Raw genomic sequence first — 70,031 nt, 5'->3', positions numbered from 1 at the left:
TAAGCAGTCTTTCCAAGTCAGAGTAACATGGTGGGCTCTACATGAACTTTTCGCGCTTCACTCAATTCTGAATTCAGATTTTGTTTCGGACTAACGGTTCAAAAGTTAAAAGGACTTTGTGAAAATTACTTGGAGACTTAGATGCACGAGGAAGTCATTGTCAATTGGCCGTCCATGGACCGTCTGAGGATAACCATTGGTTGTCCATTTGTAATGGATGACCCATGGGCCAACCATGGATTGTCCATGGCCAGTCCACGGATCGAACATGGTCACCCCTTCACGACCATAGGCACCAATGGATTCACCATGGGTGTCTAAGGTTGCAGTATGGACGGACCATTGGTCGCCCATGGGCGCCTCACCCAGGCGCCCGGCCGTCTGGAGCTGTGACATTGTCTCTGGCGCACTTGCAGTGACAGACGTTACAGACGAAGAAAGAATAGCTGTTGACGTCTGGGATAGCTATGTGAACCCTAACTCTAGCTCCGGCGCGTTGCGGTTCCAGCTGATTTTGAGCCAGACGGCGAAAAGGCAGAAAAGTGCATTAGAAATGGGCTCAAAATTACACGTTTTTCAACACTGGTACCGATGTGCGTTTCAAAGCGCGCTGATCAATGCGATACCCATAAGAATTGGTCAATGATTTACTGTGAAAATTGTGCTCGCAAATCTCTTGTTGCACCCAACTACCACAACCACAGGCTGGTCGTAGAAAAGATAGGTCGGCGCAACCGAGATGCATGCTTGAAGACCGGTCAACGAATCCGTCTCTAATCCGTCATCATTTTATATATGACCTTCCCCGCCCCCCTTACACCACCCCCACAGGGTTGCCTACCCAGGGGCTACGAATGTGGATGTTACAAACGGCTGTTGCCTAAGGGCCCCAAAGCGGTGAGTCAACGCCATCGTCCATTCCACGAGTGGTTCACTGGTGAAACAAAGGCATAAAAATTATGCCCTTTAAGGGCGTAAACGATTTACGCCCTTAAAGGGCATAAATCGTTAATGCCTTTGGGAAGGGCATTAAAATTTTGCTTGAAATTCCTATACCAATTACGCCCTTCCCAAGGGCATAAAACGATTTATGCCCCTGGAAGGGCGTAAAAGAGTATTTATGCCCTTAAGGGCGTAATTTTTATGCCTTTGTTTTACCAGTGTTCCTGCGATGCGAGGTTGGTTTTTGCCCGGCGAGCGTCCTTCAATGCCCGTCAGGTCCTCCTTGCTGCCGCCGGACGCTTTCAGAGGCCAGAAATACGATGAAAATATCAGGTCATCATTTGGGAAAATGCAAATCGGGCAGCCGACGCGGTAGTGACGTAGTGGCGCGGCAGGCAGGCAGCATCCCCCTAGCCTGCACCCGCCCCTACGGGCTGCTCAGCCCGAACGGGCTGGCCCGGGCTGCGCCGGGCTCTTGGGTTTGAGTCCGGGCTGGGCCGGGCCGGGCTCGGGCTGCTCGCTCCGTAGCGTCGGGCTCCTTTTCGGGCGAGCAGTGAGCCCGATTCCGGTCTCTGAGAAGAGCCCCCGGACAGCCTTTCAAAAGTAGTAGACTTCCAATTACCTAAAAATAGGGTCTTGGATCCAAAATAAAAGGTTCGTTTCTAAAAGTAGATCCCAAAAATAGATCCTATCTTAAAGAACCTAAAAATAGGTATTTAAAATAAGGGTCTAAAAATAGGTTCCAAAAATAGGTTCTTAAAATGGAATTTTTTAATTTTATCTTGATTTGGGGATCTAAAATAGATGGAAAAAGTAGCAGCTAAATCTGGGGATCTGTTTCTATTTTTGGAACTAAATTCAGGTCTTAAAATAGGGCATCTAAAAATATCCTAAAAAAAGGTGGTAGGACAAACGAAAGGTAGGACAAACGAGGCGACCCGGTTTGGATCCGCGCGGGGATCGTAATCTAAAAACAGGCATAATCACGTGGATCTGGTTTTCCGGCTCCACCTTTTGTTTCGCGGCGAAATACTTATTTCGGGAGCGCGTCGCGTCGCGCGCACATCCGGCTGGCTGTGACGCTGCCGCTGCTTCCGGGTGGACGGCGCGGCCGGGGATGCAGGGCTCGGCAGCGCTGCAAGGAGCAGCTCATCTACATACACCTATGTCATGCAAATGCAGCCCAGGTTAAAGGGTTCGGCCGCCTGCCTGCCAGCCCCGGGGACAATGCCTGCCAGCCCGCTGCGCGCGCCTCCCTCTCTCCCCCCGAAAAAAAAATTGTGTCATAAAAAGGGGGTTTGGAACAGATAATGCAAACTAGATGGTCCCGGAAATTTTATCCGCGCGGCCAGGGCCGGGCGGGACGGGGCGGGGCGGGGCGGGGCGGGGCGGGGCGGGGCGGGGCGGGGCGGGGCGGGGCCCGGGCGGGGCCGGGCGGGGCGGGGGATGCAAGCGGCGGGCAGAGGGCCCTATCCGCGGCAGCCGCGGCGTGACGCGCGCTTTGATAAATGGACGTATGCAAAAAAGGATGCCAGCAGAGAGCAGTGCGTGCCGTGCCACGCCACGCCGTGCCGCGGCTGACATTGTAAGGCGCTGGCCGCATCACACGTACGCCACGCCGCGCCGCGCCACGCCACGCCACGCCACGCCACTGCCACCACGACGAGCATTAGCCGCTATTCTGTTGCCGGGGATGTCGCATTTGCATGTGCGTTGCCAAGGCGACGCGACGCCGCGCGACGCCTCGCCGCGCCGCACTGGTTTCCGGTTTGGATTTGCGGATAAGGCCTCCAGGCGCCGCGGAGCGCCTCCAAGCGATAGGCCCGGATAGGCCCGCCAGAGAGGAATACGTCAGCTGGAGTGCCTGGCACGGCGTCCTTGCCACGCCGTTTTTATTTTTGTTTACTTTTTCTTCCGGAGCAGTTTCTCCTTTCCCCGAAAAGTTTCCACTTTCTTTTTGCGCATGTGCGTGCGGCTTTTTACCGCGCTGTCGCACAGTGGGCCAGAGGACCGATGGGGGCGGCCAAAACCCGACGCGTTTTGAGTTGCAGAGTCGCTAAATGGGACTCGAACCGAACGTGTGACCCCACCAATGGATTGCTCTACGAACTACGAATTCATTGGTGGGGTCACACGTTCGGTTCGAGTCCCATTTATAGCGACTCTGCAACTCAAAACGCGTCTAGAGTATCGGGCGCCTCCACCGGCCTCCTGGCCCACTGTGTGTGCCTGCGTTGGCCGTTTTGCATACAGGTAGTGCGGCCCGGGGGGTGATTTGGCGGCGCGGAAAAGCGCATCTTCGGCGACACCCCGCCGTCGAACTCGTCGAAGGCCGCGAAGGCCGCGACCCTCCCAACCCTTTCGACGAGCCCTTCGGCGCGATTGACGGACCGACAGGTAGAGAAGTCAAGGGGTGTCCCTTCCCCCTCCCCCTCCCCCCCGCCCATTCGCATTAATCATATGCAAAGAATGGAAGCTATAATTTGTCTTGAAAGGAAACAGTCGCAAGGCCGAGAAATAACCCCTTCCAGACAGTGTGCCGCGTCGCTCTGCTGTGCTGCTGTGCTCCGCGGTGGGAAAACCGTTTGGCTGCTTGCTGGACCGCCGCGGCGCGCCGCCGTGCATGTCGTTACACGGGAAGGCGTCGTCGGCAGGCAAATCAAATCCTTCAAGGAATCCTTTTATAAATTTGACCGAATTTGACCGCGCGGGAAGCGAAAGGGTCACCTCAGTGCGCCCGATTCCTGGTGATTCGTGTGTATGCGTGAGGGAGAGAGAGTGTGTGTATGTGCGAGAGTGAGTGAGAGCGAGTTTGTCGGAATGTCGGCTGCCCAACGCCACCGCGCCCCAAACACACAGGCCGCGCACATTGGACCGCTGTGGTGCTGAACTTTCTCGGTTCGTTAGATTGAAAAGCAAACGAATGCGCCTTTGGCTGAGCGGGCCATGCGTGTGTATACACACACACACACACAAAGAGAGAGAGAGAGAGAGAGAGGGAGAGAGAGAGAGAGAGAGAGAGAGAGAGAGAGAGAGTCGCAAAAGCAGCGTACGACGCAGGGTCCGTGGGCGGTGGGTGCAGCAAAAATTGCAGCAAGCACTGCTCCCTCGCGCAAAGAAGTGAGGCGTATTTCGGGTGCGATACGCGCACAAGTCGAGTGTGGCGGTGTGGCGGTGTGAGTGGGTTCCTTTCCCCTTTCCCCACACGTGGCTGCTACCCTCTCGGAGCTTAGAGCTACTTTGCCGCGCCGTGCACGCCGTGACAGCCCGCGGGCTCCTCCCCCGCCTGCCTCCCGGTGGCGCCCCGGGCCTGCCTGGGGTGTGCCGTGCGCGCCGCCTGACATGTCAAACCGAAATCACTCTTGCGAACGCGCGGGGCTGGCGGGGCTGGCAGCGCGGCGTCACGGTCCAATGACGTGCCGGGCCGTGCCGAGCCGCCCCGCGATGGAGACACTATTCTTATTCCGTTCACACATACTCACATATGAAATGCCCCTCGCACGCCGCGTCGGGCCGTCGTCAAGCCGCGGCGCCCCGCCCGGCCCCGCCCACACGCCTGCACCGTGCAGCTCGGAGGGCGGGGCGGGCCGGGGCGGGCCGGGGCGGGCCGGAGGGGCACCGGGAAGGCGCAGCGCGCACTGCTGTGTGATTCGATTGCGAGGGACGGCAGAAAAGGGTGGATCGCCGCCGGTTTTTGGTGCATGACGGCCTCAGTGCGGAGCAGCGGAGCACGGGGAAACGGAAAGGAAAAGACGGAGGAGGAAGAAGAATTTCTGAAAAAAATTTTGTGAAAAAGGAGAGGAGAATCTCGGCCAGTCGCCAAGTGTGTGTGGAAGGAAGCGAGGAAACTTGTACGAAAAGAAGACGGGGGAGAGGAGGCCCCGGCCCGGGCGCCGAGGCCGCCAGCCCGCCAGGCTACGCGCTACGCCAGGCCAGGGCGCCACCCTGGAACGGAAACCACGTTACGTTTGCATCCACATCGCTCATTCTTCACCCCGCCTGCCCCTCGGCCTGCCCCGCCACCAACGCGACACCCTCGCTCCTCTCTCCTCTTGCTTTTCCCTTTTCCCTCCTTTTTTTGGCGGGGTACTTTGTACCGCGGGCCGGTGCGGTACTCCAAAGAAGAAGAAGAAGAAGAAGAAGAAGAAGAAGAAGAAGAAGAAGAAGAAGGGGAGAGAGGAAGAGCGGCACCAGGAGAAGGTGTCGAGGAGGCGCAGGTCCGCGCAGCTCGCAGCGGATATGATGTCTTTTTTCAATTCCACCTTGACTGCCAAATGGATGTTCGGGCGTGAACGGCACAAGCATCCGGTCCGAAATAAATTTCGAGAGATAAATGGCGCCGGCCGCTGTGCCTCTCTCTCGCACACACACTTTCCTTTCCCAGAATAAATCTTTCGCGCTCGACACTAGCATAGGGCGCCGGCCAATAATATCGGTTTTGTGGTGCCGTGACGTCACCGGCCGTAAGGTGTTTGTGTGTGGTGGGTACCGCCAAGCGGTGGCCTCGGGCCTCGCCTAAGGCTGAGGCCGCATGTGGAGTTGTTGTTTGTGCTCTTGTGTGTGGTCTATTGAGGCATTGCTCGCAGACCTAACTCCGTCGTATGGGTGTTAGTGTGATCTCGGTCGATCGGCGTGCGTGGTTCGGTCGCTGGCAGGAATCGGTGGGTAAATCACAAGTAGAGATGGGCTCAGAGGTATGTATTGCTTCTCAAAAGGCTGGTACACAACTGGCCTCGACCGTCAAGCGGGCGGGCCTTAAATACCCCTGCCGGGAGGCCAAAGGGGGGGGGTTCGGTTAGAGAGAGAGGGGCGATGTGCGAGAGAGAGTGATGCACTATTGCGAAAAGAAAGTAAGACCGGGTAGGTGCGACTGGTTCGGGTGAAGGTCAGTGCCAGGGAGAGAGAGAGGGTCAGTTTTGGGAACGATGGAAAGAGACAGACAATAGAATGTTCCAGAAGATTCGAGAAGGTTCTACACTACAAATCCTCCCAACCTTGATTTTTTTTATGTCCCCATAAAAAGTCTATAAGAAGTAAAAATAATATTTGGACTGTCGTGAAAATGAAAAAAACAAACAAAAACAAAAAAAAAAACCTAAGACTATAACGTCTAATTAAAAATTAAAATTACAATTAGAAATGTGAAACTTATAAAATGGTTGAAAAACTGATTTGGCAAATTAAAATAATGTCTGGAAACTGAAATAAGGTTAGTTTGATGAAGCGGTGGGGGAGGACCGGGATGATCCGGGGGCAATGTTGGTCTCGTCGGGCTCCGAGGCTGCGACGGGCGGTGTCTTGGTGTCGTGAGCGTCGTCCTCACTCTGAGTGTGATGCTGGCCGCCGGGTCTTGTAGTCCAAAGGGAGGCGACTAATGGTGTGCTCGAGCTGAAGGTTGTATTGTTTTTGTGAGTGAGCTAATTTATTTAATACGTGCAACGCCTTCCCATGACCCCCTCCGATTTTGACCAAATTTTTTTTCTAAGATGCCCTTATGGTAAGAAAAAACATCCTAAAATATTAGGTCGCTAAAAAATTTATTGGCCGAGAAAACCAATGTTTTCTAAATTTGCCACTTTTTTTACTTAATTTGGGAGTTTCTTTACTACTCTGAGGTTTTTGGTGCTAAGTGGCTGAAAATTGATATCCTTATGTAAAATTGCCCAAGGAACAAGAATATGGTCACAGGTTTGACCTACGTCCGATATCTTGAGAAATACGTACCCAAAACGACCAAATTTTACTGAAAATACCCAAATTTTGGGGAAACGTTCAAAAATATTTTTTATCCACAATCCGTTGACGCCATCTTGTAGAAAAAGAGCTAATAAAGCCAATGAGCACACGCCCATGTTTGTAGCTCAAACCATTTAGAAGCTGTAAGGCGTCAAAGTTGGAGGTTTTTTTAGGGGGCCTGAAAACCGGCCCTTTTGACCTCTGCGCTCAATGTCCGGCACCCGAGCCGTACCAGCCATGATCCTTGCTTTCGAGGTGAGGTCTGCGTGCGCAATGGGAGTCAAGAAGAGGGTGAAGCGGCACAGCTTTTCTGAACAGGGTCCTCTTTAGAGCGCCTGAACAGCCGAGGGTTGGTAAGCTCACCAAACGGCGCTTGGAAAGCACTCGCCGCACCGTGGGCTCGCTCAAGGCCACGAACAATGCCATTCGGTGCAAGTCTAAAACTGTCGCCCTCGACAAGCTTCGGATTCTGTTGGCTGCCCCTTCCTTCTCTCTCTTTCCCACATGGTCCAAAGCCGTGGCCCACGACCCCTCAACCTGCCCCCAATACCGGATATATTGTGTGTTGATTCAGATGAATTTCAAGCTTTTTGTCGGAAGCTGTCGCCCTTTGGGAAGCTTAGGAAGTTCTTCGGAATCTGTCGGCGTTTCCCCCGGCGGTTTTCTCACTTTCCCAACCCTGATGGGTCGAGGGCGAGGGGTTTGAAAAGTTGGGAAAGGCTGGAAAACAGCAAGGGGCAGCCGACGACTTGCGATTCTCTTCCGAACCTTCCTGAGGGCGACAGCTTGAGACCATAACCGAACAAAAGCTTGAAAATCGTATGAAACAACACACAATTCATTTAGTGTTTGGGAGGTTGAGGGGTCGAGGGCGGTAGTTGGGCAATGTGGGAAAGGAAGAAGAAGAAGAGAGAGGAGGGGGGTGGAGATTGCGGCCGACACAGAATCCAAAGCTGTTCGAAGGCGTTAGCTCGCTGTCTGAAGGTTCAAACAGGTTCCCGTTTTCGTTTTCCCTGAATTTGGCCTTCTTAAAAGGGTGAAACTTTCTATTTTCTCTGACCTTTTTCTCAAGTTTTATTCGCAAGGTCCAATAAATAGGTATAAATAGGTACGATATTAATGATTTCCGGAGCGAAACGCATGAGCTAAGCAAGCACCCCTACTACGCATTACTTACACTTCATGCCAGCTTTTAAAATTTTCCCTATCCTGGTTGCGATTTTCCCTAACCTAATTACGGTTTTCCCTGAGTTTTAATGCCCCTTTAAATTTCCCTTACTTCATTATGACTCCCCTTAATTCTCTGACCAGTGTGAACGTGTGAACCTTGCGTTGCCCTCGAGCTGTCGACCGCACTCTCAGACTGTTATTGACTTGTCTCTACACGGTGAAAACGGAACCTGGTTTTCCCAGCAACTCCCTGGAAATCGCCTATATCTCTAGCATAGGCTTCCTGGGAAAACCAGGTTCCGTTTTAACCGTGTAGTTAAAGAGCATTTTACACTGAGAATGAAAGAGTCATGATCATGACACCCAAATTTGGGTCATAATACTATGGAGCTAAATCGCCCTCAACCCCTCAGGGTTGGGAAAGTGAGAAAACCGCCGGGGGAAACGCCGACAGATTCCGAAGAACTTCCTAAGCTTCCCAAAGGGCGACAGCTTCCGACAAAAAGCTTGAAATTCATCTGAATCAACACACAATATATCCGGTATTGGGGGCAGGTTGAGGGGTCGTGGGCCACGGCTTTGGACCATGTGGGAAAGAGAGAGAAGGAAAGGGCAGCCAACAGAATCCGAAGCTTGTCGAGGGCGACAGTTTTAGACTTGCACCGAATGGCATTGTTCGTGGCCTTGAGCGAGCCCACGGTGCGGCGAGTGCTTTCCAAGCGCCGTTTGGTGAGCTTACCAACCCTCGGCTGTTCAGGCGCTCTAAAGAGGACCCTGTTCAGAAAAGCTGTGCCGCTTCACCCTCTTCTTGACTCCCATTGCGCACGCAGACCTCACCTCGAAAGCAAGGATCATGGCTGGTACGGCTCGGGTGCCGGACATTGAGCGCAGAGGTCAAAAGGGCCGGTTTTCAGGCCCCCTAAAAAAACCTCCAACTTTGACGCCTTACAGCTTCTAAATGGTTTGAGCTACAAACATGGGCGTGTGCTCATTGGCTTTATTAGCTCTTTTTCTACAAGATGGCGTCAACGGATTGTGGATAAAAAATGTTTTTGACCGTTTCCCCAAAATTTGGGTATTTTCAGTAAAATTTGGTCGTTTTGGGTACGTATTACTCAAGATATCGGACGTAGGTCAAACCTGTGACCATATTCTTGTTCCTTGGGCAATTTTACATAAGGATATCAATTTTCAGCCACTTAGCACCAAAAACCTCAGAGTAGTAAAGAAACTCCCAAATTAAGTAAAAAAAGTGGCAAATTTAGAAAACATTGGTTTTCTCGGCCAATAAATTTTTTAGCGACCTAATATTTTAGGATGTTTTTTCTTACCATAAGGGCATCTTAGAAAAAAAATTTGGTCAAAATCGGAGGGGGTCATGGGAAGGCGTTGCACGTATTAAATAAATTAGCTCAGTGTAAGAATTTATGGATTTTTGTATGGTTTGTAACTCGTCTAGTATGTCTGTAAATTTGACTTGGCATTCCCTGGACAGAAACACATCAAATTCACTGATGCGCGGGTGAGTGGTCCACTAGGCTTCCGTTTCGTCTCTGGGACCGGAAATGGCGTAGCTGCACTCGTACTAAGTGTCAATGTATGAACTTGTGCTGTCGTACAGCTTCAAACTTGTAAATTCCGTGTTTCTGTTCGTGATTATTGTTGTAGAGCGTGCTCCCCTTCTCTGTGTTTTGCCCGCAGTCGAGCTCTGACTGGGCATGGCGCAGAGTCACCTCTCACAACTTGTCCAACCGGGGCTTTCTTCGGGCTATGGCGGAGGGCAATGCGATTCGATCCAAGTGTGTGTGTGTGTGCCATTCTCTTCAGACAGATGTCTACACCACGTGTAGCTGAAAGTCTGTCCCTGGAAGAGTTGGTTTCGCTGAGCACCCTGAAGACTCCCGGCCAGGGTTCGGAAAGTTACTAGTAGTAACTAGTTACAATACCGGTACTAGTTACTTTTTTGAGTAACGATACTAATAACTAGTTACTTTTCTCAGGCCAGGTAACTGTATCAGTACTAGTTACAAATTTGTCGGTAACGTACTAGTTGTTCGTTACAGTTACATTTCGCTCGCCGGGGCCGCCTTTTTCCATTTTTTTCTCGCGCCACGTGACGCAAAACTCGGCGCTTACGAGATATTTTTCTCGGATTGGCTTTGTTTTGTCCTCACGTGTGTTGCCAGGGAGAGAGGGCGCGACAATTCGTTCCGGATGCCGTAGTCCTTGCCGGCCAACCTTCCTGGTTTATTGGTCCCGAGAATGGCATAAAGGACAAAGCAAGATGCGTGGCATCCTCTCTCTCTCTCCCACTGCCTGGCCTGAATAGACAAAGGCAGGAGACGCGCGGGCGGGCGGCGGGTCACATGTTTGGGAAACGGCGCGGCAGGTCAATTATGAAGAGATGGCGTGAAAGTACGGTCGCAATGGGCGAGGCAGTGCACTTGACCTTGGTCGCAGAAGCAATGAAGAGACGGCGTTTATTGAACCCAATTAGCTTGGAAAAGTGACCGGGGGAGGGGCGGCTGTTTTACGGATTGAACTACTCTACTCTGCCAAAAAGTAATAGTAAAAGTAACTAGTTACAAATTTTTCGGGAACGGTAACGATACTAGTTACTTTTCTGGACAAAAGTAACGGTAACAGTAACTAGTAAAAATTTTGGGCCAAGTACTTGTAACGGTACTAGTTACAAAAAATTGAGTAACTTTCCGAACCCTGCTCCCGGCCGGTGAGTCCTTGGTCAGTGATGTTCAGGAAAGTGTTTTTCAAGAATCCGCACTTTTGCCACGCCAAAGTCGTTCGGAAAGTGTCCCTTGGGCTGGTGTGGTTGATCCCTCTGGCAGAACGTTCTCCTCACGATTGAAGTCGTGTTGACCGTGTCAATCAGGAATTCATGCCAGACTGATCCCAGGCGACGTCGCACTGTGGCCGACCTGGTCGCCGGTGTGTTCTCTATGTTCCATGTTTCTGTGTTACTTCTGCCGTTCTCTTCCTTGTTGCATTGAATGAAAGTATGATTTTAAGATTTGTAAGTGTTTGCGTAAGTTTCTTCACGCTTGGCGATGTCGATTGCTTCAGTTAGTGTTTTGGGTGAGTGAGTGGCGACGAATCGCTTGATGTTGTCTTTCAGTCCTTTGCAGAACTGGTCAAGGAGCTGCTCCTGCAATATCTTCTTCCGGATGGCCATTTCTGTTGCGTCTGTAACGTGTTTTAGTGTTTTGTTTCCTGTGACTTGAAGTCGTGCAGCGAAGCTGCGTACGTCTTCAGAGTGTAGCTGCGTGCAGTCTGTTAGTTGTCTGTAGATGGCGTCTCGTGATTCGAGTACTGAAAAGCGGTTGGTGAGCGCTTCTTTCAGGACGGTCCAGTCGTCTGTATTGATCAGTGTTGGATCGGTCTCCAAAAAGTCTCGGGCTGGGGGATGCAAGCGTAGGCGCGCAATGGCACATTGTTGAGGCACAGTCCATCCGTCGAGCGCTGCGACTCCCTCTATGGATGAGATGAAAATGTGTATGTTCTCGTTGGCCGTTCCTGAGAAGGGCTGAATGAGAGAAAGTGTCCCGGTGATGCGGGGAATGTATTGTGTTTCACCGTTCGTGTTACTTGTTGGCATGATGAAAAGTGTTGCTGCGTCGTCCGTGGGGCAGAGTCCGTATGCGGACTTAGAATTTTTGTGTAAAAGTGTTTGTTGTTAAAGTCCGTGTGTGGACTTAAATTTTCTGGAGAAAAAAAAATGAGCCGTGGTCTTCTGTTCCTGCCGTTGACGTCTCCGCACGCTGCCACCAATTGTGGAGTTGTTGTTTGTGCTCTTGTGTGTGGTCTATTGAGGCATTGCTCGCAGACCTAACTCCGTCGTATGGGTGTTAGTGTGATCTCGGTCGATCGGCGTGCGTGGTTCGGTCGCTGGCAGGAATCGGTGGGTAAATCACAAGTAGAGATGGGCTCAGAGGTATGTATTGCTTCTCAAAAGGCTGGTACACAACTGGCCTCGACCGTCAAGCGGGCGGGCCTTAAATACCCCTGCCGGGAGGCCAAAGGGGGGGGGTTCGGTTAGAGAGAGAGGGGCGATGTGCGAGAGAGAGTGATGCACTATTGCGAAAAGAAAGTAAGACCGGGTAGGTGCGACTGGTTCGGGTGAAGGTCAGTGCCAGGGAGAGAGAGAGGGTCAGTTTTGGGAACGATGGAAAGAGACAGACAATAGAATGTTCCAGAAGATTCGAGAAGGTTCTACACTACACGCACATGGGCCAGAAGGCCGGTGGAGGCGGCCAAAATTCTTGACGCGTTCTGAGCTCCTGAGTCCCATTTAGCGACTGTGGAGCTCCAAACGCGTCTAGAGTTTCGGCCGCCTCCACCGGCCTTCTGGCCCACTGTGGGCCGTGGAGGGGCTGCCTGCCGGCGCTGCCTGCCTCTGCCTGCCTCTGCCTGTCACAGAGCGGCGGGGCGGCGGAGCGGCCACTGCCACCGTAATGGACGCTGCTCACGGGGCTCGCCCCCGCGGTGTGCTTGACACAGATGAATTATTTCTCCGCTTTGAGAAACGGTTTCCAGAAGGCGGTGCGGCTCCCTGCCCGCCAACTACGTTCCGAACTAGGCGGCGGTGGAGGTGGCACGCCGTGGCACGCCGTGGCGGCGCGGGAAAAATAAATAACCAGGAACGGGGACGGTAGCAACAGCAGCGAGGAGTGCCCGCCACTCACTGCCGGCTCCCGCGCGTGAGATGAAAAATTCCGCGGGCGAATTGAGCGGTATAGGATAGGTTATCGAAGCAGCCAGAGAGGCGGGCGGGCGAGGCCGGGCGAGGCCGGGCCGTCCCCTATCTCCCAGCAGCTACCCTCGCGGCTTGGGCTTCTCTCCAAATGGAAATGCGCGAGTCGCAGGGCGAAGGCCGCGGAGGCGAGGGCTGCTGAGGCGGGATCAACATGCAGATATACCTCTTCACCTCTCTGCTTCCCTCCTACAGTGTACCCCTATGACACCCCCGGCATTCCCTCTATTCACCTGCGTCCCGCCACGGTCCGCGTCTTTCTCATTCTACATTTTCTCGGCGCGTCGCCTCAGCCCTGCTGTGCCGCTGGCTCCGCGCGCCTCACTTCAATTTTCTTTTCAGTTCCTCGTGACGAAATACAGTCGTGGCGGTCGAGGCGCCTTATCATTTCCGCTCGCTTATCTAATTATTTTCCGCGGCCCGCTCCGCCTCCGCCCCCACCGCCGTCTGCACGGCCCCCGGCCGCCCCCGCCCGCCTCCCCAACCCCCGTCCGATAGTGAAGTGCGGTGCACGGCTTGTTTGTCCCCGCTAAGGGTCTACTCTAGCTTCGATCTGCATCCCCACCAGAAAATAACATCTCTCAATTTGGGAGCCGGCCGGGCAAAGCCAGGCAAAGCGCCACTCACTCGGCCGGCCGAGGCGGGCCGAGGCCCTCAGCGGGCATTACACCGTTTTATTTGGCTGTGCTTTTCTCCTCCGTTCCGTGCGCTGGCTTTTCCTCTTCCTCTCTCGGCTTTTCTTACTTCCGGATATTTATTTTTCCCGCTCGATCTGCTGCGGCGCGTTAAGAAGAGAGACACAAACCCGCTCAACAAGTGTCGCATTACGCTGCCGCGAAATTAGAGCGAAATCAAACATGGCGCAACTGTAACCGAAGTCAACCGCGCGCGCCAACAGACATAATTGTGGCGGTAATTTGAATGGCGCGGCCGCCAGGCGGGACGGCCGAGCTGGCGGCAGCAGCGCAGACGCAAGACAAGGACAGGGCCCTGCAGGGGTGGGGGTGGCGACGCTCGCTGCTCAATTAAAGGATACGGCACGAGGCTGAGTGTTGGGGCAGGCCAGGGCCCTGCCAGGGCCGAGCTGGGCTGCTTGGCAGTCAGACAAATTTACCTTTCCGGGTCACGCCGCCCGAACCACGCGAGGCACGCTTCGTCGCGAGACCTCAGTTCTCTCGCAAGAATGGTCTTGTTTGATGCTCAAGCATCGGTATCTACTATGTGTTCGTTTCCTAATTTTTAGTCATTTATTTTTAAATTTGCGTTTTGGTGGCATTTGTTGACGTTCTACCATTTCTCATTTCATACTTCGACAGTAGTGCGCGCGTGACTGTACGCGGGGTAGCTTTGTTTGTTCCTCGTTCATGCATAGCGAGCTCACGCACACACGCGAGCACACACACACACGCACATTGTCGATACTCCGCGCTGGAGAGACTCCGAATCGCAGTTCAGGTAGAAAACCCTCATCTATCCGAAGTACAGATAGAGCAGCCGGTGTCCCGAGCCGAAGGGGTGGCTAGGGAGCCGAGCCGCCGAGCCGCGGCCGCGGCGGAGGCACCCCGACGGCAGCGATGGCAGCGCGATCGTCCCGCCCTCTAGCGAAGGGTGGCTCAACTCCGCGCGCGCCGACTCGGCGGCTCGGTCGAGAGCCGACTTCCCCGCCGCGCAACGCGCCAAGCCAGTGTAGGGGTGCCACCCGGCACTGGCAGCGCAGTCCTAGACCCGCAACGCCGGGGAACCCCAGTGTGGCGGCCCGTTACAATGAGGTACGCATACTACTGACCGTCACAGTGCGTCGGCGCGCCGAACGGCAACCGCGGCGACGTGTGTCGCGGACAGGGGCGTTGTTCACCTCCTCTGCAGCCCGCTGCAGTGAAGGCGGTGGGCCCGGCCAAGGCCACCAAGGCCCGGCACGGCACTGCTAATGAGCGAGCGACCCCATCCGGCGGGCCGAGCCAAGCGCCTCGCAACAGGTACTCTGCCCACTGCCGCGGCATGCCGGCGCAGCGTGAGCACAGCGGCCCCGACCCCGGCAACCACCCCGGATGATGGAACAAACAGAGCAACTTTTTAATTTCAGCAGCGGCGCGCGACCGGGCAGCCCAGGACAGTCGGCGAGAAGTCAATAATGTAAAATATTGGTGGTGTTTCGGCGGCACGACGCCCATCACGCCGTTTCCGCCGCCCGGCCCAGCCCGCCGCCGGGTCCCCTCCGTTTGTCTCAAACGATCAAATCTTTCATATAAAATGCCCCCGCCCCGCCTCGCCGCGCCCCGCCTCGCCGCGCCGCTCGCCTTGCCCCTTTTATTGCCAGGAAATAAAGATTTGCGAGGAGAAAACTCATTGCCGGCTGCGAGACTCCACGAGGCGTCCGCGAGGCGACAAAAGAGCGGGACAATGGCCGAGACCAGCAACTTGTTGGCCTCGTCTTGGATCTCGGCCGGAACGCTCCCTCCGCGAGGCCCGATTAATTTCATCCCAGCCTCTTCTCTCCGATGCCCCGCTTGTTTTCGACGGTTCCGACGGGACGCGGGAGCGAGTCGCCGGTCTCAGACCACAAAGGACCTGTGAGCGAACGCCCGGGTCTGGCCTGAAATGGTAATGGTAATGGGGGTAGGCAACCCTTCCGACACTGCTGCGAGCGGGTTGCCTACCTCGCAGGCGGCTGGGGTGCAGACGCTGAGACAGGGTAATCCGACGTCGAACGCCCAAACGAGCTCAGGGTAAGGAAGAAAAAAAGTCTTATCCGGCGCGCGGCACAGCAGTTGTACCACTCCTCTGGCTGAATCCACTTCTCTGTCGATCTCCCCCACGCCGGCGGGAGCGACCGCGGATCAGAAAGCGCTCTGGAATAAAAACATGGAAATTCGACGAAGAATATGTATTGGGTGGGCGGCCTGGGCATAACGACGCGCTGCACTACGATAACATCGAGTCCCGCCTCGGGGAGTAGAAATGCAGCTAGTCGGAGGTAGATTTGCGCGCAGAGTGGGGGATTCGGTGCACAATATTCGGTCCTGATTTTCAGGTCTTGGTCACTATGTAAAAATAACTTCGGATTATTTTCGATGCGGTGGTGTGTGTCAATTCACATATAGCGTTCATTTATTTCTTTAAAAAAAACTTTGAAGAAGAGGCGCATGGCGGTATCGAGCCTTGAGAGCTCGCTGAAAGAGCCTAATTATATGTCGAGTGGATTGGCCTGCAGTGGTGAGGGCGCCTGGGGGTGGCGGGGCCGTGTCTTGTTATTAGCCTCGATCACCCCACGTGTCTCAGCAGCACCCCAGACGGCGCCCATCGGACACGTCCACAATCCCAATTATCATTCGCAAAAAAAAGACATAAAACATCCTACAGTATTGCTGCTGCTTGTTGAATAAATTTAAACATCGTACAACTCAATTTTATAACATTTTAAAATATTTCCTAAATGTTATCAACAAAAAGACATTATAGATGTGTTTTTTTTTCAGAAAAGCTCCTTGCAATCCAATCACAAGTTCATTCTTCCACACGCACACGCTCCCACAAACACGCACACACACACGCACACGCACTCACACGCAATGACTCACGGTCTGTCCGTGTGCGCCATTTTGCGCGCGGAGGTCGCCCCGCCGGCTCAAAACGACCATTTACCATTTTTCTTGCCGGCTCGCCGTCCTCCCCCACCCCCCACCCTAGCTGCCACTCGTAGACTCCTCCCCCGAAATCCCCTCCCCTCCCCTCCACCCCGCGCGCCGCAAAAAGTGCAATAAAAACAGCTCCACCCCTCGCGCGTCTCCCCACCAATATTTTTTTCGCCTCCCCTTGCCGTTTTTTCTCCCTTTCTGTCTCTGTCTCTCTCCGACTGCCCATTCGCATTCCTCCCTCCTCCTCCACCATCCTTCCAATGGCATTATAGTCCCCTCTGATCAAATAAGACGCAAAGAGAGAGAGAGGAAGAAGGAGAGACAGAGAGAAGGGTTGGCCACGCTGCAAAATAACGGTGCGTGTGGGTGTGAGACGTGTACGTGTGTGTAGGGTGCCGATTGGTGGAGGACTTCCGTGCGCCTCGTTCGTCTGCTGCCACTCGCAAAGAAAAATGTCTCCCTTTTGATTCAGTGCTTTAATGCATAGTTTTCCCCGGGGGCCGTAAGATAATCGGCCGCAAAACGGTAATGCCCCCCCTCCTTTTCCTTTCCAGCCGCGACCCCAGCCGCGGCGGCGAAATGTGTTTTTCATATCGAATTTGGAAATTGGATATTGGAGTGGAAATAAGTCGCCGCGCCGAGTCGGCCGCGCCACGCCTTCATGAAACATTCATGTCTTGAGCTCCCTTCTTCACTGAGGCCGAGGCCAGGCGAGGCCCCTCTACGAGGCCCCGGCCCGCCAGCCAGCCGCCCCCTCGGGGCCCACCCCCGTGTGTCAGCCAACCACACACAACCGTGGGCGGGATTGGCTGAGCGCCCCGCCGATCGACTCGTCACACTACCAAACTCACTGAAAAAAAACAAAAAAACATTAATATTAATAACCGAAAACTAATGACACACGATTGGACGTAAGTGACGGACCAAGTCACCACCGCACCAGCGAGACATCAAGCCTTTCGTGAGGTATGTGGCCGACCAGACCAGCAGACGGGCTAGGCCGGCCTGGAGGTCTAGAGGCATTCCAGGGCTTTCCTTCCAGGCGCCTTCCAGACTCCAGCGGCTCCAGTTCTGCCCTTATCTGCTGGTCGTCATTTCCCCTGGGCGCCATTTCGCCGGCCGTATCAGAAATCGAATCAGCTTAGCGGGGTCGGCGCGGGACTGCAGCCTCAAACACCGGCACAGAAGGAGAAAGAAATGAAAGAACCGGAGGAAAACAGAAAAAAGAGAGGCACCGTAATGGGATGTGGGTGAGTTTGCCGTCCTTGCGATTCGTGGAGCAGCCAATGAAGCATCGCGTGTTAATACCATTTGCTGCGTCAGGACAATTTCAGGTATTGTCACATGACAATAAGCGACTAGTGCATAATAAAACGTAAGAACTCGATTCTTTTGGCAATGTCTTAATTTGGTTTATTTATGACACCTTTTTTAAATCAGGTGCTGCTGGTAAGGCCAGGTCACAATCAAACTACTGCCCATCATATAGAATGGTAATTTTTTGAAATGGATTGAGGAAACATCCCCGTCCGCCATTTCTCTCACCCACGCGGCACGCATCTCCTCCATTGGCTGATGCGTGCGATGCATTGATCGGCCGATCGAATGGATGATCGATCGAGAGGATGTCGAGCCAATGGAATAGAACGCAAAGCGGGGGGATGTAGACTAAAAAACGAGGGTGGCGTTTAAAAAAGGGAGGGTTGGTCGCAGAGGAACTTTAGCACGTGCAGAAAAAAATATCCACACTCCAAAACCAACAACAGAATTTGAAAAAAAAAGAGAACTACTCGAGTACTTTGCTGACCTAAAATGTCGGGTTTGTCGTCTTCCTAGAACCATTTTAAAAAGATAATTTTTTACCAACAAGAATGGCAGATACGCAAAAAAAGGGCAGATATACTCGGAAACGAAAAAAAATAGTCGTGCGTGTGGAGTTGCATGGCTCTTCTAGCATGGCGGCGCCGACAGTGCACCAACCCCCCACGCTCATTCTTTCGTCACAAACGCGAGCCTCAAAAGCAGGAGTCGGTACAAAGCGCGGGGGAGGGTGAACGGGCGAACACCAAAGGAGAGCGACGGATCGAAGAGCGAGCAGAAAAAAAGCGGGCCGTGTGTTTTCCGGAGCTGATCGTTAGCTCAATTTAATAACGCAGTTTGATTTTGATGGAGGGAATAAGCCTCCCTCGTGCGCCGCCCGCATGCGGCAGTCCGTGGGTGGAGGAGGCAGGGCGAGGCAGGGCAGAGCGAGGCAGGGCGCAAAGACAAAGTCACCCTTGGAAGACGGTATTTGAAGCAGCGGCTGTGCTGATCGGAGCTTGGGCCGGGGGGTGCAGATGGTAGTCACCTGCCCAAAAGCCAGATTTTTGCACTAAAATTGAATTCAGGAGACAAATTTTAAAAGAAAATTTTAAAAACCAATCAAAAATAATGGTAAATTTTGAAGTTTCTACATGCTTTTGAGAATGTTTTGATTGCTTATCATCCACGGGTTTAAACACAGGTTTAAAATCCGCCTGCAAAATTCAATAATTATTGCGGAGTCGCAAGTCATAAATGTGAAAAGTAATTAGCCAATAGTCGAGAGAGCGACTCGGCCGCGCAACCAGTCGGATGAATGGATGCGGTCGTGGCGGGGAATAGCTGATGGGGAATAATCACATTTCACAACCTCGCACCGGCACAATGAATCGATTTGCATTGACTGAATTGATTCGTTATCGATTAGCACTTTGTCGCCACTCGCGCCATTGTCGGAGCGTTACCGGCAAGTGGCCAATGAACCTCCACAGGTGGCTGATTAAAGAGCCGCACCTGGAAATCTCTCGGCAGGTGGATTAAAAGACTCGCTGGAGATGAAATACGTTTTCGTAAAGTAGAACGGATGAAAAAAGTGATTTACTGAAACCAATAAAATCGCTTAACCAACAAAAAGATGCTCCTGGCATCGATCAAAATCTTCCCTGTTGACTAAGGCCCCCTCTCAAGGCAACTTACTCACAAACAACAACACAGTGAAGGCGAAACCCGATTTGCCTTTTCCTGAACTATCCGGGCAGCGTTCGGGTTTCAAGCGAAATCGACTGACTGAAGCTGTTTACCGGCTGAATATGAATCAGAGGAAAAAAGGCTCGCTCACCATCTGCTACTCTGCCTCGCCGTCGAGCAAACGACGCAGGTTCAGTTGCTCCAGGTGAAGCCTGCCAGACTTACTCCTCCCACTGGCCGCCCTGACCAGCATGACCCCAGGGTCAGGCGGGTGGCTGGGCCGCTGCAGTCAGCCGATCTCGCCCGAAATCCAAATGCAAGCTGGAGCCGAGTCTCAGAGAGGTATCCCAACACAACACGCTGCTTCACTCCGGTTCGAGGCGCTGCTCCAGGTGCCGGAGCTGGATGCTGGTGCGACCGGGCCGGCTTCTCGTCGCCGTGTGACAGTTGTTGTCCAAGGAGACGCCCTGCGTGCCCGCCGTGGGCTCGCTCTGGCTCGCCTGGCTCGCTCTGGCTCATCTGCATACGGGCAGGCGGTCCACGCCGGGTGAAGGGGAAGGGGTGGCAACCCTTTGGCCGGGCAGCCGTGAAACAAAGGCCGCGCTGGCCTCGTTCATTACGGCACTTTTTTCACTTTCCTGCCCCGATTGGAGAACGCCAAGAGCATGCCGCACCCGGCCCCGGGCCACGGGCAGGCTCTGTGGTGTACTGCGACGCCTCCTGGCAATAAGGCTCTATCTTTTCCGTACGTCTCTAAAAGGCTCTATCTTTTTCGTACGTCTCTAAAAGGCTCTATCTTTTTCGCACGTCTCTAAAAGGCTCTATCTTTTTCGTACGCCCCAAAGGTTCTATCTTTTCAGGCAGTCTTTTGAGATATTGAGAGTTAAAGATTTGATTAGTTATCAACATGATGGTTTATTTCGGTTCATGACGGTATGTGCTTTCACTCTCAACCATCAAAAGGTAGTAATATCCCAAAACAGAGTTATAATAACTAATCAAATCCTGAATAAGATAGAACCTTTTAGGCGTACGAAAAAGATAGAGCCTTTTAGAGACGTGCGGAAAAGATAGAGCCTTTTAGAGACGTACGAAAAAGATAGAGCCTTTTAGAGACGTACGGAAAAGATAGAGCCTTATTGCCGGGAGGCGTCGACTGGCTGCAGAGCGGGCAGGGATCTATAAAGGCCAGCGCAAGACTGGCAGTTCATGCCCGGGTTGTCCAGTAGTTCAACCAGAAGAGCTCGTGCTCTCACAAAGGTCAATTTTCAGAAAATGTTCTTTGTAAGAGCGCCTCTGATGAATACACGAGATTTGTTTTATGGTCGAAACTGTGTACGTTTTAGACCTTCTTTCTCTTTTTAACCCTTCCCACTATCAACGCCCCTGTGCCCCATACACACACTCTCAAACTTTGTCACACACACACACACACACACACACACACACACACACACAAGCCCTTCTTTCAAGCCTATCCCCTCTAAAACAGTGCCACTGTGGAAAAGGTTAAAAAAATGTCGTGGAAATGATATGAAACAAAAACTTACCCATTTGGCTCCCCTTTATTATGTTAAAACGTAACGAGGCTGAGAAGGAGGAGAAGGAATCCCACGAATAAATACGGGTTAAGGACGTAAGGGTGGCGGTCCATTTCGAGAAGGCTTTTCCGAATAAGCGTTGGCCCCGTCAGGCGTCACCAGACTGCAGCCAGGTCAGGCAGGGCCATGCAGACACTAGCACAATAGCTTTTATTGCCCCCCGACCGGGGAGGGGCAACGGCACCTCGCCTCCGGAGCTGGGCTCCGATGAGCAGCCGAGCAGTTTTGCTTGTCCGGCCAATCGGCTGGGATTTTTCTAAGTCCGTGTTCATAGTAAAATGACAATTTTTGACAACGCTACCAAAATGCTTGTCACGAAACGGTTCACATTTCAGTGTAGGTGTGAAATGCAGTTTGTCCTGCTTCGTCAAAATGATCGCTCGAATTCAAATTTTGCATGAATAGATCCAGAATTTTGTCCCGCGTGCATTGGTCATCGTTGCAAACATGTCAAGCGACGCGTTAGAAATTTGACTCTCTGGACTAGGCCAGGTAGTCGCCCCTTGTCTATTGTGTCGAGGGCCTCATTCCCTGCCGGCGGCTCGTCGCACCGAAGTGAGGATGGTGACAGGAGGATTTATTGCCCCTCAACCCCAGACATAAATTTTTTGAACGGCCCGTTTTTCAGCGTCTAATCGGACAGAAATGGTTTTCTCGCAAAATCGCGGTTCGAATGGTACTTTGAAAAATAGTCCTGCGACAATTTTGACCGAAGCTTTGACCTCCCGTTTTGCAAAAGTTGGAGATGGCTCCGCACTGGCTGCAGTCCGGTCCCAGACGGCGCGCGGCGGCGAGGGTCTGGGGCTCGCATTGTTCCCCGGCCGGCTACCTGCAGCAGCGGGGGCTGCTTCGGAAACAAGTCGATGCGAGAAAGACAAGACATCGCTTGTCTCTCTCTTCTGTTGAAGCGACTGCAAATTTACTTGATTTTCGGACCCAGGTTCTGGTTGAACCGTTTGTTCCAGCGACTTGGAACTTTTTGCAATCAATAGAGGAAAGTCCTGGCTGTGAGGTAAAGGTTTTTCAACCTCCTCACTCTTGTAGTTTAGTCGCTGCGCACTTCACAAAACTGTCCATTTTCAAGGCGTTCCAGGAGTCTTCCCTTGAACCCGATCACCGCGAAATTTCTTTACATCATACCTGTGGTTGTCTCCTACAAGCATGCGCAATTTTACTATGCTCCTCCCATTGGTTCTCCTGGAACCTGGGTCCGAAAATGGCGAAAAACGCACAATTTTCGAACTTGTAGGCATCGTTACGCCTAAACTAAGCGTCACAGAGGAAAACCGCTCGGCAGGATTAGAAAACACACCCAACACTATCAAATGCCGAAAAAAAATTTTTGCCACCCGTACGCCCTTAATGAAAGGCAGCTCACCGCGGTGACGTGCTGCGCCCAGGTCGCCGTCGGCGCTGTGCCTCACCGCATGCCTCCGTGTTGATGGGAGGCAATGAGTGCCGAAGTGACGAAATGCCCCAAAGAGTGTCTGAAACAAATTGCACTTAAAATTTTATTTACTACAGTTTTAGTTGCGGCTGCAGCTCACCCTAAGAAAAACTTAATTTTTTGACTGATTCTAAGAAATTATTTGCAGGAAGTGGTGTTGCAGATCTTACATAGATAGGCGTGCCCTAATGGGCCGGGTTCGCCGGGAAGATGACGTCTTCGTCCTGCGTCTCTGGACGGATTGCCCTGGACGGATGGCCCTGCAACATGACAGCAGCCCTGATTTTATCGTCGCTCTGTCCCGAGGCGCGCTCACGGCACCCTCTTTGCTCCGCGTGCCTTTTGTTCTAAACGCGACCCAATATTACCTGTCAGAGGAGCAGAGAAGACCGCCGCCGCGTCGGTGCCTCGGCAGGCCGCTGGACGCGTTTTGTTTTTCGGGGAAATTATCATCGGAGCGCCTTATCCGACACACTGGGGACCGTTACGCATAATCAACCTGCACGCCGTGGGGTGATTCCGTACGTAGGGGCCGTTTTAGCCACCTTAGAAAGTCACGTAATCAATCTTGCTTGTTCGGCCGGAATTTTGCCTAGATGGCGTCAATAGGACACCAGGACGACACTCTGAGCGTGGGCGAGCTACAAGTTGACTTTCGTTTTCTCCCCCTATAAAATATGACGAAATTTACCGAAAATATGACGGAAATTACGCTCGACGGAAATTACAAACAGATGTTTCTAGCTCACTACAAATGCCCATCGCCTCAGAAATATGCTATAAGTTTGGCACACTAGTCCGACGTCAAGACACGCCCTTTCACGTGTAGGATGACTTTCTAAACCCAATAGGAGAGGGGCGAGAGGGGCATACGGAAATTACATCAATTGTTACAACCCACCGTTTTCACACACAACTTCCACTCGCACACTCACCCCCCTTACTTTTTCGCCACCGGGATTCGTTCATAGGGTAAACAGACCATGCTGATTCTAAATACGGCGGTGGTTTTCAGCAGGGAGCACTCCTGGTAGTTTTTATGGTGGTAACTTTGAAACTACTAAGGCAAAAGTCGGAGTACGGTGGACATTTTGTACGCGTTCTGAAAGGACACTTCCTATCAATATACGATCTTAAAATTCAAGCAAGATAGTCACTATACGTTAGAGATTTAATGGGTGTGTGTAAAATTCGAAGATAAGAATGGAACAAATGGTTACAGAGCCGCAAAGTTGGTGCAAGGTGCGAATGGACATGACGGAACTTACAAAATTGACCCTTTTGGCCCCCCTCCCGCGTCACATGTTGGCTTTGAAAGTCCATATACAAAGGGAACAAGCTAGTCTGGTGCCAAACAAGATTCTTAAGTGCATAAATGGGCTGCACTCGAATAAATTTGCCCTGGGGAGGGTGTGGACACGAAAACGCCCTCTACGCGCGGAATCGCCCCGTGGAGGCCGTGACCCTCCCGGTGACCCTCCCGGTGACACGTCCGCCACGCCCCGCCACGCCACGCCCCCCGCGTCCTAAATTAAGACGAGAATTTTTTGATTCATTCTTCGGCGGGCCGTCCTTCTTGGAGTGAAACAAAGACGCGGTGGGAAAAGGGATGCTGAGCCTGCTGTCGCCGCCGGGAGCGACCGGGGACGCACCGGACGCACGGGGCGGCAGTTTGAAACCAAATTCAGGGGTCGGGACGGTGAAGGGTCGGTCCTGGCAAGTCCTGGACCGCCGTTTGGTGTGGATTTCACTCATTTACGGAACGCGGTGCTGGCGATGAAAGGCGCGCGACAATGTCACAAAAGGGATGGCATGCCTACTCACACACACACACACACACACACACACACACACACACACACCAATGATTACTCACTTACTTTGTACGTAGCGTTTTATTGTTCTCCCCACTAATTACATGCATTGTGGGTCAGGACCGCGACACAGCGCGTTCTCTCTCTCGGACGAGGTTACAAGCAGGCCTACGTGCCTCAAAACATGAGCAAAGCTTTTGCTCCGACGTAGTGTTTAAATAAAGTTCTCGATTCAAACTGAATTTTCACTGTACTAGGAGAGCGCGTGGATCCACGTGAGCAGAGATGAGCAAATTCGAAACAAAATTTAATCTTTTTTTTTTCAGCGAGCCGAATCTGGTCTGTCTTTTGCAGAGTGCATTCGGCACATGCTGGTCCGTCGTTTGCAAACAAGCGCAGCGTAGTGGTGGGGGACGGGCCAAAGGCTCAAGTGCGGCGCAGGGCACGGCACGCCACGGCACGCCACGGCAAGCGGCAGCCATATTCTTCTATCGATTCGGGTTGGTCCTCCCCCTCCCCCTCTTTTTCCTCGACGAAAATCCGCTGCCAGTGGAGCTATCAAATCCGCCTCCGCGAACACACGCCGTGGCCGGGCCGTCATTGCTGGGCTGGGGTGGGTTTGCTGGCGGCATGCTGCCGGGGTGGGGGCGGCTGGCTGTGAGCCCGACGCGACGTACGGCTGGCTGGGTTGCCGCCGGCTGCGTGGCTCAGTTTTTGATTTCCGAAAAGGCTTTCGAGAGATGAAAACGTCGGGGGCGGGTTGCCTCTAATGTTGGAATCATGTAGTACGAAACGTGACGGCGTCTTCGGGGTGTCCGTCAGACTCCGTCCGTCCCGCTGAGCCGGATCGTGCCTGGAGAGGGGGCGGAACCGCCGCCGAGTTCGGAAAGCGTCCCCTTGCAAGAATAATTCGAAACAAAACGGAAAAGAAGTGCTGACGTGCCGGCTTTCGCCGACACCGCAGCGGAACAACCATCAAGAAACAACAAGAGCAGCAACAACAGTGACGGCCCATCAGTCCACGCCCGGATCGCATCTGCGACCTGCGCACTTTGAAACACATCAAATCTCGTTCCATAACGCGGAGATTAAAGGAGCAGAATCGATTATGTAATGCTGGCCGGGATGGGGCTGGCTTGCTGGCTTTGCACGCTCGGAGCCTGATGAGTGCGGGAGGTCTTCTGTGGGGGGAAAATATTAAAAAGAGAGTTTTACGAGAATTTTTTCGTTATGGAAGGACCAAGATCTGCCTAAAAGATCTGTCTTCTGTAAAATGACCGATAAATTTTCCTCTACACAGACAATTACAGAAATAGATAATTTGCGGACAACTTGGCGCCCCGGCCGGCGACGGGGTGGTGAGCGGCCCATGAATTAGGGAAAGCCAAGCAGGAGGGTGCGAATCTACATCTCAGAACGCACGCCTGAATCGTCACCGCACAGCGCCCACAGTTCTTAAAATGGCTTGCCAAACAAGTTAGCCCGTAACGCTAAAAACGATTTTTTTAAGTAGTTGCTCTTTTTGCCGTTGATGCTTGTAAGAAAAGTGTCAAGTTGAATGTTCATCATCATTATTATCATCATCGCCGTTAGGCTACTGCAGACCTTTTTTGATCGCTTCACCTAGTAAAAAGTATGCGTTAAAAGGGTAACAAATTTGTCTAATTTGGAGAGAAATTGATATTTTGGACGAAAGAACGCTCGGGCGGCGGGTATTTTGATATCTGCTGCTAATAACGTTCCGTTGCATTATGCGCAGTCAAGCCGCGGTAAAACAAATATTCGGGACAAAGCGGGGTGGCCTACCGCCCAGCCGGCCGGCCCCGGATCGCATCTTAATGCAAATCAGAGCTCATTTAAGTTTTTTTCCTTGCCGTGTGCCTGCTCCCGGGATACCATAAACCAAAAATTAGGGATTACACAAAGAGAGAAGGAGAAAAAACAGTGAAAAAAATGCTGGAGCGGCCTCCACATGGTATAGGGTGGCGTGCGTGGCGCAGCTTTGGAAGGCCGAAGGGAGGCAGAGGCGTACAAAGAGAACAGAGGAAGTGCTCCAACTGGTTCGCAGTCAGAAAAACAGTCGGCCACTCGTTCAGCTGCTGGAGCTCGCTGTGCGTCGCTCTGCGTGCGCACGCACACCGTTACTGTGGAACAATGCGCGCCAGTGGGTGCTGGTCAACGATTTTGATTCCGACTCCGTTCTTCTGTTTTTTCAGGGTGAGGAGTAGGGGTAAACAAAATTGTGCGTGGAATAATTTTATTCCGCTCCGAATTTTTGCTCCCGAAAACCAGCCAGCGGTACCCCATAAATGATGACTCGGCTGCTCGTCTTGGCGAGGGATCGCCAATTACCCGGATAGCAAATTGCCATCGGATTGGCGGCGCAAGTTTAATTTGATTCGGTCGCAAAGCCTCTTAGAGCCGTGCCGGCCGTGGACAGGGACGCCGATGACGTCTGCCTTGCGTCTGCCTTTTTTCTCCTCAATTAAGGTAAAACGCGTTCCAATATTCCCCGCTGCTCCCGACATGGAGAATCTGGGGAGCCTCATCATAAAATCCGCGGACAGCATCGTCGACTAAGTGGGAGCTCTTCTTCTACTTGAAAAATTAGCCCGCCAGACTGGTGTCGCCCTGGCGGGGCCTGGCGGGGCCCTGTCCGCCCCAACGGATGGTAATCAAGTCGTCGGCCGACGAGCCGACGAGGACACTGGTAGGGCCAATCGCCCCGCAAATGAGCCCATTCGCCACCGAATCAGAATCTCATTTCACCCCTTAAGGTCCAGCAACTCGCGGCCGCGGCGACGCCGTGTCTTGTAGGGCTTCTAGGGCGCCGTGAGCTGCTTTATTTTGTCTCCTCCCGGTTTCTTTTTTCAAGAGTCTTCCCCGTTTAGGCGTCTTCGTCTCGGGGCGCTGCCGAGACCACGCCGCGGTGGCCACCCCCCGGCGTACCCGCTCGTCAGGCCGCAGAAAAATGCTGCCCCATCTTGGGCCGCCCTCCAGGCCCTTCCAGGCCGACGCCACTGCCCCGCGGATCGGAATGGAATTCTGTGATTTTCCCCGCCGTAATGCATGATCTTGCCCTTGCACCCCTCCCCCAAGGCACGTCCAGGGGCTCTCTCTCTCTCTCTCTCTCTCTCTCTCTCTCTCTCTCTCTCGCGACGCGGGAGACATTAGCATTTTGAGGGTAAGAGGTTGGGCTCCTGTTCCGACCTGACGCCTCAGTCCATTCGCCCGGAAAGGCTCCTCACTCGAGCGCCGTGCGGTTAGGCAACCCAAAGCAACGGGTGTGCACGGCACGCCGTGCAGAGGCCTCTAGAATTTCTTCTGAGTTCTTCATTGTCAGAGGGCTTGCCGCAATCCAAACTTGTCCCCCCAGCAGGTGGCGCCGTGTTTGATCGCCCTCCCGGCCGAGCGGGGACGCTAATTGGGCTGGCGGTCCCAAGACAGCCGCCGAGGACGGCGCCGGCGAGTCCCCCGGGCACCCCGGGCACGCCGATGACCGGGGAGGGCGCGGGCGGGACCGCGGGACAAGACGACGATTGGCCGGCTCGGCAAACAGGGCGAGGCAGGCGAAGTTGGTCGCGAGGCAGGGCGGCTGCAGCCGCGCCACTCCACTCCCAGCACGGCAGGCAAAGCGTCAGCAAGGAGGCGGGGACGATTTGCAGCCTTTTTCAGACATTCAGGGCGGAGGACATTGCCAACTATACTTTGCGGTGACTTTGGTCCAGGAGCCAGCGGATCTCAACCTTTTTCGGCTCGCAACCCCAAATTTGTAGCCAAAAATTTTCGTGACTCCCAGCCTTAGCTGCAGGATGGCACGGAAATCGGAGCGTCTTACGAACTAGACACCAAGAGGACCTTGCCTCACTGTGCAAACAAAAAACCGTCAGATGTTTCAGATTCGAAGATCATCCTAGGTGCCCATCCACTACGCCAAGAAAATAGCCAATTGAAGACAGTTGACACTCGTGTTGACAACGCCTACCGACGAAAAATGCCCACATTTCCGCTGTGTGGTTGCTTGTCACTTTTTTCGCGGTGGTAGTTCCTGTTTCAAGTCATATTTTTGAACTGCGTGACCGTAAACGTTAGTTCGAGTTGGTCTGGGCGTTGAGGCGCCATGCGAGGGAGGAGGCCGCGGCCATGCTGGGCGTGCTGCTCGGCCACCCTTCGCGCCACTACGCCGCTCCGCCGCGTTGCCATGGCGACGACGGGCTGACGCCGCCTCCCCCGCGACGCCGCGACGGCCTCGACGGCCTCGACGACGCCGCGCACGCGGCGTCTCGGCGCCCTCCCACCGCCCCAAGGCGCGCCGCCGACGTCTGCATTCGAAGCGGCACAAGAGAGACGCGCAAAAAAAAAAAGAAAAAGAAGAAGGAACCTAATTTTGACGCGACGACAACTTCCTGTGGGACGAAATGACCGTCACGGGGCGGAACAAGTCCACATCCGGTCGCTTGCCGGGCGGCGGCGCTCCGGAAATGACCGTTTTGCCGTTGAAACTCGGGCGGAATCGGAGCCAGAAGACCGCCGAAGGCGGTCAAAATCACGGACGCGTTTTGAGGTCCAGAGTCGCTAAATGGGACTCGAACCGAACGTGTGACCCCACCAATGGGTGGCTCTCCGAACGAGGAATCCATTGGTGGGGTCACACGCTGGGTCCGAATCCTGTTTAGCCACTCTGGAGCTCAAAACGCGTCTAGAGCCTTGGCCGCCTGCGCCGGTCTTCTGGCCCACTGTGAGGTGGCCTCGATATCCACCAGTCGTTTTCGGTGTCGCCTTCCCAGATTGCTCGGCGCAGCCAACCTGCCGCCCAATGACCGCGGTGCTTACGGACAATACGGCCCTGACGAGGCGACGAGGCTAGGCCAGGCGCCACGCCGCGCGCCACGCGCTCCGAGCCGTCGTGCCGATTGCCGACCGCACGAGCCCGGGGCGAGACCCAGGCCAACCCCCTGCAGCGACGCCAGTCGTTACTCTGATTGGCGTGTGTTGCAAACAACGCGCCCGGTGGTTAGCGAAACGACCTCCGGATCGTATTCAATCAAACCGGAAAAAGTGAAAAGAGAATACAGAGTAGATTGTTGATTTCGACCCATTAGAATACTAGCCTGGAGGCTCATCTGAGACTGGACAAGAAACAGAACGCCCTTATAAGGCGACCCTGCCGGGGACTTTTTGAAAACAACCATAAGCATTGGAAGAGTGGCCAACGCGAAAGTAAGCTTAACCCTCCTCCCTTCACCCGGCTCATGAGAACCCCTGAGTGAGGTCACCGCCTGTAGAGCACCGGTTCCCTCGCGCCGCTCAAGTCGCGGGTGGTCTCGGAGGTGGGAGAAGAACCTCTATTTTTTTCAAAATTACACTGCGCACGCAATGAGCACAAATTGGCGCGCAGCATGCACCCAAACGCACGCAAAATGCACGCACTCGCACTGAGCACGCAATCCCTCGCAAAGCCTTTCCCCTCCAGCAGGCAGTGCCATTCCCGACCAGGACTCGGCGCTGGCTTCAGGATCACCTGGTCCTTTGCTTTTCAGCGCCCGGAGTCCTGGCCGCCAAAAGCGAGCACAGCCAGGCGGAGGTGAATTCTGATAAAGCCTCGAAGCCAAAGGGATCAGGGAGAGAGCACCACAGCCCCGGTGAGCCCCGGCGAGCCACAGCGCGGACTGGGCTGGGCTGCCCGTTCGACTAATTTTCTTAATTGGAAGCAAAGTCCAAGTGAGCCGTCCTCGGGAGGGCTGGCCGGGCAGGCGGAGGCCGAGGGAGACACCACCGCCAAATGGACTGCCGGCACACTGCCTTTTGCCTCGGCAGTCCCAGCCCCGCCAGCCCCGCCAGCCCCGCCAGCCCCGCCCGTCTCGCAGGTTGTTGCTTTTTATTTTCATCAGATAATTGGATGAAAATGACAGACGCTGCGCGGGAGTCTGGCCGCCGCAGAGAGCGGGATGCCCCGGCCGACCGCGGCGAGGCGGCGTGTGGTCAGGGAGGTGCGAGTCGGTGCGCGTGGCCACCCTAGCCAGCGCGGCGCGGTGGTGAGAGTAGGAAGGGTTGCCTACGCGCACGGCGCTCCCGAGCAGGGAGGGATGGACAACCCGCTCTCAGAAAAATTGTTTCAACGTACATTGTAGGTAGATGAACACCGTTCAACCACCAAGTCAAATATAATTTATTTTATATATTGATGTACGTTCAGTAAAAGGTAACACTTTTTTGCGAGAAAACGGCGGAGACTCTAGTGTCCACTGTTTGGCGGGGCTTTAGAATGTACTTCCCCCCAGGTCACCTCATCCTGCTCAGACCCAGTTCATAATCGATAATGTCGTTCAATAATATTATCATTTTTCTAACGTGCTCTGCCTTGGCGGCAACGCACTGCGAGGCGCGGGCCCGGCGCGGTGGCGGCGGAAAGTCGGCAACCCTACAGGCCGCGATGTCGACTGAGCCGCCGGCGTATCGAACCCGGCGGCCGATTCGGCGCGAGGTTGCCCCTCCCCCCGCTAGGTCGCGCCACCGTCTCGTCCCGACGTTTGGCTCGGCTCACAGCGATCCGCCACCGAGCGATCGGCTACGCGCTTCCAGTGGCGTGGCACTGCACAGCCACCGCCGACCGCCTCGCCGGCACAGCACTGCAAAGGGTTGCGAGGGCGGCGCGGGGGACGCGCGGAGGCGAATACAAAAGTTTCGCATTCCGAGCAAAAGTTTTTCCCGAGCCGCCGCGTGGCCGCGTGGCCGCTAGCCGGCGTAATGTGTTGTTTGAGAGAGCGGCTTTCGCTGAAAACTGCGTCGTCTGGGGCGGACGGCGGACGCATCCCGACGCACCCCACCGCGCCGACCGGGCGCCGCCACGCCCCCCACGCCGGCAGGGCGGCAGGGCGTCTTATTGTGCCTCACATGTGTCCAATCTGCATGGATTACCCCCACCATCGGCCTTTTCCGCCGACCGGGGGAATCCGAAATAAGAAATGCCCTTTCGCGGCGCTGGCGGCGCAAGGCTGGCGGGGCTGGGGCCGCGGGTGGCGTCGCTCCTCGCTCTGTCCAACTCTTTTCTCTCTTTCGCCTGCCTTTATCCTTTGCTCTTGCGCCGCTTCAAACGATTACGCCCCGAGTCCCGCCACCCCCGCCCCGCTGCCTCTCTCCCTCTCTCTCGCGCACACTCCCTCGCGGCCCCAGAGGGCGCCCCCAAGGCCCCTGGGGGGGGAGGCCGGCCCGCCACGCACGGGTGTCGTCGCGGAGCCTACCCGGCGCTCGTCAGGGGCACAGCCAGCCAGCCAGCCAGCCAGCCAGCCAGCCAGCCAGCCAGCCAGCCAGCCAGCCCGCCAGCCAGCCAGCCAGCCAGCACCAGCCGCGAGCCGCCACAGCCCGAACAAAAACCCCCTTCCGGCTGGCGCCGGAAGGCCGGGAAGGTGGGGAGGGGGAAAAAGGGGGAGGGGGAAGGGAAAAATTCAAAAGGCCGGGCGGGGGGCCGGCCGCCGGCGACCGCGATACTGCCCATTGGTCTGCCCCCGGTGCCCCCCCGGGGGTGGGTTCCCCCCATTTCTTCCCCTGCCCCCTTTGGCCGAGGGGTTTTGGGGCCTTGTTGCTCCCCGTGGGCCCGCCCGGCCCCGCCGGCCCTCCCCGTCTCAACCCCTTTTGCCCCTTCGAGGGCCCCCCGGGGGGCTAAACCAGGGGGTTTTTGGGCTCCTCGGCCTAAATGGGGCTCGCCCCAAACGAAACGAGGCGAAAACCGAACCTCAGCGTCGCGGGAGGGCCTTCGCTGAGTCCGGATATGTTTGACGCTGATGTGATCCTATCGATCGTTGAACAAAAGCGTGAGGCTAGTGCCTGGCACTTCAGCCACAGCTTCACATTAGCTGGTCCAGAAATTGGTGCGAGACAAAGGTCTACCGGATTCCCCAGCGCAGTGGATAGCGCAGGGGACTTCTAATCCGAAAGTCACGGATTCAATCCCATCCGGGGAAGTTCATGTTTATGTCATTAACATTTCCTCTTTTGCGAAAGAGTCTCGGCGCCGACTCGGGCCTCTTCATATTTCAATTTTTGCCGTCTGACGAATTTGCGGTGTGTTGCCGAGCTGGAGAGCGGGCGGCGGCTTCCAGACGAGATTTCTGCCGAAGTTTGTGGAGTTTTCCACTCGAGGCTGCGCCGGTGTCCGGGGTGCTCCTAATGATGCCGTCGCCGACAAGAAGAGCACCAAGTAAGTGTGTGCGGCGACATGGCCGCGACGCACCTCCTCGGGCGCCCCGCCCCCCGCGCCGCCCCCCGGCCCCACCCCCCCGCCCCGCGCCCAGCGCCTGCACCTCTGGGTCTCCCTGCTGCTTCCCGACCGAGATATTTTCCGCTTCGAACCCAAACTAACGAGCACGGCGATCTCGCCGAGACATTATTATTGTATGCGAAGCACACTTTTATTATTTTTTCTGTGTGCTTTCTTCCTTTTTTTCGTGTATAAAAATCCGGCGCCGCGCCTCCAGTGCCGCCAGCTGAGGGGCAAGACGACGTGCTGCGCAGGTTTTGAGTGGGCGGAGGCCAACAAGTGCACGATGGGGGGGGGGGGGGGGGCGACGACGGGGCGGTGGCATTTCGCTCTCCCTGGCCGTCGCACATACATTGCAGCAGTTTGTGATCATTTTTTTTTTTCTCAGAAAAAAAGTTGAGGTGAAAAAAGTGGAGTTTGATAGGTGAACGTGCTAGCAGACGACGTGGCTGCGCCGGGCCGTGCCACTCCGTGTAGCAGCGGCGGAAGTAACGGGCGTCTAACAAGGCCCAAGATGGCGGAGCGCCGGAGAGCCCCTAAAACGCGGCGGGGCGAGTTTCTCTCTCTCTCTCTCTCTCTCTCTCTCTCTCTCTCTCTCTCTCTCTCTCTCTCTCTCTCTCTCTCTCTCTCTCTCTCTCTCTCTCTCCCTCCCTCCTTCCCGTCACACTCACGCGCTCGCTCTCCCCCTCTCCATTTATTGGGAAGCAACTTGTTAGCGTCGCATGAAAAATACTATGTAGCAACTTTTTCATGAAATATTTTATGGCGCCGCGGGGAAAAGTTGGCGTTTAGCGGGGCGTGTGCTACCGTCTCGGCGGAAGGGAGACAGACAGCGCGGCGGGGCACGTGGAGCGAGTGAGATGGAGTGAGTTGGGAGATGCGAGGTGTTAGTGCTAAACTGCAGTGATTACGGTGTGGCTTTGTCCGCGGACTCGACGCACGTCGATCTACTTACCACCGGCAACGAAAACACACTCACTCACACTGCCACACACGCAGCCCACGGCCCCGAGCAAACACGCGGAATGGAGATGAGACGTGCAATTATGGAGTGCGAAACCAACCCCCCGACAAAAGAGCATAATAGGTTTATTGGCGATGGGTTGGGAGGGTCGCTCCGGGTCGCCCGGCCGGGTCGCCGGCACACCGCCGTAACCGCGCCCCGCCGCGGCCTCGCGGGCCTCGCGGCCGTCACTTGCCGCCATGTCGGCCGGAAGGTCGCGGCGCTTTTCGCGCCGAAAGTCCGCGCTTTGTTTGGCGATAAGGTTGGCGGCCCTGGCGGGGCGGGCCGGGCCGGCAGGTTGGCCAACATGCTAATTCGAGGCACCGCCAGGCACCGCCGTCGAGGCCTTTATTGCTGTTTATCGACGGGGACGGCCAGGGCGGCCGCCTAGAGGGCCTGGCTTACCGGCAGTGAGGCATTGCGCGCAGTGGGCCAGAAGACCGGCGCAGGCGGCCAAAACTCTAGACGCGTTTTGAGCTCCAGAGTCGCTAAATGGGGCTCGAACCGAACGTGTGACCCCACCAATGGATTTCTCTCCGAACGAGGAATCCAATGGTGGGGTCACACGTTCGGTTCGAGTCCACACGGCGGCACAGTGTGGATGGCGAGGAAGGGCGCCCCGCGACGCAGCGACGCCCACCCTGCCCTCGGACCGCCCGGGCCGCCGCCAGGAACGTTTTAATTCGCACCGCGCTGCCCTGATGGCCCGCCTGCCAGCGAGGCCTGGCTGCCTGACGCCAGCAAAACAGTGGCGTGACGCAATTTGTGGATGAGCAGACGGCCGTCTTGACAGTGTCTCCAGGGCCTGCGAGTGCGGCGAAGCAGTCGAGAGGGTACAGTCGTCCGTGGTTCGACTCCCAGCACCGCCAAAAACTTTTGCGACATGCTTTTTGTTGTTGTTTTTTGTTTGTTTTATTGTTGCACGTATTCCGTTCCAAGTTGCCTTCCCCGCCGCGTCGCGCCCACCCGCCCCGTAAACAAACCGTAAATATCGCGCGGCGTGTTGAGGGACGCCGACAGCGACACCGATCGCACGGCAATCACGTCATTGCTTCGATTGGAGGGTCGAGGTACATCGACGAACAAAACGAGAGCGAGAGAGAGAGAGAGAGAGAGAGAGAGAGAGAGAGAGAGAGAGAGAACGCGTGACAGTGCGGCAGAGCGACCCCCTTTGTGCGTCGCGGCCAGACACCACGCAGGGCGGCGCGCCAATGCCGCCGCACTCAATTTTTCAATCAATCAATCGAGTCAAAATATGTTCTCGCCTAATTCGGTGGGCGGCCAAATGGCGGCGTGAGATCGATGCCCGTCCCGGTGGGTGTCCCGGTGGGTGTCCCGGTGGGTGTCCCGGGCCGGCAGGTCCTTCTTGGTCCTTCGCGCCAACGGCAAGGACAACGGTAGGATGGCCGGATTGGCGATGCTCATTGGCTATGCAAGCAAAGGCCGTGGGAAAGACAGGGGTGTTGGAAAGGCGCGCCGTCTTGGAGGTGCGCGATCCGGAAGGTAGACGCCCCAACCTGAACGTCACTGCTATGTTATCGGAGCAGTTGGATGATGCTGGACTGCTCGACAGTTCATAAAATAAACAGTTTGAACATTTATTGTTTATTTTAGTCTTTGGAAAAAGTGGTGCATCTTGTCTTTTTGGCCGTTGATTCTGGGTCGAGGCCGCGGTGCGACACTGTGTCGCGCTGTCGCGCTGTCTCGCTCGCACCCCGATGCTAATCTCTCATTTGCATAGCTCCACGTTGGCTCCACGCACCGCGCCGCACCGCCCTGCACCGCCCCGCTCCGCCACGCCGCGCGACGTTTTTTCCCATCGCGCCGTTAGACAATGCCCGCGCGTGACGAACGCAGCCCAAAGGGTTGTTTCTGCATTTCATTAATTAACGGATGCTGCGCGCGCTACCCCCGGAAGGATGGCCCGGATGGAAGCGGGCAGGGGGTCACACACACACACACTCACTCACTCACTCACTCTCACTCTCTCACACACACACACACACACACACACACACACGCGCGCGCACACACACACACACACACACACAGCGACTGAGTCGCCACCTGGACCCCACTGTCGTTTCATTTTATTTTTTTACTGGCAAGTTTGCCCGGCGTGCATATGTGAGCATTACATGCGAGTGCACGCGCGCAGCCAGGCCGACGCATATCTAAAGTCCAGGCGGCCGAGCGCACAGTGGGCCAGAGGACCGGTGGAGGCGGCCAAACTTCTAGACGCGTTTTGAGCTCAAGAGTCGCTAAATGGGACTCGAACCGAGCGTGTGGCCCCACCAATGGATTCCCCGTTCGGAGGGCAATCCATTGGTAGGGTCACACGTTCGGTTCGAGCCATGTTCAGCGACTCTGGGACGCGTCCGGGACTTCGACCGCCTCCACCGGTCTTCTGGCCCACTGTGGCGCGGCGGCAGAGGCTTCTTGATGGGCCGGCGAGGCGGGGGTGGCCGCGACGCCGTCTCGGAGACGCGTCCACGATCACCACCTCTGGCGCCTGCCCTGCCCGCCATGCCTGCACCGTGCCGGAACCCGGCAAAAAGGCTCTTCGAGGCGCTCATTAATTTCTGCCAGCTCCCTGCCCGCCGGCCTGGCCCGGCCCGCCTCGCTGCGTCGCGCTGCCTCCAAGGAACTGCTCCAGGAAGATTGCAGGGGCGGCAGGGGCGGCCGGGGCGGGGGGCGGAGCGCAGCGCGGCGCAGCTTCCCCTTGACTGAACCTGCTGATGGGGTGCCCGCCGCCAAGCCGCGCCAAGCGCGAAGCGCGAAGCCACGCTCTTGCGGCCTGCAGTCGTCGCTCCGTCTCTCTCGCACAGCACAGCACAGCACGCCGCAGGAGTGCGAGAGAGACGCCCGGAATCGCTCTGGCGGCTGCGGTTCGGCCCCGGCCTCGCCTCGCGGTTTCCTCCACTGCTTTTGGCTCCCCGAACATGATTGCTGGCGGCGTCGGCGACTGGCAACGGTGGTTCTGCTTGATGGGGGTGGAGCAGGAGCACCAACCATTCCGTCGTGCGGCAGGCGTGCTGGACACGGTGTAGACGTTGTTGGCCACACCGCGTCTACCTGCTGGACTGCACCCCGACCCGCCCCAGCCCCGCGCGGCGTGGCCGAGGCCGAACAGCCCCTCCGAGCCCCTCGTTACCAGCAATTAGCTCGCCTCGGCCACGGCGCCACGGCGCAGCGGAGGCGGAGAGATGACGCCTTTCCTTCGCCGCCCCGACCCCGCAGGCCCTGGCCTGGGCCCTGGCAGCGCGGCGATTCGACGGCGATATGCGCCCGGAAATTGGGATGGGATAAAGAGATAGAAGGCGTTGGGATGATCCCGGTGGAGCCGGAACAGGATCAAATGACGGCCGTGGGGCGGGGCCTTGCCGGGCGCTGCAAACAGCCCCGTCCTGCGAATACCAGTGCCGTCCGCCTGCGAATAGCGGCGCACTTTGACGAGGGCGACGCGCCACGCAACACTGCGCGCTTACGCGGCTATTTCTCATTTTTAAGACCCGCGCGTGCTCCTCTGTCTCTTTCTCTCTCTTTTTTTGTTCAATTTTACTTTTCTTTTCGCCTCCCTTTGGCTTGGCTCGGATGCAGGGGCTCCCGCCTGCTATCCCGCCTTTGCCGCCCTTCCATTCTCCATTGTCAGCGCGGCCTAGGTTATCCATCACCTACGCCCGGCCCAGCCTGCTGGCCCTGGGCCCTGCGCCCTGGGCCCTGCGCCTGGCTCGATCCTATTTTTGTTTTCCCCTTCGCCTCCAGCGCCCGCCTCCTATTATTATTATTTTTTCTTATTTTCGTTTCGCTACATCAATCGTTTTCCATCCCTTGTTTCATAAAGCAGCTTATGTTAAATCTGCCGGCTGAGGCGCGTGGGGCCGTGGGGCACTAGTGTTGCGCCCAGCAGCTGTTCGCGTCCTCCCAGTTTTCACAATAAAAGTTGACGGCCGGGGGACGGCCCTGGCGGGAGTCGAACCCGCGAGCCTCGCGCGCCTTCCAGTCGCTAGGTCCTATTTGCATGCGGTGCGCCATCCAAATGATTAAAAAGAGATACAAAAGTGCAGGTACATTGTGGGATTTGAACCTGCCACCTTCGGATTACAAGTCCGGCTCGCATGCCCCTGAGCTGGTGTAGGTCCGCTATTTAGGGTGCCGCTGTCGGGTGTTTGGCGTAGTTGATCCTGTTTGCCTGGCAGTGTGGATAAGCGCCGCGCCGTGCCGGGCCGTGCCGTGCCGCAGGGCTTTCCCTCCCTTTCCACCCAAAATCCGGAATCCGGCGCGCCCTTTATTTCCTTATTTTTCATTGTGCGAGAGAAAGATGCGCGCACAGCGCACACACGCGGGCGGCGGCTCGGCACGGCCCGGCACGGCCCGGCTCGGCACTAGTCAATCTACTGCACGAGGCCTCCCATTTGGGCCTCCCCTCCGCCTGCCATTTTCTTTTGATATTCCTTCACAGGTCACCCGCCCGGCTTCCAGTGCGCTTCCAGCAGCGCTTCCAGCCCGGCTCGGCTTCCGCGAGGCCACGCGAGGCTACGCGAGGCTGGGGGAGCGGAAAATGGCATCGCCCTCCCGAATTACCATGCGCATGCGCGCGCATGTAGAAAGTGGATTGTACACTCTCACCCGCGTTTGAATTTGGCGCCGGCAGGCGGTCGGGCCGGGCCTTGCATGGAGGCAGAATAAGAAAAATTCACACAAAAAAATTGTCGTCCATTTTTTCTCATCTTTTTGTGCTTTTTGTCTTCGTCCTGAAGCGCCCCCGAGACCACGTCACCGTGACTCCTTGAGAGCTGCGCAAACTCCATCTCGGCCAGGTAAACAAGGCCGTCGCCGAGGCCGCCGCCGAGGCCGCGGTGCCACCCTGGCTCGCCCTGGACACGGTCTTGGGCTGCCCTGGGCCGGGCTGCACTCCTAGACGCCCGGCCACTGCGCTGTCGCGTTGTCACGCTGTCGCTGCTCGCCCGGGGCGACGGGGACCGGGTTCGAGTCCCCGCCGCGGCAGGACTCTGCGTGGCATTGCGGCACTGCCCCGTCGCCTGGCCCTTTTCTTTCCCTCTCTTTTGCTCGCACGGTTTTGCAGTGGCCCCGCTGTGCAGAGCCACCAAACAGGCACCAGCAAAGGCACGCCAGCCCTGCCCCTGCCCTGCCCCGGCCCCGACAGGCCGCCGGCCCCGACGGCCTCCCCTCCCCATTGAGCGCTAAGCCACGCCGCCATGCCGCCACGCCGCTGCGCCGCTACGCGTATAGCGCGGCCCCAGAAAAATGATTCCAAGGGGAAGACGCCGGCCGGGCTGGCCGAGGGCGAACGGGGCGGCAGAAAGAAGAGAGGGGTGGGGGCGGATCCATACGTGTTCAGAACACCACACTCAAGGGCGCAGGGCCCAAGGGCCCGGCGGCTGGCTGACGAGCGGTCCGCCGTTCCTTCCCCCAGCATGCCAGCCACGGCCCGATCGACCTTTTGCCTCACGTACATTACATCCCTCGCCGAGGGGTGACCCACTGTAAAATGTTGTGTACAATGATTGTGTGAATGTGCAAGAATGTGCAAGATTTCTTGCCCTTTTGCCACACATGTTGCCTACTTACAGGCGTTTTTGCCACCTGAATCACTGGTGTAAATCAACTCAGAAATTTTCTGATAAACGGTGGATTTTCTGATAACTTGACAAAAAAACATCAGATTTCGAGTATTTTCTGATAACATCAATTATTTATCAGAAAGCGGTCATCAGAAATGTTTTTTTCTGATACTTTCATAGGTTATCAGAATAGAGACATCAGAAAAAGAGACCTTTCTGATAAGTCGATCTGATTTCTGATAACTACTAGTTATCAGAAATATAATCGTCAGAAATGTTTCAGATATCTGATGTTCAAAAAACGAGATCCCTGTAAAATAGAAAGTTTACGTAATTTCAGTTTCAAATTTGGTGAGTGTCTTATTTGCAAGATTTGGCTAGGCCAGTTTTTATCTCAATGAGATCGGATCACATTTACTGTCGTTTTGAGAGTTGATGGCGAGCTAGCTCAATTTGGACTGCAGATTTGGATCGGACTCGGTTTCGAGCCCCCGAAGACGTTTTCCCCGTTTCCGAGTCTCAAGTAGATCAAAATATATATTTACAGAAAAAAATAATTGTTCTGATATATTTCTTTATGAGTCCAGCTGATGTTATCAGAACTAAAGTCATCAGAAAATTGAGGTATCAGGAACACAAACATCAGAAATAGGTGTCCGAAAAAACATCAGAACTCAGACATGAGAAATGTTCTGATATGCAAAAGTATCAGAAAATTTCTGAGTTGATTTACACCAGTGATGTGGAATGTGGTCAAATTTTGTACAACGAATGTGGGAAGCTGTTCCCCCCTCGTCCCTCGCCCTCCGAGCCCTTCGAGCCCGTCGGTCACAACGGCAGCACAGCATGGCGTGGCATAGCGTGGCACCAACGCCTCTGCAGCCCCCTTGTTCGCCATCCCGGCCAAAGGCTGGCCGAGGCTGGTCGAGGCGGCCCCCGGCAGTCTATTGACTTAGCCGCTGGTAACCCTGTTCACCCCGTTCACCCTGTTGCCCTCGCAGAACTGTCACAATGACGCGCGTGGCCTCGGCCCCCCCGACGTCCTCGCCGTCCACGCCGTCCTCGGTCGGCGACACTGCGAAACGGCCAAGTGACGCAACTGCGCGCGCCAAGCGAGACCTGTCCGTCTCGGTGCGTCACGCCGTTCCACGAAGCATGGCGTTTTCGTTGGCAAACCTGTTTGCCCCGTCTCGTCACGTCCACACCATTGTGGCATTGGTGCTCGTATGTGTGTGTGTGTGTGTGTGTGTGTGTGTGTGTGTGTGTGTGTGTGTGTGTGTGTGTGTGTGTGTGTGTGTGTGCGCGCGCGTGAGGGTGGCGATGGTCGCGGTTGGCAACCCTGGTGCGCACGAATGAGCGACACGAACAGCGCAGACAAGAAAGGTCCTGGTGGCCCTTACTTTCTGGTTTGTTCGTCACGTTGTGTTGGCAGCAGTGCTGACAATGCCGCGCCACTGCTAATGAGAACACCACCGCCCTCCGCGCCGCCAGCGCCGCCTCGCTTCGCGCCCCGGATACTTGTTGCAAGACGCGCGTCGCGAGGCGTTTTCTTTTCCGATGGTGTGCTTTTTGGCGGCTGTCTTCTCCCCGCGCGTCGTCCGCCGGTCGCTCGTTAACCATCCGGACGCCCCGCCCCGCGCCGCCCCGCCAGATTCAAATCTCAAAAAGGGTTGGACGTCATCGCCGTTCTCTCCCTGTCCCTCTCCGGGCGGCGCGGGGGCGTGGCTGGAGGACGACGACGACGAGCATGGAGGAGCGGGGCGCGCGGGGCGACAGCCGATGCGGCACATCAATCATCGGCGCCACGGGGCCCTCCATGCTCCGCTCCAGCCTCCAGCAGTCTCATTCCGAGAGTCGTCTTCGTCGCTCTGTCTCCCTCGCACTCATGGGGCGTCCCGTACAGGTGCGAGCGAGAGTGAGAGCAACGGAATCAGGCTGCAGGCTCGAGGCGAAGAGCCGAGCCGCCAAGTCGCGCCGAGAAGGCGAGGCAGGCGAGGCAGGCGGAGCGGAGACCCCCGCGGCGCTGATGGCTCCATCCATGACGTGGTGACGCGCCGCCGCACCGCGCTAACCGACCTACACCGCAAGAAACGAGTAAATGTTCCGCGCGTGGGAGGGTAAGCCAAAGCGACCGGTGCAAGCGGCCAAAACTCTGGAAGTTTTGAGATCCAGTGCCGCAAAACAGTACTCGAACCGACTCGAACCGAACGTGTGACCCCATCGATTCCTCGTTCGGAGAGCAGTCCATTGGTGGGCTCACACACCCGGTTAGGTTTAGCGAATCTGGATTTGAAAACCCGTCCGGATTTTGGCCGCCTCCACCGGTCTTCTGGCCCACTGTGTCTCCTCCCTCGGCCCCCGACCCGGCCGGCAGTCCGCCTGCGAGGTAGGCAATCGTGAACCCCGCAGCGCACGCCTGTCCTCGCGTTGCCTACTGCCCGGGCGCGCTGCCCCCTGCGCGCCGCGGCCCCCGGCGCCCCCCGGCCCCGGAGAGAGACGGAGGGGGCCTCAGCCACCGCCTTCAAGAAGACGCCGCGGCACAACACGTGTCGGGCGGTACCGCGGAACGATATCGCGCCAAATCCGATTTCCGGCGACAGCCATGTTTGTTGGTGCGGGCTGGGGGTGGGGGCGGCGCGGCATGCAGGGAGGCGGCGGAGGGAGGGGGTGGGGGAGGGGTGCAGGAGATGAGGGTGGAGGAGGGGGTGGAGGAGGGGGTGGAGGAGGGGGTGGAGGAGGGGGTGGAGCCACACGAGAGATCGATAAGAAGCAGCAGGGCGGGCCGGCGCCTTTCTGCGAACAACGGGGCGGCAAGACACACACGCACGCACACACACACACACACACACGCACACGCACGCCGACAACACTCTCGCTCTTATTGGACTGCACGGCATTCTTCGCCGAACAGATCGCAAATAAAAAATTTTCCGTTTTTGTGATGTCGGTGCGATGGCTTATGGTCCTGGAAAATGATATTGTTTATTCTCGATATTCTGCATTCCCCGGTATTGGCTTCCATCTCCCGCTCGCTCCGGTGCGCTCGCATGCCGAGTCTGAAATCAGAGAAAAAACAGCCACGAATTAGAGACATTCTATCGTAGCGACCAACCGAATCAGGCAGGGGAAAAACAAACGCCGTCCGGAAAACGAAACCACGCAAACAGCAAAGAGCACTGCCGGTGCGCCGCACTGTATGACCGGCGCAGGCGGCCCAAACTCTACACGCGTTTTGAGCTCCAGAGTCGCTAAAGAGGTCTCGAACCGAACGTGTGACGTTCCTCGTTCGGAGAGCAATCCATTGGTGGGGTCACACGTTCGGTTCGAGTCCCGTTTACTCTGGAGCTCAAAACGCGTCTAGAGTTTTGGCCGCCTGCGCCGGTCCTCCGGCCCACTGTGATGAGGCAGTCCCTGACCGCACTGCCGGGCCTCTAATTGCCGTAGTCCCCTCAAGGACAACGCGACCGCGGCCGGCATCGCCCGGCATCGCCTCAATGAGTCTACACTGTTACACTTTCAAAGGCCGTTTCCAAACAAGTTTGCGGAGGGAGGCCGGGCCGCAAGTCGAGCCACGCGGGGCAAGGGCCGGGCCTGGGCCGGGCAAGGGAGGCCGAAAGAAGAAAATGAAGGAGCGAGCAAAAGAAAAAAAAAAAGATAATAATAATTTGCGTTGTAGGCCAAGGAAAGCGGCCGAGAGACGCCCGCGGATTAATTCAGGCAAGGTGATCCTCCCCCCTCCCTCCCCCACCTCTCGCGGGTGGGCCGGCCCCTGACCTACTCCATGCGCCATAATCCCCAATCAACGCCCTCATCGTCGAGACACTCAAGTTTAATGACCTTGGCTCTGCCCCGGTTCTCACTCTCTCTCGCGCTCCCAGTCCGCCCCCCGTTCCTCTCTCTCTGTCTCGCTTGCTCTCGCTGCTGGCTGGAATCCAGCCCGGCGGGCGCTCGCGCGTTTGCCAAATGCGGGACGAATTTCACTCGTTCCGAATTCTCTGCATCGAGGACTGAATCCCGGCGCCGCTAGCGGAGCAGCGAGTCTCTTTGGAAGCCATTCGCGCATTCCGATCGCGTCTATGGAGCACAGCGCACAGCGTAGACTCACTCCGTTTCCGTCGCTCTGTCTCTCTCGCTCCTGTACGGACGCCCCATGAGTGCGAGGGAGACAGGGCGACGAAAAAGCACTATCGGAACCAGTCTGCTGTGAGGTGGGCGGCAAACAAACATGCGGCAGAGTACTTACGCGCGGCCCCGTCGAATGGGGCACTGTGCACCAAGCTTACGCGCGGCCCCGTCGAATGGGGCACTGTGCACCAAGCTTACGCACGCCCCCCGGGCCAGGGCCAGGACCAGGGGCTGTAACCCTGCGAGATGCCGCGGGGTTCCATGCTGCGACGCCGCTACGCCCCGCCGCGCCCCGCCACGCCCCGCCACGCCCCGCCACGCAGGGGTGGCTTGGTGTGGGGTGCACGGGGCCGCCGCCGCCGCAGCGCAGGCACAAGATCCCGCTTCCCTGGCGTGTGGCTCTATACAATTTATAGTCTACGCTACGACCGAGGAAAACATAAAAAAAAAGAGGAGAGAAGGCGGAGGGGAAAAGACGCGGAGTAAACTGCAAATAAAGAAAGGCAGGCCTACACGCCGCCCCGCCGCGCCCCGCCGCGCCCCGACTCCATACTCGAGCCACACGCACCACGCACGCGGGGGAGTGGCGGCAACGCGGCAGCGGCAATGGCGTCCACGTAATGGTCCCGCTGGGAATAAAAAGCAGCGTCCATCAAAACTACTATCGGTTTTGGCATTTCAAAAAAAGTAAAAAATCGCTGCATATTTTTTTAAAAATTGTTGTTGTTTTTGTTGTTTGCTGATTGTGAGTGGCGGGCCCCTCGCGCTCAGTGCAATGCCCTGTCCACAGTGCCGTGCCACAGTGCCTTGCCTTATTGTGTGCGGATCCTCATTCTTCGCGGCCGCAATTTGAGACACACGCCCCGCCGTGCTCGCCGTCCTCTAATGTGGCCGCGTCGCCGCGTCCGGAATCCTGATGAAGATGGAGGGCCGAGGCACCGCAGCCTGCGCAGCCGCCAGCAGACTGACTCCGCAGGTCGTTTTCGTCGCTCTGTCTCTCTCGAACCTATACGCGGCGCCCACGAGTGCGAGAGAGACAGAGCGACGAAAACGACTGCCTGAATCAGCGCACTGGCCGCGTCGTGGACGCCACCAACCACACACAGCCCCAGCTTGCTGCCCAGGCCGTCGTCAGCGAGGACAGCACTCAAAGCGACCGCAACCCGCGGAGCGGTTTAGTCTCCACCGCCCACAGCAGTGAGCGCCTTTCAAGTTTATTTATATTCCACATTTTTATTTATTATACATGAACGGGGCAAAAACGCGCGCTATATTTGAGCCTGCAGCGACCGCGGCGTGAATGGGTTCCCCGGGTCGATCCAAATCGGTACCCCCACCCTCCACCGCCAACCGCACTGCCCCCACGGCCCCCGCAGAGCGACCGCGTCCCCGGCCGCGCCACATCCGCCGCCCCCGCCGCCCCGCCACGCAGCGCCCTGGAGATACTTTCTTTCCCTCTTTTATAGCTCCACAGATCATAAATTTTGATTGAAAATGACAAGGTTTGATTATTCGCGCGACACGCTGCTGCCGCGCTGCCGCCGCCATGCAGGCCTGCAGCAGGGCCGCCAGACCGCCAGGCCGCCAGGCAGCACGGCGTCGTTTCCAGGGCCGTTGCAGTGCGCCCCGGCTCCTACAACCTCCCCAAAGGCCTCGTGCTACACACCTGCTGAGGCTCGCCGAGCGTCGTCCTGGCAGTCCTCCACGGTGAAGGACTTGCTCTGCTGCTCGCGGGCGCAGCGACGCGGACTCCAGCGTGCTGCTGGCGTGTTGTCCGGCAGGGAACTGGCATCAACATTCACGACCACGACACCTTTACTGTCTGTGCTACCCCCTCCAGCTCCTCAACCCCCTCTCCTTTCACACTCTCTCTCACACGCACACAAGCACAAAGGTTTGAACCCTCATCCTCTTTTTAACCCCTTGAACACCCCATCTCTCTCTCCTTCTCATTTTCTCTCTCTCCCCCCGCACCGTGTCGGATGCCGCCGTCCCATGCAAATCGCGCGCCGCACAAAAACAGAGGCGAGGGGAAAAAATAAATACGGAATCCCTTTTCTCTAATTGAATGGCCGTGTCGGCTTGGTTATTAATATGCAGATATGGAGAAAGAGTTCGGCAGCGCTCCGTCGGCCGCCCGTCCCACGAGCACACACGGCTGGCTGTGCCTGGGCTCGGCGAGTTCTCGGCGAGCCTCGCTCCCAGAGAAACAGAAATCCGAAACAGACTCTGAAGGTACACTGTGGAGCCAGGAGCCCCACGCTCAGTTCGCCCGCCGCGGTCGGAGACTTGAACGAAGGGCGGTGCATGCAGTGCTGTTCGGGGCGGGGCGTCGGCGGGGACGTCGCCCGCGCACGACATGAGGGGCGTGTTCTCGTTTTATCTTCCAGCGCGCCTCCAGCCACCTGCTGCGATTCTCCTGTCGCGTAATAATGGGCTGCCCAGGCCAGGCCAGGGCCGCCACTCGCACAATGTCTGTTTTAGGTAATTGAAAGAAGCTCCGGAATAAATTAAGTGCTCGACCTGGCGGGGCGGGGCGGGGCGGGGTGAGGCGGGGTGGGGCCGGGAAGCGAGCGCGGAGCGAAAAAAGACGAAATATCGCTGAAAGAGCCCGGTGACCGGATGCGAGGCGAGGCCGTGGACGTGAAAGGCCGCGCGGCGACGACGGCGACCTGGCGGCCTCTCTCTCCGTCCGCCGTGCCTCACCTGGCCTCCGCGTCCTCGCGGGTGAAGGGGCACTGCTAGAGGTTCATCAAAGCGCGTCCGCTCTGCCGGCGCCCCGCCGCGGTGCGCGCGAGGAGCGCGTCGGCGGCACTCCAGCGGCGGCCTTTTGTTTTGAGGTGCCAAAGTAGAGCGGCTCCCCGGTGCGGCGCCGACAGGCCGACACCGCACTGCAGGCCAGCACTGCCCTCTGCGAACGCGGAAGTCTCGACCAGGCTGCTGCACCGTAACACCGTAACTCGATGACGACGACGCGCTGATTGTGAAAACACGATTATTACTTTCACTTTTAATCGTTCGAGAAAGAACTTTGAAAAATACTTGGCTAGTTTGCAAATAGTTGTAAAAATATTTACCAGAAAACTCCCCTTCCCTCCAGCAAATTTTAATCTGTTTTGGGATCTTTGCGTTGAATGCACGTCAACGTGCCCCCCACCCCCAACCTTTCGCGGCTCCTAGAATCCGGAATTTCGCAAAGTTTGGGCCGCCGGCCCGGCGGCGGGGCACGGCGGGGCACGGCGGGGCCGCCGGCCGACTGCGCCACTTGTCGAGTCTCTGCAGTTGGCAGCAATTACGACACGCGGAACACGGCGTGTGGAGGTTGGCAGCCCTGCGCGGCCCTGGCCGGCCCTGCCCGCCTTCCTTCCCCTGCAGCCAAGCCTTTTCCTTTCCCGGGGAGACGCAGCCACGCAGCCACGCAGCCACGTAGCCAGCCTCTAAGTTGAAGTGAAGGCTTTACTTTTTCGACGTGATATATTTTTTCTCTCGCTCTCCTCGTCTCCCTTGAAAAGCTTTGAGTGCGAGGGTGGCTCGGAGCATGTGATGCAACGGGCTCCACACCCCGTCCCGTCCTCCGCTTCCACCGCCTCTCTTTTTTTCCTTCATTTTATTCCTCTTCTTCTTGTCTCCCTGGGGGACCGTCGGGGAATCCACTCACGCACGCTCCTCCCAAATGGTGGGCCTGGCTGGGGCGGTGTGCCGCCGGTGGCTCTGTGCCGGTGGCTCTGTGCATGTGAATCCGGGGCTGAATGTGCCGCCGGAGCCAGGGCCGGAGCCACAGGGCCGGAGCCCTCCGGTGCGTGCGAAACAGTATTATATTATTGAGTCTTTCAATTGGTTTTACTTCCCTCGCATTATTCAAAATGTTCCGTCTTGTACACTGTTCATTTTTTCGCACTTTTTGGGGAAATAAAAGCGATGGATTAATTTTGGAAAAAATATGTAATCGGAAATGCAATAATTTTGATCACTTACATTTTTTTAAGAAAAAAATAATAATTGTCGTATTGCCGAGGTGCTGAGAGAGAGGAGGGGGGGATAGGATGAATAAACTTAGGCGGTGGCCGGACGGACGAGCCGCTCTACAAGACAAACAGTCTTTGGAGCCTTTTTGGCATGCATTTTGTTTACCCCGTTGCGGCCTGTGTGCGTGCGCAAGTGTGTGTGTGTCGCTGTTTGCATGCCATGCTTGAGGAGGATATGAATAAGATATGCCGCTGGTCAAACAAGTCGGTGCGATGAGTTCTCTGCGAACTGAGGCTGTGGACGTTGCACAGTGGGCCAGAAGACCGGTGGAGGCGGCCAAAATTCTGGACGTGTTTTGAGCTCTAGAGTCGCTAAGCAGGACTCAAACCGAACGTGTGACCCCACCAACGGATTCCTCGTTCGGAGAGCAATCCGTTGGTGGGGTCACACGTTCGGTTCGAGTCCCATTGGGCGACTTTGGAGCCCAAAACGCGTCTAGAGTTTTGAACCGCCTCCACCGGTCTTCTGGCCCACTGTGCGTTGCTGCTTATCATCCCTCGGCACCCCCGGGCCTGGGGCGAGGCTATGCTGGAAGACGAGGCCGGGCAAACACGGCGGGGAAGGCCGGTCAGGGAAGTGCATCCTGCGAAAGGGAAGGACCTCTCCAGAGCTCGGGACGAGGCGGTGGCTGTGCAAGCTATGCATACGGTATGGCCAGGCCATGGCCTCACCAACACAGGTGGTTGTAAAGGAAGGAGATTGCGGCTGCACTTTCCTTTCTTCGATGCAAGAGGGTCTCCTCCTAAGGCAGGGCGGAAATGATAATGAACCGTTTTTGTTTTGGGGTCTGCGAAACTTCGGTTTGGAACAGGTCACGGAGTGCGTTCGGGGCGGACTTTGTGCGGCGAGTGGAACAGCGAGTGCAGTGTGTGGAACGGCGGGTGGAACGGCCGCGGAACACGACTGCAACAAACGGTCCGCGTAATGGCGCCAGCCGAAAACCAAGCAGAGAAATAACGGCCGGGAGAATGTGGAGAGAAAAAAAAATCGATGCTTACCAAAAGTTACCGGCGCGGCGGGGGCGGTTGGGGCGGTGGACGAGGGGCGGGCACAGCCGGAGAGGCCCCCTGGCGGCGGGGGGAGGAGCCAACGGCGACGCGGTGCTCGACCGAGCCGCCGGGCGGCCGCGCGGTGCCGGCCAGCTTGCGGACGTCGCCGCCTAGAGGGCGTCCTGCTTCGGCGCGTCGCCTGCACTGCCTGCACTCGTCCCGCCGCGACCTGCCGCAAGGAGTATCGACACACGCGGCGTCTCGGCAGCCCTAGCTTTTCTGGCCCGAAGCAGCTCAGTGTGCAGCTCCAGAGAAACGGACAGAGGTTTAAGGTTTAAGGTTGGACGCTCAACGCGTAAACATTCTCGGTGACCACCAAATAGTATTGGCGCGCAGATTCTTCTAGTCGCGCCTGACTATGACTGGAACCTGAAGAGTCAGAGACCCAGAACAACCCGAAAAAGCTCAATTTTTAGGAAAAGATGCACAGTGCCACTAACAATATTATCTGGACGGTTTTAGTATGCATTCAACGTGTTCCAATAGTTGCGATGACATCAGAGAGACTCTCCTTACTCGACCTCGACGTCATGTCGGATTCAAGGATTCAATAATCCCGCGGTTACCCTACCCCCAAGCACGCCAACACCCGGTCCTCAAATGTTAAAGTAGTTTCGTCGAGCTGATTATTACTTTATTTCCTTCGTGATTCAGAACAGGTATTTACCTGTCGCATTAAACTGAAATTTCCTTTATTCATTGAAATTTCTGTGAAATGCGAGGCTCAAATGTTTCGAGTTTTACAGTTGGTCAAGCTGGCGCCATTTCAAAACAAAAATAATTGAGCGCGAACCTGAGGAACGACGATCCGGTCTCTTTGTTTTTGTAAAGTTGTATCTTTCTGACATTCTTTTCTCGATAATCATTGTGTTCAGGTTTGCAAGTGTCGCGTTTCTTCATTCGCCATGAAAATAGACGCCATGGAGTGTGCGGGTCGTCTGCTGTCGAAGCCAGCAGATGAATCAATGGACGTTGTTGTGGATCGTGTGGACAGCCAGTTCCAAGATCTGTCTGCACGATTCCGGCACGTCGGCAAGGACTTTTCCAAGCAATACTTCCACTTTTACGCTCAGAGACTCCTGTCCATGAAACCGTTGTTGTTGCCAAGAATAAATCAGAAATGGGGTGAGTCTTCTTCGCCAATCGTATTGAGGTTATGGCCCTAGTCTGCCACTGTATATTTGTCTATTTATGTACTATGTATTTGTCTATTGAATATTTTTCAGGCCACAAAATACCAGTAAAGACTCTTGCTGACTTAAAGGAAGACTCAAGTGAAAAATGCATAATCGTTGGCACCCTTTATAAGCATCAGGAACTGAAGCCGAGTATTTTAAAGGAAGTGAGCGAAGAGTATCAACTTATTCCTCAGCCCATACGCAGTGAATTTACGGATGATGATGATCAGCTTATCCTGGAAGACGAATTGCAACGCATTAAGCTGCTTGGTTCTTTGAGTGCGCACGATGCCATCACTGGCATTGTTTGCGCAGTACTGGGTGCAGAGCAGGCTGGTGGCAAGTTTTGTGTAGAGGACTACTGCTTCCCAACACCTCCAGGCCCTTCAAAACCTCTTTCACCCCCTAAAGATGACAGGTAATTTAAATTTAATTGGTTATTTTAACTGCCTTTTAGACTCAATCACTAAAAATTTCTGATATAGTTTGTTCATTTTTTGTGCTTTGCTCTTTTACAGATATGTTGTGTTAGTCAGTGGACTGGACCTGGCGGGCAGTGCTGATGTTCTCTTTCCTTTCGAATTACTGGTTGATTGGGTCAGTGGGTGGCTCGGTGATGTAGGTGAACAGAAAAATCAAGCTCTTGTAACCCGCATTCTTTTTGCTGGTAAGTGAACCAACTAAATTTTTGTGATAAATTTGATTCTACTAATTTTGATGGTGATCTCTATCTTTTCCATGTTTACATGTAGGTAACACCATTAGGACCCAGTCTGCTAATAAAGGAGCAGCACTGCCACATGTTAGCGAATCTTTAGACACAACTAGTACACTTGATGCTGTCAAAATTCTTGATGATTTTCTTGAACAGCTCACTGTAAGCAATATACTGAACTGCTTGTAAATGCTATTTATTTGGTCTTTAATTTAGTGTAAGTACAATTATCTTTCATTGTTTTTGTTCAATTATACAGAGCAGTATTCCTGTTGATATTATGCCTGGTGAGTTTGACCCTGCAAACTGCACTTTACCTCAACAACCCTTGCATTGTTGTATGTTCCCCAAGGTAAATATCTAATCTAATCTGAAAATTAATTTTAAAAAACATTCCTATTGTTTACTTGTCTTTTCTATGTTGATTTACACTTACAATTTACACTTTTCAGGCTGCCACTTATAAAACCTTGCACAGTGCCCCCAACCCATATGATTTTCAAGTGGATGGCCGTCGAATTATTGGAACTTCTGGTCAACCAATAGATGATATAGCAAAATTCACAAGAATTTCAGATCGCCTTACTATTCTTGAACGGACCTTAGAATGGGGTCATCTAGCACCATCTGCTCCTGATACTTTGCGTAAGTTTAATTTTGTATTGAAATTTTTTCAACGGGTCCAAACTTTTTACTTAGATGTACCAATTTTTTTTGTAGGATGCTACCCATATGCTAATGAGGATCCTTTCATACTGCAAGATCTTCCAGATGTCTATTTTGCTGGAAACCAACCAAGCTTCCAGACAAAGTTGTACAAAGGAGATGATGGTAAAGAAGTGCGTTTAATATGTATCCCTAAGTTCAGCACCACAAAATCATGTGTTGTCTTGAACCTAAAATCTCTAGAATGCTACACCATGTCTTTTGGTGATGCTCTGCAGGAAGATTCAGCTGAGGTGGAAAAGTAATGCCTAGCATTTTAAAAGTACCTTAATAAATTGCATCCATCAAAAATGTTATTTTTAAATAATAAATATTTCTTTTTAAAACATGAAGTGTGTTTATTTTCTAGCTAAATGCCGGTGAATGTTTAATTTAAATTAAAGTATGGTACTGAAAACAAGTTGAAGTTTTTTAACGTTCTTATCATAGAATGTGTTACTCACACCTATGGCATGTATGCATACATCATGGCGTCAATAATTTAATCTATTGCATCTTCCTGTGAAACCTTGTGGAAGATTAGGAAATCAGAACTCTGAGATACTTGTAATTTTCCTCCTTGAGCTCTTCAGCCTACCTAGCTCAATGCTTGGAATTTAGACTTGATCTGTCTAATCTTGAGCTTTGCCCATTCGCCTGTTGTGACGTTGATCCTTACGTCGGATGACGCTTATCTGCTGGTCCTGAAGGTGACGCGTCAACGCGTCCCTCCCTTTCGTTCGTCCTTTTATCCTTCTCCGCCACTAGAACCTTCCACCTTTATCGATTGTCATCGTTGCGATTGCATCATTGTCGGTTTCGTTATGAAATGCGTTGGGAAGCGTTGCAAAAATGCGAACGCGGCGCGCGGCCTTTGCAGCAACACCGTTTCCGCTTCCTTGCGAAGCAAAGGGGTGAACGGACGCGTTCGGCGAGGTTCGGGTCGGGCCGTCGTGTCGGGCGTCTTCGGGCGTCTTCGGGCCTCGGGCCGCGCGCTCGGGCCTCGGCGACGTGGTTCCACCCCGCAGCGACAGATGGCGCGCTGTGCTCGTCCGCCGCGCGGTCGCTGCTCTGCCCGCTGGCTGGCTCCACGCTACGCGGCTACGCCGTACGTGGCCGTACGCCCCGCGCCGCTCTACGCTGTGCTCCGCGGCTCCGCGGCCAGGGAATGACTGGGGGGCCGGAGAGGGGGGCGGGAACAGGACGAGGAGAGAAAGGGAGGAGAAGAGAAACGTGAAAGGGAGCGAGAGAGACTCGGCGGTTCCCTGCTGCGAGAGCGAGAGAGGGGAGGGGCGGGGGCGTGACGTCACCGCGGGGCACCAATCAATATGCTTATAGCGGGCCCGCCTCGCCGCGCGCGCTCAGTTCACGTTGTGCCGCGCTCCGAGCAAGTTCACGTCGCTCAGGACCGTCAGCCGCCTCTCCACAAGCCGCGCCACCGCCTCGCATCGCCGCGTGCTCGAGACAACTTGTAAACACACAGACCATTCGCGTGCAAGGGCCGTGTCAGCGGTCGCAACAGCCTCCAGTAGAGTCCAGCAGTGTGTCCAGCGGTGGCCGTCGGCGCCGACCTCCTCACCTCGCTGCAGACGGCGTTCCGGTGCCCCTGCCCCTTGCGCCGCACTGCTCCGGCCCCACCGCCGCGGCCTCCCAGCAGCCCGAGGATTTGAGTGAAAGTGTGCCGTTCAAGATGGCGTTCATGATGCCCGTCGTCAAGAATGACTGGAACATTTACAAGAGCGGCCGGTCCCGGCGCAGCTCCGAGTGCTCCAACCCGCAGTCGTGCCGCAGCAGGAAGGTGTCCGAGTGCAAGTCGGAGGGCCCGTCCCTGTCCACGTCACCGGGCAGCGACTTCGTCGTGGTGAGTGGAGCAGCCCAACCTCGCCGAGCTTTTCAACGTCCAACGTCGCCGGCGGGGTTCAAACCCGCGCGCGCGGCATAAAGGCCTTGCCGCGTGTTGTTGCTGGATGGCGTCAGCTGTTGCGGGTTCGAGTCCCGGCGGCGGCGCTCTTTTTTCGGTCGTCGCTGCGGAAAAGTACATACTGGGTTAACTGTCTCCAAACGGTGGTTGCGTGTGCGGCTCGCCGAGCTGCCGAGGCTCGGCGGGTCCTGATGCAACGCGCAGTGCCAGCGGGGTACCTGGGAGTGGTGCGTCGGACCGACGGCCTGCACCGCGTGCACCGCGTGCAACATGAGCAGCATGCACCCGTCTTGCCTTTTTCGCCAAGGCAGCGGCAGCCCAGGCAGCCTCCGCGGCGGCCCTAAGCGCGAAGGCTGAAGGCTGTCGAGGCTGTCCAACCAGGGCGCGGCCGCGGTGCAACGCTGCGCTAGCTGCGCTGCGTTCTGCAGGACGCCCCCTCCCCCTTCTCCAAAGTTTCCCCGCTCCGGCCTTGGCGGTGGTTGGGGCGCTTGGGCCGCGAGCTCCCTCTGGTGGGCGTGGGCGCGTTGGCGTTGCATCAGGGCCGTTGAACCCGCCCCCGCCGCCCCGCCGCCCCGCGCGTCGCAGTAGTGCTCGCAGCGGTACTAGGTGGCGTCCAGCGCGTCCGGCGTGACACTCATTCAGGTCGTTTGTTTGTTGACGGCTGCGCCGCGCCAACCCGCCACCACCCGCCACCACGCACCGCGGGCTGCGTGCTGCGACGCGGTGCGTGCCGGGCGCGGCGTCTGGAACGTTCCGCGACCGGTGCGCGGCGCGGCGCCCCCGCCCCTCCCCGCCCGGCCCCACCCACCATTGATCAGGCCTGGCGCTGGCGTGCGCTGCCGCTCCCCGGCACCCTTCCGGCTGCCCTAACCTCTTTACGCGCCCTTGGCGTGCGGATGTGCGGGCCGCCACCGGGCCGCCGGCATGGCCGGCCTCATTGCGCTGGACAGCACGACAGCGTCCTCGCGGCGGGGTTGGCCGGGCCCGGGGCAGGACGGGCAGGACGCACGCTTCAAAATTGAGTTAGCACATCCCCGTCGCCCCACGCCCCCGCCCGGCGCCGGCCCCGGCCGCCAGGGAGCGCTGGGATCGATCCCGGTGCTTTGGCGTCTTTGGCGTCCGGGGCTCGGGGGCGTGGCCTCGCCGGCCTCGCATCCCGGCGGCGTGGGCGTCGACGGCGTCGTCCTGGCCGTCGTATTTATAGCCGCGCCTCGGACGGACTCCATGCCGGGCGTGTTGCTGTAGGTCGCTTCCCGGCGGCAACATTGCGCAACACTTCGCAGCGGCGCAGCCGCCTGCACTGCTCCCGGCGTCGCGGGTTCGAATCCCGCCGCAGGCCCCCCCGTTTTCTCGGGCACCGCGGCGGCGCCACGACGCCGTAAAACGCGCCCCGTAAATGCGACGCGTCTAAGTGCTTTGGCATTGTTTGCCGCTGATAAGTGTGGCGGCCCCGCGCCGCTCGGTGCTCCGCTTCGCCTTGCTTCCGGTGGCGTGGCGCGTGCATCGCCCGGCATCGCCACGCCGAGATAGCGGCCCGGATTAGCCCAGTGGGTCATCGCGCCGCGTCGCGCCGCGGCCCAGTCCGGCCATCAATGGGATTAGGATCAATCAGAATACTCATTCCGGGCGCTAAAATTAGCCCGACGGGTCCCTTGCCGCCAGCGCGACCGCCAGTGTACCGGAAACGGAGCGAGAAGGATTTGGCGGGGCGGCGCCATGGCGGCGCATCGGGCGGCCGATGACGTGACGCAACCGTCGAGATAGAGGCCGCCGTCGTGGTGCCACCGTGCTGCACGCCGTGCTGGTGCGGTGGGTCTGGTCGTGGCGTGTGTGGTGGTGGGTTGGTCTGATTGTGTGTGGCCATACAGTACGCGGCGTTCGTCGTACAGCCGTGGCTACGTACACCTTGATAACGCGCGCCCGAACTGCAGTCACAGTCAGAAACTCGTCGACACTGCGAAAACGGAGGGGAAACAGGCAAGGAGCGAGTGGGCGCGTGCGGCTGCGGATCGGGTGCTCTTTTTGTGCATCAGTGGTGCTGGTGTGTGTGTGTCGGTGGTGTGCCGACCTTCCGGTGTTGTGGTTGTGGCCATAAGTGGTCGGCGTTGGTCGTAGCCGACCACCTTGATAACGCGCGCCCGAACTAGTGTCGAAACTTCGCCTGCAAACGGAGGAAGGCAAGGAGGATGGGCCGCGTGCAGGCGTGCGGCATCAGAGCGGCTCCTCATTTTTCTTTGCACCTTCAGCGGGTCGCGGCTGGCTAGTGGTCGGCGGGCGCCGACCATTCTCAAGGGCGAACTATGTGAGTTGCCCCATTGCGGCATCAGGCAGGCATCGGGCAGCCGAGCCAGGCAGGCGGCGGCAGGCGCAGCCAGCTTGGCACCGGCCTTTTGCAGGCAGTCCAGGCAGCAGCAGCAGCAGCCAGGCAGCCAGCCAGGCAGCCAGCCAGGCGCAAGGCAGTGCCGGAGTCCGTTGCGGTTGCGGTGAGGGAACTGGTTCCGGCCGCTGCGGAGGCAAGGACGGCAAGGACGCCGATGTGGAGCACGACGCGTCGTCCTTGGGCCGCCCTTCCCTCTCCCCCAAGGCCCAGAAGGCCCAGAAGGGCAGCGCGGGGTGGGGAGGGGAGCGGAGGGGTGCTTGTTGCTTTGGCGCGGGGCCGCGCCGAGGGGGACACCCGAGTGTAGCGGCGCGCAGCCCGCCGTGGACCCCGCGGACCGCTAAGGAAGCTGTCGTGGACGTCACCGGCGTGCCGCGGCGTGCCGACCCGCACACCTGTCCGCGGCTATATTTGGTGCTCGGCCCACGAGGCCCACGAGGCCCACGTGGTGGTGTGTACTCGCGGGGTACCCTTTGAGGTGGTTGTTTACGTGTGGCGGCGAAGCGAGGTCGTCGACGTGGTCGCGGTGGTGGCGGGGAGGCGGCCGACGTGACCGAAGTGGTGCGCGGGCTTTTGGCGAATACTACTTCGCGTCGTCGGCGTGGTGGTGGCGGTGGGCAGGACCGCTACGCCGCCGCCCCACCCCGCCCCGCCCCGCCCCGCCCGCAGCCGCGCCGCGCGTCACGGCGACACGCCTCTGGCACGGCGCCGTCGGTGCTTCAAGTGTCATCATCGCGAAAGGAGAAAAATAAAAAGATGAACAAGCGCGCGGTTTGGCCGTCACGGCGACTCTGAAAATAGCACGCGTTGCCACTCATGGCGCGGTGTGCTGGTGGAGACGCCGGCGCCGCCGCGACGCCGCGACGCCCGCCAGGGGCCCCCGTAGCCTCATGGCCTCATGGCGGTCACCGCGCCACCCCTCCGCCAAGGGCGCGCGGGGCGGAGCAGGGTGGAGCGGGGTGCACTTTTGCAGCCTCAGGTGGGAGTGCCCCTCCCCTCCCCTCCCCTTCCCTTGGTGACACGGGCGGGACTTCCTTCCGGTGCACCGCGCACCATTACCGGCATTAGCAGTCGGCATCGCGCAGTCCTCTGGCAAAAGTCGGCAAAAGGCGTCCATTTGGCGGCGAGGAAGTGCGATGGGATCGCGTGCCGCCGCGACGCCGATCGGCCGGCGATGCTCCACTCGCCTCGTCGTCGGCGTGCTCGTTACGTGACGCCGTGCTGGCCCAATTAACTTCCAGTGGGGGTGTGGTGCTTGCCGTGCCGCCGCTCCGCGTCGTGGTGTACAGCGCCACCATCCTTGACCGCCACGCGGCGGCAAGGCCACGGCAAGGCCACGGCCTGTCAGTCCCTGCCGCGGTCGGCCGCGTCCTTCATTATTCCCCGCCTTTGCCTTTCGCCGCCGACCGTCCGGCTGTCCGTCCGTCCGACTGTCCGGCTGTCCGTCTGTCCGTCTGCCCAACTGTCCGTCTGCCCAACTGTCCGTCTATCCGTCCGCCAATCGATTCACGATGTCCCTCTGCCTCGCGCCGTTCGCGCTTCACGGGTTCCGTTCTGCACGTTGTCCGTAGGTGGAGGGCGAGGCGCCTGCGAGGTAGGCATCCCTCGCGTCGGCCGGGCACGGCTGCGCGGCGTGGTTGCCAGCCGCCGGTTGACGGGCGCTTTGCATGGCGGCGACGTGTCGACATGGTGCCGGGCGGCGCAGTCCTCCGTCGGTCCCCTCGACCCTGGCGGCGTGGCGGCCCGACGCCTGGCCGCGCCAAAGAGTGCCGAAATACACGCACGCGCATGACTCGGGTACACGCTCGGTTCAAGGGTCGGCCGTGCCTCGCGCCTTGGCCGCCGGCGACGACGACGGCGATTTTTCGGCGGCGCGACACATCAAGGCGAGGCTCGCAGCCCGCGCACCGCCCTTCGATTTATACCCCCGGCGGCCGCTTCTTTACTCGCCACGGCCGCGCTGTCCGCGGGGGGCTGATGCCGAACAATGCGACGCGTCTCCCTCGCACCCCTACGGAAAGCCCGCCCCACGAGCGCGACAGACTGCTTGGAGTCCGCCTGCTGTGTCGCGCTGTCGCGGCCGATTTTATTCACGCGGCTAATCCTGGCGCCGAAATGTAGGCCGGGGACCTTGGTACGCGCATCGCGGCATCGCGGCGGGCGGCCGGGTGTCGTCGGGGTGCTTGCACCGCGGCGGCAGGGTCACCGGGTGTAGCAGTGCAGCGACCCGGCGTCGACGACACATGTGCGTCGCGCGTCGCGCAACCCCGTCGCCCTGCCGCGGCACGCGCATTCCCGCGGGGCCACTCGGCCACCCTCAAGGCGGCCGGGCGGGGCCGCGAGCCTCGCGTCCACCACACTGGCGCCGGTCCGAAATAAAATAATGCACGTACTTGAAGGAGGTGGGGCTGCTGGGCCCGCGCAGCGCGCAGCACGGGATGTCTGCTGCGTCGCAGCTTTTGGCCGGGGTCAGGGCTGGCTGGTGGGCGGAGGCGGCGGAGGGGTGGGGTGCATTTCTGCAGCATGCAAGCCACCCGTGCCACGGCCCCCGCGCCGCCAGCCGCCACGGCCCTATCGACCCGCGCGACTCGAACTACGTCGCAACCTTGAAGCGCGGCGTGCGGCGCACGGTGGTGTAGGCAGGCCCGGGCAGGCCATCCCCAACGGCGCGACGGTCACCGCCCCGGCGGCCTAATGCGCAGTGCACGGCCGGTGGACGATGGTTCAGCTGGGCGGATTAGTCGGGCTGATAGCGTGTCCGGGGCAGTGGGGCACCTGATGAGGGTGCAGGGCAGTGTGGTAACGCTGCTGGCCACCACTAATCCTCTGTCGGTGTTTGTGTTGCAGGGCTCGCCGGCACACCGTAACATGCACATGCACTCGTCCACGTCGCGCCACTTCTCCAGGACGTCGTCGCGGACGTCGACCAACAGCCTGCAGTCGCCGTGCAAGTCGGCCGGCTCCAGCCCGCCCAAGAGCGAGTCCACGTCCAGCCTCAACAAGTTCCACACGCGGCTCGTCGACAAGCTGAAGCGCTCCCTCAAGTCCGGCAGCAAGGACGGCGCCACGGCGTCCTGAGGGGGCGCCGGGGGCGCCGGCGGCAGCGTGGACGCGACCAGCGACGCGCTCAGGTCCCTGAGTGTGTCCGGCAGGTCGCCGCCAGCCGCCCACGCAGGGCGCTCCACCCCGATCTCTGTGCCCAGCCACAGGCCCACGGCGGCGTCCCAGCGCGCCGCCAGGGCGGCCTCCTCGTGCCCAGCGGCCCCGCACCGCGCCAGGCCCTCATAGCGCAGGCCAAGCCCCGCCCGGGGTGCGCACGGCACGCATGGCACGCAGTCGCAGTGCAAGCGGCGCCTTGGGCGGGCCCTGCCACGGCCAGTCGCCAGCCCCGCCAGCCCCGCGCTGGCCGAGATGGCCGCCAGGCTGGCCATCAGGCCGGTGCAGCGGACTCTCTGCCTAGACAGAGAGAGATTGGCCGTGTTAGGGAGCTAGCTCTCTTCACTTAGAGGCTTCTTGATTGAATGTATTAACTTATTTGTGTATATTACTACTTCAACAGTATGACTATTATTATTATTATTATTTTGTATACGACAGAGTTGAACTGCCATTTTGTTTGGACCAATCCTGACGCGCTTAGCTGTCTTGGCGAAATTTTGGACTTGTTTTTCTCTTTCTGGATTTTCCAATCCCCCGCCAACTTTGATGGAGGCGCTCCGCGCCCCACGATGTTCCTTTCACGTGTTCATGACTTTGCTCTCGAAACTGTCGAGAATCTCATTAAGGCTTACGACTGTCGCAAGAGTGAGATCTGAATCACAATCTGACTGTGCAAAATGGGTGTACGTCTTGTCACTGTACATGCTTTGGGCAACTCCAAGATCTGTGATCCGACACAATTCGGAATTTATTCGCGAAAGAACGAGGGTGCATAATAAATTCTCGAGTTTTGTCTTAATCGCCCCTGCTCAGGCCTAATGGATGTTTCATTGTTAGCAGTTCCTGTCTTGTCGTTATAATCTACCTAGTTTCGTTGTGCTGTCTAAACTATTCTATTTTTCGGTATGATCGTCTCTACGACGCTCTCGCTTTTGTGTGCGTGAAGACGGAAAATTGACTTTCCTCAAGACCTGCATTATATACCATATACCTATACTATAGTATATATTCTTGCGAGAGGGTATTTTATATTAATCTGTATTAGACTTATTGTGTGAGTTACTTCCCCCGCAATCATTTCGCAATAAGACAGCGCAGAGAGCAGCTTGTGTCCTGGCGACGCGGCCGCTCGCAGCGGACCGGGCCCAAGCTGCTCTGTGTTCGGTCAGGTGTGCTGGGACGGCGCGCTGGCGGCTCGACAGTTGCCAGGAACCAGCGTTGCCAACATGGCAAGCGACACGGCGTCTCGTGGCGCTACCTGCTGTTGGCGACTCTGTTCTTTGGCGCTCTTGGGTTGGCAGGGCGGCATGGGGATGGCGGCGGCCAGCCTGGAGGGGCCTTGTCCTTCAGGGAAGTCCCTCGCGGGCCGGTCACCGGCAGCGACTTTTGGCTTGGAGGGTGTCTGTGATATATTCAAATGCTGAGTGGATCTTTCGGAAAGAAGTGTGTTGTTTTTGTTTCATCTCCCCCTTTGGCGTGGACGAATTGTGAGGGAGTGTGGGAAGCGAGCAGAGGGAAGTCAACGACGAAGCATGTTGCCAATGCGACTTTCCGATGCGAGTTTTCCATGTACGGTGCGGTCCGAACCACATAATGTTGAATGGTGTCCCTGCTTTTCATATTTTTTAGCAGACGCCGACCTATATTTTGAATGTTTGTTCCTGAGAGTATTTTCGCTTTCGTGCAGTTGGAGATAAAATCTTTTTTTTTTCTGTACTTCAAAGAGTACCCTATTTCGCTATTCGAAATTTGAAAAAGTTTCTCTTTTGGCTTTTAAATTAAGTTTACTTCTCCAACTGTACCTAAGTTTTGTTATTGCATTGTTAGTATTCTTTAGAAAAGTACGAAACAGAAGACTGTCACCAAAGAACTTTTGTGGTATTTGCCAGGGCCGGAGTGCCATCGTTTCAGCGAGGGGAGTTCCACAGTGTACACCAAACAGAAGGCGAATTCACTGCGTTGAAACGTTGTCACTCATGCCCTGGATCAGTGAAACTAACTGCTAGTTAAATCCACTATGTATCATTAAACCTTTGACTGTACCTTTGTTGTGAATATTTGGACTGTACTGTACGTTTGATTGTTGAATTGGTTGCGTTGCGGGTGTTACCCCAACTTGGATGCCGCGTGAGTTGTAAGGTACTCTCTGATTATCAAAAATACAGAGGAAAGAGGTACTTCTGCGAGCCCAAGGCACCTCACTACATATAAAAAATTGCACATTATAGTATTTGCGGTATTTGTTGATCTGTATTGGTCATATACATGCTTTATTTCTCTTAAGAAGACAAACATCACATTAGGACTCCGTACAACCATTTTCATGGAGGCACTACTGAGCCACTAAATTAATCCAGAACTAAATAATAATAGTCATAAAAAGACTTCCTCGCTTTTTTCAGTTTTAAATAAAATATTCAATGTTAAATAGGTGTCCCATGCTATGACTCGCAATCTTTTGTAAGGAAGTGGGGTACGCAAGGTAAACCGACTGTGATTTGGTAGACTAATATAGTGAATCATTTTTAGTTTTATTATTAATGAATAGCCACGTACGCCCGCAATGTGTGTAACCATGTACGATAGATGGAAAAGTGAGATTTTGTTTTTTGTTTTCTTTGTTTTATATGACACATTCCATTCATAATTTTCATCTAAAATGGTTGTTAAAAAGTACATATATTCAGAATTTTAAAATTATTGGTGCTCAGATCAGCGTTATGGTGCACACTAAATTGTAATGAGACAGGGTGCAAATTGCCAACACCAGTGCCACGAGAAATGTAATTGCCAGGCCAAAGTATAATCACACGGCCAAAGTTGACGGTGGAAAATGTTTGTGCTGGACTTGTCGCTGCACATCACCGTCCCTTCAGCTAATCAGTGTACGATTTTGGTGTGTGTTTCTATAGTATTCTATTCCTCCGACTCATTTTAATTTGTAAGTTATTTCAACTGTTTTTGCAACACCTTCGTCATTTATTCACGCCTTTTCGAATCAGATATCATATCCCATTAAAATCATTTGATTTGACCTAAACGTGTTCCTATTTTCTCACCTTTCACCCCGACACAGACAAATATTTGGCTGAACAACATCAGGGCCGAAGCACAGCCTGGCCTTCGAGTCTTGCGAGGATGTTTGCCAAACTAAACTAGATAAGAGTACGCAAGCAAATGACTAATCGCTACAGTGCGCAGTACACTACAGGATGCCTCCTGCTATGATTCATTCATCTGGGACGCAAAAGGGATGGGCTGAGACGACTGGCGAGAGTCAAGCCCAGATTTACAGCTGACTGCGCACACTCATGAGGAACGCGAAACGAGACCGGTACGCAGGGCGATGAAAACAACAACAATGAGAGGCTTTGCATCATTCAGAGGTGACATTTCAAATTTTAAAGTGACTTTACCTAATGTCAGGATGGACGTCGGTGCTCGTCCGTCGGGTTTCGAGTTCTCGAACCCCTCCAGAAGGATGCGAAACGGCGCCTATTGAACCTGGGCGTAGTATTCTTGGACGGGTCTCGTATTTATTTATAGTCAGGGTTCGCGCGCCTTGTGGATCGACCGGCTTATTCAACCCGGGGCCTGACCTACCGCGTAAATTTGCTGAATCAGAGTAGTTGCGATTCGCGATGTGGTCTGGTTGGACTGCCGTGCTCGCGTGCCGGGGGCGCCGGGGGCGCCGGGGGCCGGGGTGCCACGACCTTGTCTCGACAAGACAACGCCAGTGACTCTTCCAGCGTGCTTCCAGCGGAAACCGGCGAAGCGCCGATTAAATCGGTTCTCTCTAAAGACTAAAAATCGCGACGATTTTCATCTGATGCGCCTCCTCCGCACCCGACTGCGACTCGTTTTTATTTTTTCGCGGTGGAGTGGGCCACTGGCTAGGGGGAAAAAAATCCGGGGCGCCCGCCGCGAAATTCGACTTGCGGCTGGGATAGCCTCGTCTGCTGACGTGAATTCGGCGAAACGCGATCCCAGTATTTTTTCCCCCAAGGATTTCCCGAACAGACGCAATATCGAATGCGCTGCATGCTGCAAAGCACACGACGGGCGCGCCGAAAAATGCGCGGTGAACAGTTTTCGCGATCGATTGACTATGCACTGTCAGAAAATGAGACGGGTGACGGAATTTCACCCGACATATTTTTGTTTTTGTTTTGGCGCTCTTCGCTGGAAATGAGTTTAACCAGGCCGGTCGGCCGGTCACGCCGTGTTGGCCGCTACGGTGCCTCAGATGGGGGGCGACGTTCGTTCAGGTGACGGGGACGCGCAGTAGTGCCGACTTGACCTTCCCGGCACAGCTGGTACACTGGCACAGCGCACTCACACACAGATACTAATCTGTGCAAGCATGGGGCGGGCCAGGCCGCGCCAGGCCGCCTAAAACGGGAAGGAGGGATGACCTGCCACGATAAACGAGGGCGACGGCAGCGCGACGCTACACAGTGGATTTGCCAGAAGATCGGTGGAGGCGGCCAGAATTCGAGACGCGTTTTGAGCTCCAGAGTCGCTGAACAGGACTCGAACGGAACATGTGACCGCCACCAATGAATTCCTCGTTCGGAGAGCAATCCATTGTTGGGGTCTCACATTTGGATCGAGTACCATTTAGCGACTCTGGAGCTCAAAACGCGTCCGTCCGGGATATCGACCGCCTCCTCCGGACTTCTGGTCCACTGTGCGCTACGCTGCAGAAAAACACCGGGGCAGCCGAGGTGAAAACTACGCTGTTTTACTCGAGAGTGTCAGAAGCGCAGTATGGATGATGTCACGTCACTGGTTGCTTTTCTTCCTAGTCACTCCTTGATTCGCCGCGGCCTTCTAGAGGGAGATCTAAATCGGCCCTGACGCTTATCTGCCGCGCTAAGCGAGATGGTGTTGTGATGTGACAGCAGTAAAGTCCGCCGCCGCGCCCGGGATTCGAACCAGCGACCTCGTCCTTCCGCGGCGCACGCCGCAACCCCATCGGCCACCGAGATAAGCCCAACGTTATTGCCGGCGCCGCTTGTTGCGTTTCGCCGGATCGATGATGGCTGGGCCTCCAGGCAGCAGTCGACCTCTGCTGACTCGCCCGAATCGCGAAGTGGCGACCCACTTTTGGCGCAAAGCGGCCAGCCAATTTCGGGATAAGGCGTCGGTCGCGCTAGAGAGGGAGAGAGAGACAAGAGGCACTCGTCGTTCTGGAAGGAATGGCGGGAATTTCGCGCGCGCCGACTCAGTTGTTAAGTCTGTTTCCTTCTTCTTCTTCTTCTTCTTCTTCTTCTTCTTCTTCTTCTTCTTCTTCTTCTTCTTCTTCTTCTTCTTCTTCTTCTTCTTCTTCTTCTTCTTCTTCTTCTTGATGTTGTTGCTTGTTGTTGTTGATGTTTCTGGAGCTCGTGCGCTGTGCAGTTTGCGACAGTTGACGGCTTATCATGCTTCGGCGACGCACTGCTCGAATTAGGATCAATTAAAAAGGACGTCGTTTCGCAACTCTACTGCGCGTACTACTCAAGAAGGAGGAGTGCCTGCCAGGGGCGTCGACACCGGGGGGGGCAGCGGGGCAATGCCCCCCCCAAGTTTTGTCCAGGGGGGGGCAGGGGGGGCAACATTTCGGGCCAAAGGAGGCAATATTTCGGGCCAAAAAGTATTTACTTCGCTCTTTGCTGAACCTTTTCGAATCGCTCGGCGGCCGCGACACCCACCGAGTACATAGCAGCAGGCACAGACTTGTTTCCAACGGTACGAACGAAGTCAAGCCAAGCAAACCTTGTAAATTAAATGCAAGATATTTAGTCACCTGTTTATCCCTTTTTTCGTTCTTTTACCCATACATTACCTTGTTTTACGCGAATAACAAAAACGCCTGAAGGTAGGCAACCCGAACGGCAAAGGGCCGCTTGCCCCCCCCTGAAATTCGGACGCGTCGACGCCCCTGGTGCCTGCCGCACCCAACAGTAGCGGCCCCGCAGTGGCGCTACTTTGTAATCTGCTTCGCCACGTTTGGCGAGGCGCGGCGCACACGTGTGGTCCGATTTCAATCCCAATACGAAACTCACTGGCGCCAGCCCCGATATCTAATCTCTGCGTCTTGCCTGCAACCTAAATACCCTTCCACACGTAGGGCGCCGTCAGGCGGACAGGCAGAGGACGGACAGACAGACAGACAGACAGACAGACAGACAGACAGACAGACAGACAGACAGACAGACAGGATAGAGGACTTTATTCTGCCGAGATTTAGGAGATAAAGGCCAATGGGGCCGTCCAAGGCTTGTTTTTCCCGGCGAGGCGGTTCCGCTAGGTTCCGCGCGGCGGGGGCGTCTTCTTCTCCTCCCCGGGGATGGGGTGGACGGTCGGACCCGGACAGCCAGTGCTGCGGGGGTTGGACCAGGTTCGACGCAGCCCACGGCGTACTCGACGCGCACGTGTGAGGCCCCGCCAGGTCGGCTGGCGGCGTTGGCTGTGCCTTGCTGTGCCGCCGAGCGAATCAGAAGAGTCGTCGCTCTGTCCTTGTCGCACTCATGGGGCGGTCCGTAGGGGTGCGAGAGAGACACAGCGACGTACCGCTGTTCTGAATGGCTGGCTGGCGGCTCTACGCAGCGCAGCCCGGCGCAGCGCTCTTCCGTCAACACACTGGGAGGCCGGGCCGCCGGCCTGGCGACCCTCATCCCCATCCATCCCCCGCACGACCTCGGCCTCGGCCTGCCCGGCCCGGCCCGCCCGGCCCGCGCGGCCGCATGCATGAATCAGGTTATTGGAACGAGATTGGATGGAAGCGGCACGGCGGCACGGCGTCGGGTATCGCCGGGGATCAAGTCACACCCGAGGTTTGCCAGATTCTTCATATTTTGCCGCCCGAAATAGAGGAGCGGGCCCATCAGGCAGTGAAGCGCGTTTGCAAAACGTTTCAAAAGTTCACCGTGTCGATGAAGGGTCACGCGTGCTTCTGGACTCTCCCTTGACACCTTGATTATCACATTTCTCGCCTCTTTTTGGAAGGTGCAGGTTTCGGGTTGATGGCCGAGCGCGCGGGGGTGGCGGTGTCGGTTTGTTTAGTCTCACTGGAAGTGTGCAGTGGCGTGGCCGCCGTGGTGGTCGCCGTCGTGGACGCCATTCGGCATTCCCTGGTACTTTTCCACCGCGCGACGTCACCGTCGTCGCCAACGACGTCCCATTGTCGGCGAGGGCTGCCGCTGCAGACTGATTCCGAGAGTCGCTTTCGTCGCTCTGTCTGTCTCGCACTCATGGGGCGTCCCGTAATGGGCGTGGGAGGGGCAGCGAAGGAAAGCCTCTCGGAGTCGGTCTGCTGCCAGCGATACCATCCGGAGCATTATGCGCGGCGCACCGAGACCGACCGCCCCGGCGATAGCGACAAGGCGGGGAAGGCGACCCTCGCGATCCGCGCCGCCAACCCCTCGCTGCCAAAGCCACAACTTGCTCCAACTTTCTCAGTGACTGTAATACCAAAGTAAGTCGTTGCAGGTGCAGGGAAGGGCCGCCTGACATCCACAGCCAGTGGCTACGCTCCTCTGGGGTCAATCCGAGTAGACAGGAGAGCCCTGCACCACAAAGACCGGTGGAGGTGGTCAAAATTTCGGGCGGGGTTTGAGCTCCAAATCCGCTAAATGGGACTCGAACCGAACGAGTGACCCCACCAATCGATTGCTCTCCGAACGAGGAATCCATTGGTGGGGTCACACGTTTGGTTCGAGCTCTGTTTAGCGACTCTGGAGCTCAAAACGCGTCCAGAATTTTGGCCGACAGCATCGGTGTTCAGTTCTAGCTTCGAGCCTCGTCCTCCTCAAATAGAACTCGAATCCAGCACATGGCGGTACAATGGAAAGCACGAGCGCCATCACGCGCTTGATGCGTGTCCCATTGGAAGGGCTCAAGAGACTCCAAAGTTACGTCCCGCCTGCCCTTCTCCTTCTGGCGGCCCCGGCGGCCCAGCAGACTCGAGTCGCTCTGTCTCTCTCGCACTCATGGGGCGTCCCGTATAGGTGCGAGAGAGACAGAGCGACGAAAACGACTCTCGGAGCCAGTCTGCAGGTAATCCAGCCTGGATCGCGTCTAATCCCGCCGCGCCCCACTGGCTGATTCCCATCCACACGCCAGCGCGGCGGTGTGGCGGCGGGGCTCTGTTTGACAGTGGAGGTGACGGAAGGTGACGGCCGCCTCCTAATGGACGCACTGCCTCGCGAGTCGGCTTGTCACGCGCCGCGTATGTGTCGCCCGCCGTGTGGGAGTGAGTGCGATGCCCCGCCGCCCCGGCAAGCAGAGAGAGACGGAGAGAGGGAAATGGAGCACGGGACGCGCACTTTTGTATGACGCTGTAGGAAAACCAGCGGCCTGCCCGCCGCGCCCGGCCGGCAACAGCTCGACCGCACCTTGGCCAAAGTCAAGTCTGCGGGTGGAGGCGACCCCGGGCCCCACTCTGCGTGATTGGCCGGAGATCGATGAGGTACTCGTGCGAGGCGGCGGCGGTGGCGGTGCCTACCAGTGCCGGGGCACGAAGCGGTACCTGGCCCTGGCGGTTCGGCTCCGGACGGCATGCCGCTCCGCCGGGTGCTTCGGTCGATTCGGCGCGTCTCGGTGCGACAGTACAAAGGCGCATCCAGTCCTTGGACGCAGTTCAACTTCTGTTCCTTACCATTGAGGTGTTGCTGACGACGGCGCCGTCAAACTGCACGTGCAACAACAGAGAGAGGCTCGACAGAGACGCAGTTTCACGAAAACACACGGCTCGGCTCGCCCCGCCCGCCCGTCCACCAGGTCGTCTATCACGCTGCAGCCGTTGCGTTGCGCCTTCAATGTACACATTGTTGTTTTGTGTGCGCGAGCTAGCTAGTGCGGCTAGAGCAGCGCGTGCGGGTGGGGCGAGCTTCCGCCGCGTCTAAAAGTGGCAGCGCTGATGTCAACGTTGCGTGCCGAGGTAAAATCTAATGACGATTCCCTTCCGACAACTCATGACGCGTTGATAAACAAGAGCTCGTGCGACGTAACCTCTGCCAGGCTCCACGCCGCGCCGCCCCACCCCGCACCGCGTTTGCACAGCGATGAATGCATATACACATTACGGGGATTGAAATGAACAGTGTGTGTGTGTGTCTGTGAGTGAGTGTCTGTGTGTCTGTGTGTGCAGGTGTGGGTGAGGGCGTGGCGTGGGAGGGTCAACCGGGTTCACGGGGCGGCGAAGGTCCGTGAAGGACCCGCAGGTCCTAGCGGCCTGGGCGCTGGTCGCCCGGAGGGTCAAAGTGTCCGGTTCACGTCACTCCAGGGGTAGTGCTGAATTTATTGACGTGACGTCGTCGGCCGCCCTGCGCGCCAGTGCGTGTCACGCGGCGGCCCGCACCTCTCTGGACGCCCCGGCCATTCCGAAGAACCGTCGCTCTGCCTCCGTCGCGCCCTGATGGGCCGTGGGGGTGCGAGAGGGACGAGACGACTGTTCGGAGTTAGCCTGCCCCCGGCCCGCCCCCGGCCCGCCCCCGGCCCCGCCCCGGTCACTGACACCTTCGCCGCCCACGCACCGCCTCCCTGCCTCATTATTGTCTTTGCTCTGATCCAATACCTGTGCTCGTCCTTTTCTCGGGGGCGTTTCTCGTTCGTTCCGGCGCACGTCGCGACGCGTCGCGGTGGCGTGTGTTGTGGTGCCCCTGCACACTGATTCCGAGAGTCCGTCGCTCTGTCTCTCCCGCACTCATGGGGCGTTCCGTGTAGGTGCGAGAGAGACAGAGCGACGAGAACGACCCTCGGCCGTACGTGTGGCCCCGTTTCCGTCGCGTTCCCCCGCGCGGCCCGTGCGCGGCTGCGCGCCTGCAAGGGCCCAATGGGGAATCCGATCCGACGCCCCTGCTGCCCCTGCTGCCCCGGCTGCCCCTCTGGGCCGCGCGGTGCCGCCGCGGTCCTGCTCTTCGCCATTGACGTCACGGCCAGGCCGCGGCCACGCCGCCAGCTCCCACTCCTCACTCGCCTCCAGGTGAAGTGAGTGTGTCCAAGCGCACGTAGCCACCGAGCGCGCCACCACAAATTGGACCCTGCCACGAAAAAGGGTGTAATTTCATCATCATCAACTACAACAACAAGATCATTGAAGAATATTTGAAACTCCTCTGCTTCATCGGTGAACGTTGACGAATGACAAGCTTCGTGTGTCCGTTTATTTCAAGACGAGTGCGAGTCCTCAAACGCCTCTCTCTGGTCGTCTTCACACACTACACACAGAAAACTCACGTCCGTTGATTTGGCTCGAACCTGAAAACGCCTGTCTTCCCGGCATTGGGCGCGTTCCTCCAACAGTGTAGGTTGCAAAACAGGATCCTCTGGCTTCTGGCTGCAAATCGAGCCAAGGAAATTCGCGCGTCCCGTGTGAGTGTACAGTCCGGCGGCCCCGGCGCCGCGCAGGGCGACGCCGGTGGCCACCGTCAGAATTTCGGACCATGATTTGGCTGATTTTCCTGACAAGAATGTCATCAAACCCGTTGCTGACACAGTTGTCACGTCCTTGCAAAAACGTATAGAACCTTCGATGAAAATGTCATGAATTCGTGATGAAATTGTAGTCGTTTGAAACTGATGAAAACGTCATCCACTGTTTTGTCATGGCGTGACAACCACTTTTGACAGTGGCTCGAGACGCAGGTGCGATCTGGCCGCCGAAAATCTCTCCGCCGGATCATCTGATATGCTAATCAGGTGGATTTATCACATCTCCGTCACGCGAGCGGTGGCGAGTCAGCGAGGTTGCCGAATGTATGAGAAATGGAGCGTCTCGGCGGAGCGGGGCGGGGCGCGTGGACAGGCCGTGGTCCGCGGCTTGGAGTCGCGTTGTCACGCGCTGGGCGGCCGGGCGTCACCAATCTGACTCCTAGCACAGTGGGTGCTAAGACGTGCAGGTGGGCAAAGTCCCGGACGCGTTTTTGGCTCCAGAGTCGCTAAATGGGACTCGAACCGAACGTGTGACCCCACCAATGGATTGCTCTCCGAACGAGGAATCCATTGGTGGGGTCACACGGTCGTTTCGAGTCCTGTTTACCGACTCTGGAGATCAAAACGCGTCTAGAGTTTTGGCCGTCGGCGCCGGTCTTTTGTCAAATCCACTGTGCGCCTGCATGACCGCGCGCGTCACTCTCTTGCCCGAACTCATTATTCTCTCTTCTCCAGTCCCCTCCCTGACTGCGCTGGCCGCGTCCTTTCCGCCGAGGAAATGCGGCACTCGTTTAATTTGGCCGCCCTGGCGCCAGGCTGCGCTGCGCCGTGCTGCGCCCCATGCATATGGATGCGGCGCCGGGCCCCGTCGTCATCCACACTGTGTGACACAGTTACTTTTCCGCGAAGCGCCGCGAAGCAGCCGACTATTCACGAGGCGAAACCGCGGGCGGAAAGCCCAGAAAACCAACCGCACCTTCTGCTAAAATAAAAAGACGAGAGCGACGAGAACGACTCTCGGAATCGGTCTACAGGGGGGCACAAAATTGAAAACGTGGTCGTGATTATGCAAGTCCACTGGACAAAGTGGCCGCCGAATCGTTTAGCCCCGTCAGGTGGCCGTCAGCTGCACGCTAGGGAACGCCACGCCACGCCACGCCACGCCACGCCACGCCACGCCACGCCACGCCACGCCTCGCCTGCCAGTCTCGAGGAGAAGTTCACGAGCGCACGAACCCCCTGGCCCCTCGCGTGGCCGTGCAGTCTGGCCGTGCAGTCTGGGCAGACTCTCCCTCGGCGAGACGCCGGGTCACGGCCTCGGCCACGGCGCCTGCGAGATAGGCAGTCCCGTTGAGCAGCCGAGTCGCCGGGACTGCCTATCCACGATACGGCAGGGGTTCTCCGGATTCGGGTC

The 70,031-nt window shown here is 56.6% G+C and overlaps 2 protein-coding genes across 2 annotated transcripts; both read left to right on the top strand.

Moving 5' to 3' along the window:
* Positions 1-48,903: 48,903 nt before the first annotated feature.
* LOC117642089 (DNA polymerase delta subunit 2) lies at positions 48,904-51,097 on the top strand. Its single transcript, XM_034379927.1, has 7 exons — positions 48,904-49,271; positions 49,373-49,742; positions 49,843-49,991; positions 50,077-50,201; positions 50,299-50,391; positions 50,492-50,684; positions 50,760-51,097. The coding sequence occupies exons 1-7, from the start codon at positions 49,052-49,054 to the stop codon at positions 51,008-51,010; spliced, it is 1,401 nt and encodes a 466-aa protein (XP_034235818.1). The 5' UTR covers positions 48,904-49,051; the 3' UTR covers positions 51,011-51,097.
* Positions 51,098-52,093: 996 nt separating this feature from the next.
* Positions 52,094-61,241, top strand: LOC117640471. Its single transcript, XM_034376994.1, has 2 exons — positions 52,094-52,605; positions 57,890-61,241. Exons 1-2 carry the CDS (start codon positions 52,435-52,437, stop codon positions 58,118-58,120), a joined length of 402 nt encoding a protein of 133 aa, XP_034232885.1. The 5' UTR covers positions 52,094-52,434; the 3' UTR covers positions 58,121-61,241.
* The last annotated feature ends 8,790 nt before the right edge of the window (positions 61,242-70,031 follow it).

Source organism: Thrips palmi, unplaced genomic scaffold, assembly GCF_012932325.1.
Source record: "Thrips palmi isolate BJ-2018 unplaced genomic scaffold, TpBJ-2018v1 HiC_scaffold_1, whole genome shotgun sequence".
NCBI classification, from domain to species: domain Eukaryota; kingdom Metazoa; phylum Arthropoda; class Insecta; order Thysanoptera; family Thripidae; genus Thrips; species Thrips palmi.
Note: the sequence above shows the minus strand (reverse complement) of the source record. Positions and strands in the feature narration are given on the sequence as shown.

Excerpts from the sequence above, each read along its gene's own strand:
- LOC117640471 (XM_034376994.1), top strand. The coding sequence starts at position 52,435 with ATGGCGTTCATGATGCCCGTCGTCAAGAATGACTGGAACATTTACAAG. Across the intron at positions 52,606-57,889 it reads CGGGCAGCGACTTCGTCGTG|GGCTCGCCGGCACACCGTAA; the intron begins GTGAGTGGAGCA and ends TTTGTGTTGCAG.
- LOC117642089 (XM_034379927.1), top strand. The coding sequence starts at position 49,052 with ATGAAAATAGACGCCATGGAGTGTGCGGGTCGTCTGCTGTCGAAGCCA. Across the intron at positions 49,992-50,076 it reads AACCCGCATTCTTTTTGCTG|GTAACACCATTAGGACCCAG; the intron begins GTAAGTGAACCA and ends GTTTACATGTAG. Across the intron at positions 50,685-50,759 it reads ATCTGCTCCTGATACTTTGC|GATGCTACCCATATGCTAAT; the intron begins GTAAGTTTAATT and ends TTTTTTTTGTAG.